At 41.8% G+C, this 72,089-nt stretch overlaps 1 protein-coding gene across 1 annotated transcript; it reads left to right on the top strand.

Annotated features, from left to right (window-relative positions):
• The first annotated feature begins 19,820 nt into the window (after window positions 1-19,820).
• LOC131562882 (contactin-3-like) lies at window positions 19,821-59,436 on the top strand. The gene is made up of 17 exons (XM_058812652.1): window positions 19,821-20,012; window positions 21,949-22,051; window positions 23,007-23,191; window positions 31,090-31,226; window positions 33,169-33,298; window positions 34,763-34,913; window positions 42,257-42,384; window positions 44,180-44,355; window positions 46,449-46,566; window positions 47,645-47,803; window positions 49,001-49,150; window positions 49,970-50,040; window positions 51,196-51,430; window positions 52,260-52,375; window positions 53,037-53,223; window positions 56,999-57,111; window positions 59,316-59,436. Exons 2-17 carry the CDS (start codon window positions 21,954-21,956, stop codon window positions 59,349-59,351), a joined length of 2,190 nt encoding a protein of 729 aa, XP_058668635.1. The 5' UTR covers window positions 19,821-20,012; window positions 21,949-21,953; the 3' UTR covers window positions 59,352-59,436.
• The last annotated feature ends 12,653 nt before the right edge of the window (window positions 59,437-72,089 follow it).

Here is a 72,089-nt window from a genome sequence, read left to right as displayed (position 1 = left end):
AAATTGCTTGAATTGCTTTGTTCAGTGCTCTGTTTGCCTGGAGTTGAGTGGTAATTCCCAGATAATAGGAATTTATGAAAGGCATATTTTTGGAAATACCTATTGGAGAACATTTTTCTTTCAAAACATGCATTTCCCTAGTAACGCTCTTGGGGCTTGGTTTGGTTTTTTCCCCCTGTTCTTTCAGTGCATTTTCGCCAGTGCAAAACATGTTTTAAAAAAATACTCCTTGCTTATCAGATGTCGACTCAACTTTTATGCTACTAATATTATTTTTCTGGCTTTTTTTTTAATCTCTGCTGTCTCTGGTTCTTTCCTTCAGTTCCACAGGGCCCACAACTCACCTCATCCCTTTCTGTCCATCTTTCCCCTCATTATTGCAAATTCCTCTGCCTCTCCCCATGCTGGCATCTCCTGTTCACCACACTCTGATACATCTGTGCCAATTTATTTTTTGGCTTTTCCTGCTTGTGTTTATATAACAAAGACTTTTGAATTATTCTCCTTTAATTGGTGTAAGAGCATTTAAATGTCTCCTGTTTCATGTTTTTCTGCACCTCAAGTTGATTCAGGGGAAGGGGAAGAGTTTCAAAGATTTGTAGGGGTTTTTTTGGTGTTGTTGGCTTCTTGTTCACCTATGAGATAATTCAGCATTTAATGGGATGGAAACAACCTGCAGGGTCTGTTCTGCACTGAGGTCTGCTGCATTTTATTGGCAATGTTTCTGTGGGTTTCTGTATTTCAAAATCAGTGGATTTCTGTGGTGTTCTATGGACACTCAGATGGGTTCTGACCTGGGCAGAGATGGGGACAATATCCCAATCTCAGAAGTTGTCTGAGTGGTATTTTGGGTGTAAAATGAGCCTTGAGGGATGGGAGGTTGTTCTGCTTGCTCTGTCCTGGAGATTTCAGGGCATAAAGTGCAAGTTCAGCCATTTGGCATGGAAGAAAGGGATTTTGTAGAGGTTGGTGTGGAATTCTGTGATTCCCCTGACCAAGTGAAACCCTGGGGCTGCTTCTGAATCTCTCCTCAAGTGACGAATCTGATGAGTGATGTTCACTCCTGCACTGTGAATATTTTTGTCCTCTCTCTCTCGCTCTCTCTGCCCAGCAGGAATTGATTACAGAGATAATTTTTGGTCTCATCCCTCACTCCTAGCTCAGTGTGATTCTGCCAGGCTCCATTCAGGCCCTGGCAAGGCAGCAGGAGGTTTTTCACTGGCTCACTTCAGCCCTGGTGTGGTGGTTCCTGTTGGGGTTCACAGGCTGTGCATCCCAAATATCCTGGTGGAAATAAATTATGCCAAGTGCACGTTTAGTTTTGGGTGTCTGTCTAAAGAAATACCAAGTTCATGATCACTGGTATAGCAGATTTTGGAGTTTAGGGGGATGGGGAACAAGATTTGTTCATGCACACAGGTGAGTTAGGGGATGGTGGTGAAGACTGCTGGGTTTTCTTATTTCTTTTTAAATAAGTGTGTTTGTATTTTTTCTTTTTAAAGAAACAAATTGGTGTTCCTCTGTTTTCTCCAGCAGTTCTCATTACCAGCATAGCTATTACAACGTGCTGAGGCTGTTATTTGCCCTCAAGAGCTGGGAGAGTGGAATTTCCGTTCTTTTTAATAATGTGACTTTTACCAGGGCGAGTGGGCTGTGAATTAGTGCTTCATTATGGGCTGACATCAAACAGAGTCCCCACTTCAGAATTACCCACTCAAGAAAACAGCTTAGATTTGCTTGTCTGACTCATTTAGGCACTTGAACATCCAATACAGAATTATACCTAAAGTACATTTAACAAGTTCTGCTCCTTTGAATAGCAGTGGGTCTGATGCAGCAATACAATAAATATTTTCATGGCTATTAAGGCACAATTATGTTTGTAGAGCTTGAATCCTTGTTCTGCAGTTTTCAAAACATGGTGGAATTACTAACAAATATGTGTTGACAATAAAAAAGAATTGATATAAGTGTGATAAGATGCTTGGGTGTTGCTGGATTTGGAGTTGGAAACCTGAATTAAAAAAAAAAACAGTTGGAAAACTGAATCTTGTTACTCTCACAGTGAATTCTGTGTATTCACTTAAAAAATAAGTGTTCTGTGTATTACTTAAAAAAATAAATAGGATTTGGTGCAAGTTCTGGCAGTGCCTGCCAATCTTACAGAGTTCCTGTGTACAGAACTGGTGTCTGGGGGTGAAATATCACACAGGTTTCTTGACAAAACACCCCATAACTCAGCATTGCCACACGCCAGCAGCTCTGTGTGTGGAGCAGCTTTGTCATCAGAAATGCTCTGGATTTTTCATAGCACCATGTTCTGTGTCTGTCCTAACCCTTACCCATCCCTTCTCAATTACATGAGATCACAAAACAGAAACCTCTGGGAGGTGCTTGCAATGAATGTGGTCAGCAGCCTCTGAGATTGGTTCTGATTTATTCTTTTATTAAAATGTCACTCTTCTCAGTCTCATTTTGTTTGCAGAGATGCTCCAGGTCATGTTTTCCTATCACGAATCCACAGATTTTTGGTTTGCATTTTAATTGTCCTGAGTATCACAGGAGTGTTCCAGTGCAGCTGTTACAGGTTTGGTACATCACTGTCACTCCACATTTTGGAATCTTTCTCAGTCACTTGAAGTCTCAGTGCTTGAGACTAAAAACTTGGCTTAATAAACTCCTTAAAAGGAGGGAACTCCGTGGAATATGCAGTTTTCACATCCTTTTTTATGGGTATAAACTCATTCTGTTCTCGCTTTGGGTCGAATCAAAGACTTTTCAACAAAGCTGAATTGTGGGGTTTTTTGTCCATTTTATTGCAGTGGTGTGTATATTTCAGTTAATACAACTTTATGGACTTGGTACTAAAGCAATGAGGCAAATATGTGTTAGCAGGGGAAAGGAGAAGAAAATGCTGTTTCAGGAGTCAGAAAGCCTCAGTTGCTAATTTTAAACTTCCTTCTATATGGCAAACTATAAACAGGCAATAAAAACATTTAATTTGCAAATTACAGTTTTAGCTTGGTTTTTATGTTGGATTTTTTCCCCTTGTAGTCAGGATTTTTGTAACATTTTCACCAAAATATTTTCAGTGGCAGGATTAGAGCCTTTGCCTGGTAGGGTTGAGTAATAAATTGTTCATTTTTTCCACTTTTCAGATGAAAGGAGATTAAAGTGAGGTGTAATAAATGCAAGGAAGAAGAGAAAAGAATAAAGCAAGAGAAACTAATGAAAGCACTAAGTTTGGTGACCAGTTTGAGGGAGTTTTAAAGATCTGCTGATGGATAAACCATTCTTTAGTCCAGCAGATAAAATGCAGAAACACTTTTTGTGTTTCTGGCCTTTTCTTTCAGTGATCAGTGGGATGTTGTCATCCCATGGGTGCTGGAAAGTGAATCCTGCTCTGACTCACCACTCCTCAAAACCATCTTCTGTCCTGATCTCTGCTCTTTGTTTCCAGTTATATTTTATCTATCAAGAGAGACATTTCAGCAGGATGAGAGCCTCTGATTTCAGAGGGATACAGTTCAATCTGTAAAAGTAAACAAGCTGTGCCATTATTAGCCCACCTTTTAAGGGATTTTATTTACCCTGAGGACTTCATGTCCCTTCCCAATGAGTTCATGTAATAATAAGTTTTGTTAGAAGACCCAGCTCTCCTCCCTGGCGTTATTGTGATTGCAATAGTGGCTTTATTAAAAAATCAAACAAAAATCCAACAAAGAAGCTCAAGGATAAACAATCACTCTTGATACACTTCCAAACATGTCTGGGTTTGACCTTCAGTCCTCTGAATCTGCTGCAGGAGCACCAGAAAATCAGACCAGCATTGTGTTCAGGAGCAGCCAGTGCTCTCCAAGGTCAGAGATTGGGACTTCACTGTGTAATGCTAATGAAGAGCCCTGCTCTGTTCTGCATGCTGATTTTTCATTATCAAAGCTGTGCCAGACAAGAGAATACAGAAGTTTGTAGAGAAATTCAGTTCTGGTATTTGGGCAGCTGTGTGATGGTGGTTGAGTTGCTCTGGAAGGCGGGATGGGGAACTTTCTGCTAATTTTTGGGAAATTATTCTTTTATTGTAGCATGGCTTCTATTCTCCATTTTTGGATGGATATGTCTTGCTTCTTGTTTCCCCAAAAACTGTTTATCTTTGACAACTGTGTCTTCACCTGCAATCAATGATTAATAATTCAAATTTTTACAACATTGCAGCAGCTCAGATTGCAGGGCTGTGGTGGGTCCTGTCTGGGTACCTCTGGGCTGATTGCCTTCCCAATCCTCCAGCATGTCCCACATCCCTTCCCAAGGTGCTCCCAACCCAGTCCCATCCTGCCATTTGTTGGACAGCACATTCAAGGAAGGTTCTGAAGGTCTGTAGTTGCAATAAATGAGCACATGGGCTTAAAAACCCATTTCAGTTATGGAAATGGTATTATTTGAGATTGATGACTTCTGGTGGTTGTGATGTAAGAGGGCAAAATGTGGTCTGAATGAATTTTTTGTGTAAAATATTAATTCTTTGGGTGTGATTCATCCTGGAACAGAACAGTGTGTGTTCTCTGAGGTGCTGTCAGCTCCTGGTTTTTCCTTGCATGGGTCTGAGGAGTGGTGTTGGGGCAGCTGATGAATGTATAATGTTATGGGAGAAAGAGCAAGGTGCTGGAAAGGCCTGAAACAATAATTTAGAGCTGTGCTGTTTTGATCCCTGAGTGAAATCACTTTGGCTGGGGTTTTGTGTGACTTCTCCATCACATCCAGCAAAAGGATCTGAGTTTATTCTGAGGATACCTGCGTGGAGGAAAGCTGAAAATGTGCACTCACAAACGATTGTACAACACTCTCTTACTGCAGCATTTTTTAAAGGAAGCATTGAAATTCTGGTCTCTCTAATTCAGTGTTCTCACTGTAACAGCTGTTGCTTTGCAGCAATAAAAAATGCTGTATTTTGGGGAAATAGCTGCTGTTGGTCAACTTACTGCTCCTATTATGCTTGGTTATAAAGACAGCTTTATTTAAAGACTGTGTTAGTTTAGCATCCTATACAAGGTTATAAACAAATATTTTTTTTAATTGTCTGCTGTTATGGAAAAATGTATGGCTTATTTATGGAAAAGCCTTTGTAAGTGTAGGACTTTGATCTTGGTTTGTATTACATGTTGTATTTAGCTTAGCTTAACAGTATAATGAGGCCCAGCTTTCTTGGATCTTGACTCACCAGTTAAAGGGAAAGCCAATATAAATTTATGATAAAATATTTACATTTATGGATACTGAAGCGTTTGCTTCCCCCCAAGAAGTGCTGGACAATGCTGTGTATGATTTTTGGGGTGTCCTGTGCATGACCAGAAGATGACATCAGTAATCCTTGTGGATCCCTTCCACCTCAGGGTGTCCAGTGATCCTTACCCAGTTTAAAATAATCCCAGAGACCCGAGGCCAGCCAGAGCAGAGCCCTGGGTCAGCACACCGAGGAGCAAAGCTCTGCCTTAGTGATGCTCCAGGGGATTCTCCTGCTGGAATGAGGTCCAGGAGGTTCCTTGCTCTTGGGAAAGATCCATGTCTGTTTGCTGAATAGCTGTTAGTGGTGGAATTTTACACTGGGCATGGCAGCTTGATGCTGTTCATCATTTCCAAAGAAAGAGTGGATTAAGGATTCATTTTTAAGTCATTGGCTCCTTTTTGGTTATCAAAGTCAGGGTAGCAGAAGCCAGGCATAAGAACAGAATTAGCCACAGGATCTGTTGAATTATCTCACTGCAGATTAGATCCCTTCAGCCCTAATTCTGTCATCCCCCCTTGTGCCAGGCAGCCTTTGCTTCTGCAGGGGCTGTGCTGAGTCTGCTGGGTCCAGCTGCAGAGTGAGAGATGGGAGGTCAGGAATTGGGAATGTCGGGATGTGAGAATGCCAGGATTTGGGGTTGTCGGGATTTGGGATTGTCGGGATTTGAGAATGCCAGGGTTTCAGAATGCCAGGATTTGAGAGTGTCACTGTGCTGTCTGTTGGTGTTCCCTGACGTTCCCTGCCGTTCCCTGGCAGATGTGGAGAGCTCCAGGACGAGGATGAGGAGCGCGGTGTCGGTGCGCGAAGGCCAGGGCGTCGTGCTGCTCTGTGGGACCCCGCCTCGGGCTGGAGGTAAGGGGGACCCTGGGCTGGTGGGGCTGGGCAGCATCCCTGGAGTGCTAAAAATCGGAATTATAATGAAATCTGAGTTCGGAGTAAAAGCAGAGAGAAAGAAACCAAAAACAGAGGAGGGGGGAGGGAAGTATTTAGGAGGATTTACTTTTATCTCGTTCCCAGTAATTTCTGTGCACTTAATGTGTCTGGTTTTTATGGGATTTCTTGTAATTAATGGAGTATCTTCTAGAGTTGCATTCTGCCCAATTTCACAATTGCTGAGCCCCAGTGAATCCAGTTTTCCCTGTGAGCAGAGAATTGCAGGTTGTCTTGAGCAGTGCCTGAGTTCTTGCAATCAAGACATTCTGTGGTGGGGTGGAATGATGCTGCGTAATTTAAACCACTGCTGCACTCAGGGGGTGAGAAAAGTGGATATATGGATTCTTGGTGGACCAAAAGTTGCAAGTGCATTTCTTCCCTCATTCTGCATCTTCAGGCTCTGACTAATTGCTATTGAGCCTCCAGTAATATCTGGCAGGAACTGGTTTTATTGTTTTTAATTGATAGGGTGTGTCATTATTGAAGGGCTGTGATGTTAAACATTGGATCTGATTGCAAAGACGAGGTGATAAAAGCTAGACATTATATTCAATAATATAGGGGTTGTGGCCTCATAAATTTGGCAGAGTCCAAGCAGACACAGCCATAAAGTGGCAATTTTACAACTGTCTGAGCTTGCAGAATTTTTCCCCCTCTAAACTGATACATACCCTTAAATCATCTTTATAGCCTTGCAGCAGCTTTGTCTTTCAGCAGCTGAGGAAATGGGTCATTCTCCCAGCTATCCATAAGAATTAGAATGATGAAATTTTCCTTCCAGATGCAGCCCCAGGGCTGGACTGGCCCAGCTGTTCCTGCAGCTGTGTCCTGCGTGTGGGTTCGCACCCAGAGGTGATGGCCAAGCTGAGGCAGCGCTGCCTGGCTCTGGCAGGGTTTCAGTTTGAGGTGTGGAGCAGGAGGTGATGCCAGACGTGCTCCTGGTGCTGGGAACAGTGGCTGGGAGAGGTGAGAATTCCCCCTGCACTCAGCAGATGGGAGATGATTGACACCCCCACATAATTGTGGCGTTCGTGCAAAAACAGAGCCGAGCTCTCCCAGAGTTACCAAATGGCATTGAGAACTGGCACCAGAATTATTTCAAATCTTTGAATCTGTCTGGGAGTTGGAGGATTAAATGTTCAAGTTTTCAGGAGATGTGGAGCAAGGTGAAAAAAATCCTTTCTTCACTGAAATAAAGCTGTAGAAGGGGACACAGAACACCCCTGCAGGGTGGGATGCAGGGCAGGAAACCTGGGATAAAACATCCGGCCAGGAAGCAGAAGTGGCTTGTTAGCAAGAGCAGGGATGGTTTAGGACCAGCTGACCTGGCCTCAGGGATGTTCAGCCCTTTCCAGATCACTGATCTGACTCTTTTTTTTTTTTTTTTTTACTTGGAGTCTGTATTTATTGCGCTGAGCTATCAAATAATTCCAGACAATGCTAATTCTAAAAACATGCTCCACCAGCTTGTTTCCTCTCCCCCTGTAGCCCCCAAAATACTCTGCTTTTGTTTCCTGGTGTGTTGTGCAGTTTCTAAGATCTTGCTAACTTAATTGCACTTATTTCTTGCATTCTCTGCAAAGAGTTTGCAAGAAGAGACTTGATTAAATAGTGATTATTCCTCCATGTACAGCATCCCAGTTACAATAGAAAGCAATGCTCATCCCCAAAGAAATGCCAGCTCATAGTATGGAAAAGGAAAATTGCTTCCCTTCTGCAATTTATCATATTTTTTTCCTTGCTTATCTTAGGCACAGATATTTACATAAGTCATATGAATGTCCCTTTTCAATGGGGAGCAAATTATTCCTGCAGTGAGCAGTGGTTTTGTCCTTTTGAGTGTGCAGTTCCAGCTCCTCTGGGCTGTGGACATCCAGCATTAAACCAACAATGAAACTCCATTTACGAACCACAAATCACTTTCTTTTAAGTTACCACATTTCCCCTTTCTGGAAATTCATTAAAATTCCCTTTTTTAGCAGTCTTGTTTGGGATTCACTGAGTGGAAGATTTGGTAAATGACTGGATTTGAGTGTGAAGACTTTTTCCCCCAAATATTTTTCTGATCCAGACTGGTTTTATATTAAATACCCCAAGTTGTCTCATAATTGAGCAGTGATGTTTGGATAATTAAGATGGTCATCTGTCATCGTTCTGCATGGCCGTACTTCTGGATCTTTGAATGCTGTTGCAGGGAACCCGTTAAAATACCCTTTTTTTGCCACCAAAAATCAGCAATTCATCTCACCCACATGCTCCAAAGGTAAAATAATGTCAAAACTGGATTTATGTATCTCTCCTGCTACTTACCAGTTGTTACAGCCTTCAAATTGCACTGAAATCTCTACAGCTATTTTGACTTTTTACTGTGTTACTGTGATGTCGTTAATGGTTTTAAAGGGCTGTCAATCCAACAAACCTCTCAATATCCCAAACCTAATGTTGGACACAGTTAATGTGCAGCTGGTTAAAAAACATTCATGTGATGCTAATTTTTGCCCATTCTGCCAAGAATGGGGAAAGCTAGACATATGGAGATCTAAAAATGATTTTTCTCTGCTACTGATTTTGTTCCAGAATTGGTATCTAACGAGTGACAAAGCCCTCAGTAAAGCAAATCTGAGTTCCTGTAGGGTTTTACCTCCTGTTACTACTGAACTGTATTGTGATTATTGTGTAGCTCCTCTTCAGCTGTTATTTCTGTTCCTGTGTATTGTGATTTATATTTGTTTAGTACAGTCAGTTTTCCTCAGCTGACATTGATTTTGGATTTCTGAGGTGTTTCTGCTCTTTGAGAGAGGAGCAGGCCATGAGGCATGATCCTTTTGTGTTGTCTGGGGTGGCTTAGAGCTGCTTTATACACAGAGAAAAAGATGATTTTTAATGGAAGAAGTGAAGATTTGCTTGATAGTTATTTGAACATTTCAACAAATTTTGGTTTGCCTGGAAAATCTCAACATTAGTTTTACATTGGTGTACATCCTGCTGCAGTATTCCCATGGGGAATGGGACCATAACCCAAGAAATAAATAAATTAATTTTTTCTCAAAAACCAAAATGCAGGAAATTAAATAAATAGCAAGAATTTTGTGGAACTGTTGCTTGGAAATTGCAAGGAAATTCTGCTTTTTTCCCAATGAGCCTTGTGTGCTCTGTGTTCCTGTTTCATGCAGTGTGGCGGGGATGTTCCTGCATGGATAAAGCAGCCAGGATTTGTCCTCCCTCTTCATGTAACTCCCTGATAAATGTGGGTTTAATCCATAAATGAGACAGGATTTGAAGGGCAGGGATCAATTCAGCTCACAGCATATTGTGTCAGAGTTGTGACATGCTGATAGGAAATAATATTAGATCATGGAAAAATAGATCCCAATTTATTGCTCAGTGTTTACTGTGACAAATCCTTCCCTGAATAATGTCATGTCTGTTCCAAGTGAGTGTTTAGACTTGCAAATTTTTGCTCGTGTCTCTTGTATTGCCATTTGGAGACCTGCGAGTTCCAGCCGGGCTCTGCGTCATGAATAACATGGCATGGAAAGAGTCTCAGATGCCAGAAATATTTGGATGCTCTGATTGCTTCTCTTCTGCAACTCTTGAATAGCAACATGCTATTTTTTTAGGGAATTTTAAGTTGAATTAGTTATACATATTTGACTTTGGAAATGTTTTTTTCCTTTAAAACAAAGTGAAGTTAAACAGGTGCAACTCCAGAATAGGATTTCTTTCCTACTGCACTGCCACTGACATATTTTATGAAAAATCCTTTCCTTAGGATCTTTTCTCCTGAGAAGCTGAGAAGCTTCAGCTTCTCCGTGTTTTGCTGCTTTGGAGTGTGATTTGCAGAATTGTTTACCCAGCATGTGAAATTGTTTTTACTTGATGACCAGTGGCAGCCACCTGTGTCGAGGCTGTGAGCAGTCACAAGATTTTATTATCATTCCTTTCCTTGCTAGCCTTCTGATGAAATCCCTTCTTCTATTCTTTAGTATAGCTTTAATATATCATTTTCTTTTAATATAATGTATATCATAAAATAATAAATCAGCCTTCTAGAACGTGGAGTCAGATCCTCATCTCTTCCCTCGTCCTGGGACCCCTGTGAACACCACCACAGTGCACAGCAGGTTTTGGGTTGGAAGAGACCTTAAAGATGGGATTCCACCCCATGGGCAGGGACACCTCCCACTGTCCCAGGAGTCCCCAAACCCCAATGCCAGCCTGGCCCTGGGCACTGCCAGGGATGCAGGGGCAGCCCCAGCTGCTCTGGGCGCCTGTGCCAGGGAGCAATTCCCAATATCCCATCTAAACTCCCCTTTGCCCATCCTGTTTTGCACCTTTGCTCCTGCTGCCGTTGCAGGCTGTGGATGACACAGGCCTGGGCATCAGGAATAAATCACACTTGGGAAGGTTCTTGCACGAAATGCATTTTGAGGAGAGTGGTACCTTGAATATTGTAAGAGCATTGGCCTTGGAAATGGCTCCACGGTGTTCCTGTGCTGTTTCAATCTGCCAAGGAGAAACGGCATTTTTATTTAAAAACATATTTTTCAATAGTCCTGCTGGTGTCATCATCATCATCTGCACAAATTTCAGCTGACAGTTTGAAATCAAATGGTACCTGAGAGACACTTATGTTTGTCCATATGAGGGGAAATAATACATGTTCACAGCTGGATCTTCCAGTGATTTCTACCTGCCCAGAGCATTATTGTCACCACCAGTACCAAACCAGTGCTGCAGAGACAGTGTGCTGTGCACTTTGTCAAATGCAGTCATTCTGAAGCTCTTTTTTCTTTTGATAAACCTGTTTTCCAGGCTGAGGTAATCCAGGCTGAAATTGTTACATATTACTTATAAATTTTAACTTAACATATATGTTTACAGATTTATTATTATTAATAATATATATATTTATATATTCTTGCACCATCTTCATTTGCTTTATAAGTATATAAGCATAGATAAGCTGACAGAGAGGTAATCCAGGCTGAAAATAGTACATCTTATTGATAAATTATAAATCAATTAATATATATTCTAATAGATTTATTATTATTATAAATATTATAATATTATAATTAGTTTATATATTTATGCACCATCTTCATTTGCTTTATAGTGCATGATTTTAAGCTGACAGAGAGGTAATCCAGGTTGAAATTATTATATCTTATTTATAAATTATAAACGAATTAATATATATTTTAATAGATTTATTATTATAAGTATTATACTATTATAATTATATATATATTTATATATTTGTGCACCATCTTCAATTGCTTTATCATGCATGTTTTTAAGCTTACAGAGAGGTGGATAAACAGCCCTAGAAGCTTTTAGCAATTTCTTACCCCAAAATCTTACAGAACTCTTGAACTCCACATTCATTTGTGGAATATCTCTTGGAAGAATGGAGGGATGGAAAGAAAAAGGCAGAAGTTGATTAGGAAGAACCAAATTGCAAGAAAAAAATTCAGGTTGAACCTTTTTACTTACCCAGTCCCAGGTATCTCAGTTATGCCTTGGGGGAAAACGGAGAAAATTGGAGGCAATAACTGCATTTCACTCCTCCACCAAGTTTATTTTTATCCCTAAATTGTGACTGTGGGGTGTTTCTCCTCCAGCTCTTTATTATCTTCTCTAGTAAAATATTTGGGTTTTTCTTTGCAAACAGGATAATTGATTAGGAGGAGGCAGGAGGGAGGTGGCTGCAGTCCCAGCACTCAGAACAGGAGTGCTGAAAGGAATTTTTGTTTTTCACAAGGATTTTATCAAGTACCTTCTCCTAAAAGAGTGCAAGAGTACCAAATGAAAGTGTCACTAAGTACTGTTTCCACATATAAATATTGGTGCTTTACTTTGAAAATTGACTCCTGGGTTATTTCCATTAGTTTCCCTTGGTTTATGTCCCTAATATTTAACATTCACAAGAAATCAGATTTATTTTAGTTCCGCAATAAACCAAGCGATCGCCTTTTTTATCCTCAAAATTATTACAGGCAGGAAGCAATTTTAAAATACTTCCAGCTATTGAAAAAGCACAACAGAGCTCTGGAAACGCTCTCGGCAATTAAACGTAAAGTTCTAGGGAGGTGATTAAAGGAACAGTTTGTCACTTGGAATGGATGTGGCTGATGGGGATGTATTTACATATTGCTTCCTAAAGCATTTTCTTACTCCTGTGCTGCCTCCAGAGTGGGAGCAGCGTGCTCAGAGCCAGGGCTCCTGCACAGCACAGCCAGGCTGGAGCAATCAGTGCAGAAACGTGATGGGGAGGAACCAATCCATCCCCTGCACAGCTCCAGGGGAAGCAAAATTGGGATTTTTGTTCAGCCCTGGGAGCCCAGAGCAGCAGAGCTGTTCTGTCAGGCTCTCATTGACATCTGGGCTGCCCAGTGCCAGCTCAGGAGCACTGGGGATGCAAAACCATGGGCAGGATCCTGGATGATGGTCCCTGGGCAGCAGGGCCACGTGCTCAGCCCTTCCCGAGGGAATCTGTGGTGGTTTTGGGGTTCCCCAGGAAATGAGAACCTGACTCCGTGTTCTTAGAAGGCTAATTTATTATATGATACGATATATGGTATGAGATATGATATTAATTATATTATATTAAATGCTATACTAAACTATACTAAAGAATAGAAAAGGATACAGACAGAATTTGTGGGGAGGAAAGATGAATCTGACTCCATGTTCTCAAAAGGCTAATTTATTATTATATTATATTATATTATATTATATTATATTATATTATATTACATTACATTATATTATATTACATTATATGATATTACATTATATGATATGATATTATATTATATTATATTACATTGTATTATATTACATTATATTACATTATATTCGCTATACTAAACTGTACTAAAGAATAGAGAAGGGATAATTACAGACGGCTGCAAAGAATGATAATGAAAACGCGTTACTCCTTCCAGAGTCCCAACACAGCTGGACAGTGATTGGTCATTAAGTCAAAACAATTCACATGGAACCAATCAAACAATCACCTGTTGGATGAACAATCTCCAAACCACATTTCAAAGCAGCAAAACACAGGAGAAGCCAATGAGATAATTACTGTTTTCATTTTTCTCCGAGGCTTCTCAGCTTCCCAAGAGAAGAAATCCTGGTGAAGGGACTTTTCAAAAAACGTGACAGTGACAGGAATCTTTGGGGTGGGACTGACCAGGAGGGGGTTGGTGCTAATGAAGAAATCAGCTGCCAGTCTGGAGCATCTGTGTTCCCAAGGACGAGCTGGGAAATGTTGGTGCTTTAATTACAGTGGTGAGCCTTGCTTGTGATGCTGCTTGGGATGATTTAGAATTATTGTTGTTGTTATTATTATTATCCAGGAATTATTTAGTGGCTTCAGCCAGCTTCAGTGGCTGTGTGACATCCCTGTGGCAGCTGAGCACAGGTGACACATCATTGTGTGCAGTCACCTCTCCCGTGGCTGTGCTCTAGGCTGGGGGACAGCACAAAAAAGTACAATTCAGTATTTTCAAAGAATTACATCTGGTTTTGCATCAAACTAAAGCTCCTTCCAAAATCAAAGTAGCAAGTGGACTCTTACCCTGTTTTGTTTAAAAATGAAAATCAGGTTTTTGCCTGAAGTAGGAGCCTTGCAGCTTCAGCTGAAACATTTCAATATTCCCATTTAATGAGTAGATTGGAATTGCAGGATATTGTGTGTGTTTGTGTCTCACTGCTCTCATTGTGCTGGGCTGTTCCATACACACAAGTTGCATGCCTGATTACCTGCACAGCAGGCTGAAAATTGATCTGGTGTATTTTAGCTATGAAATAATTCAACTTTTATGCCAAAACAATTAATGTTATACATTAGTTTCAAATCAGAATGTTGCCATCATACTCTGGAACATAAAATTAATTTCTGGGGATACATTTTTCACTTTTGGTAGCTGGACTTGCATTCCCATCACACAGTTTGCATTTGGTATGAACAAAAATTCAGCCAGAAGAGTTCTCCTGCAGAGTTCAGGTGAAATCCCAGTGGCTGGGAAATCTCTGCACCTATTTTGAGCAGATCTCACTGTCTCCCATCACTCCTGGAGGCCACAGGTCAAGCCCTGCCACACAGGTTTTGTAATTGTCATTATTTTTATACAGAGAACATGAGCAAAAAGTAAATACCAGCCCCATTTGTTCTCTGAAGTGTGACTGCAGCTGAAGTCTTTTTCATTATCAGTGATGGAACTGCCTGAATGGCAGCAGCCCAGGATCCCCCTGGAAATGCAGCCTGAGCCTTGGCTTGGTTTGTTTTTCCCAGCTGCACACACCTAGGAAAGTTTTTAATTTCTGAGCATTGAATATTTTCCAGAATATACCTCAAACCCTTGAAATTATCTACAATTGATCTCAAATAATATTCTAAACTGATTTTTCATTGCCAAGATGCTGCCATTTCTCACAGAGGCACCTTGTGACATTTTAAGCTCCAGTTTACACATATGTTATGGGAGCACACAAACACCTTGTTCCACACTTCCAGAGCAGGAAATTTTTATTTGGAAAGCAATTTTTAACGTTTGCCAGGAGAAATGAGGGAGATGTTACCTGGTTTGTGGCACAGGGAAGAGCAGCTGGAGGTGGGGCTGGCCAGGGGAGGATGGAGTGCTGGACTGAGTGCAGGAAAATTGGCTCAAGTGAGAAAGGGAAAGTATTAAGGAGAAGCTTGAATTAATTTATGTAAAATAAAACCAGTTATACCCCTGGGAGCACTGACATTCCATTATCCTAGTCCCACAGCAGTGTAATCCAAGGATTTGCCTGCAGGGAGGTGAGTGGGGACAGTTGCACCCCAAAGCATCCTCTGGGACCTTAATTGCACTTTTACCTCATTAATTAACTTCCTGCTTTTAGGTAATCTGTTTGCACTTTCCCGGAGGTTCCTGTGCAGACAGACTGCTGCAGCCGTGGTGAGAAATGGACATTTTTGTGGGTGATTGTCCCAAAAATCCCACCCTGGATGCTCAGTGTGAGCTCCCAGAGCTCCTCCCTTCTGAGTGAGTGATGCTCATCCACAAACTCCCTTTTCTGCCATTTCATCACACTTGCAGCTGAAATTGGGCCAAATTATGAACTAATTGGTTTCTGCCTTAATTAGGGAGTCTGTTATTATCCTCTCAAAATCAGTGTTACTTTTCCATCACTTTTCACCTAAGGTAGATCATTCCAAATAGCTGTTTGCTGCACATTTCCATGGTTTTAATTGCAGTTTCTGTCATTGCTAAATTCTGTCTGATTACTTTCTTGGAAACAGTTTTCCAGGAGCCACCTGTGCCATCCTGCGGGATGGGCAGAGAGCCATTGGGAGACACAAAATTCCAGGATATTTCAGCTTCTCCTGGCGTTTCTGCTACAGAATAGTGTAAAATCAGAACTGGAGAAATGCTGATATAATTGGGATTTGGGGATTAATGATTGACATGAAACCTCTTTATGTTTTGGTGGTTGGTTTTTTTCTTTGTTTATGTTTCTGGATTTTTGGTTTGTTTTTTTTTAACCTTGAAGTATTGTTCCATCAGCTCCATGCCCCCCGAAATCAAGAATTTTCAATTCTTACCAGCTTTATTTCTGGAAACACCCACTTGGCTAATTCAAATCCAGTCAGTTTGGAACATTTTAAATCTGTTGCAGAAGAACATTGTTCACTTTCTTGTGGCTATTTTAGAACTCTCAGTTCTGTGTGAATTATGGGGCTGGCAGGTAGCTATTAAGCAGTTTTATTGAAGTGATGGCCCAGAAGACAAGGAGCAAGAGCTGGCATTATTTATGCAAATAGTGGATAAAATTAACTTTGTTAATTGTTCTTCTCCTTTTGATCATAGGTCTCTGTGCCTTTTTTTCCCCCCAAAATTTTGCTTTTCCAACTTCTGAATTTAATTACAGTTTGGGGTTTCCACCACTGCTGTTGTCACTTAAATACAAGAAGTAAAATCACCCTGGTTCTGTAAACAATCTCCCAGTGAAGTGATTCAGTCTCATTCAGAAAAAATGTGTAATTTCTTTAAGTTCTATATTTCTAAAATTCTTTAAATATTATTTAAAGCCATATTTTCAAAAGGATGTGCATAAACTTTAGCCTTGACTTTGAACATAGTTAAAAACCGATAAATGTGTGGGTTTTACCCCTTTATGTTCCTTTAACAACAGTAATTTGGTGTTTTTTAAGGTTCATAAATGGCAGGAAATGACCCTGGTAAACCCCAAAGGCCATGGTGATTTAATTGTTGAATTTTGTAAAGAATTCAGGTTTAAAAATGACAGGTAATTTTATAAGCATTTTTTTTAATTGAGCACTTAGGTGCACAAAAGGCTTGTAACAGTGTGAACATGCTGAGTGTGTTGGAAACTGCACAGTAAATAATAATCAAATAATGCAAAATAAAGAGAGGCCGCCAACCAAGACGTAGTAAACAAATAAAAATTGAGTAATAACTGTAATTTCCAATACCTTATCCATGTATGGTTGCCAAATAAGGAAAAAATGCATTGGAAAGCAAAGGCTCAGAACTCAGAGGAAGCCCAGGAGAGACATATTACTTCCATTTATAACAGAAAATCAACTGAAAACTTGTAATTGACAGAAAAGGAGTGAGTTTGTGTCCCTGGAGGTGCCCTAAGATCAGCAACAGGCAAATGGTGTAAACATAATAAATCACACCACAAGTTGTTTAATATGATTTTTTTTTTTATTTTGAAAAGTAAGAGTGCAATTTTGTAAAGAACAATAAATATAAAATGAGGTGGTGGGGCACAGGGCTAGAAATACCCCAGCCTTTTTTAAAGGGGTCGGTTAAAATAAGTGTTGAATGGGGAATTAGGTTTCCAGGGGTGTTTATTCATGGGTTGAAGGCCCCAATTAAACTGGAATCCACTTTGCATGGCTGCCATAATCCCAGTGATCGATTTCAGTGGGTTTATTCTTGACTTACCCAATATCCTAGCAATGAAATGAAGCTGCTTCTTTTCCTGCTGCATCTCCAGATCTCCACGCTGTTGTGGACATCTTTCTTCTTTTTATTTCCTCCTATTTTTAAGCATGACATAATGTTTCGAGGAAGGAAGCACAGGTGGTTCAATAAATAGCAGAAGCAGGAAAGGCTGGTGTCACCCACAGCTGCCTTGTGGGTGTCTCAGTTTGGAGTGGAGGAGAAAATTGGCTTTTTTTGGTCCCTAACTTGGTGTTCAGCCCTGAGATCATTGTGTCCACCCAGCTCTTCTGCAGAAAGAATTCTCCTCTATTTTCTGCCTTTCCCATTTAGAAAGACCCCACATTCCTTTTTCCCTCAGACCACGTAGTGCCCTTCAAACCCCTCAGGTGTGCTCTCTTTTTTTCTTTATTTTCAAAATAATTTAATGCTTCCCACTGCACTAATTCCCCCATTGTTTCATAACAAATCCTTGCTGCTTTTCTTTCCATAAATTAATTACACCTCTGAGTTCTGGAGGAAGGAATTGTGGTGAAAGCCATTGGTGATCCTGAGGTCCATGGAGGTGATGGTCTTGCAGGTCTTTTCCTCCTTATGGTTCTGGTTTTGGCAATAAATATTTATAATATTTATTTATTTATTTCTAATACTTATTTATTGATTTATTGATTTGTCCTATTCATTTATCTTCATTTATTTCGAATGTTTTTAAATTTGACAGAAGTTTAACTCCTGAGCCTGTTAATGGTTGGCACAGGCCGCTGCTGCGGAATTATCGTAATGGAAAGAGGTTTAAATATTGATAGAAGAAAATTAAACGCAGGTTAATGATCAGCCATTTCATTTGATGCCTTTTCTGCATTAGGCAGCCCATAAATATCTTAATAATTTCATTTATTGAGTGGGGGGTTTTTTTCCACCTGCACAGTCTTGCCCTGTGTTGAATTGTCCTGCTGGCTTTGGCAGCCTGGGGAGGGGTTGAGGCCTCAGGTTGTGTCACCTTTACATTCCATGGTGCACCCACATTTGTGCACCCTCAAATTAAAGCTGTGCAGGAGGGGCTGATCTCCATTTCGTGGGGGCAGTGCCAGTGCTGCAGACACTGCAACACAAGAGAGGTCAATCAGGCTGTAATCATTGCTAATTAGCACCTCCAGAAGCTGTAATCTTTGTATAAGTGCCACGTGGGTGAAAAAAAAAAATTATTCCTTGCCTAGAACGCCATTAAAAATTTATTTTCCTTTGATCCTGTAGGAAATGAATGAGACAAACTCGTGGCCTGGCACAGGAAGGGGCTTTTGCCAATTAAAATTGGCCACACAAGGCTCAGAGTGATGCTCAGGAAACAAAACAAGTGCAGTGGATTTTTTTGCCAAATTTCTTCGTTTCTCTTTCGAGGTGTGGGTTTGTTTTTTTCCCTTTCACATAATCATAGTGAGTGGTAGGGAGGGCTACTTGGCCACAACACAAAGAAATGTTTTTAATGGAGTTTTTTATGGATTTTTGTATGAAAAAAATAGTTTTGCTGTGTGATGAGCCCTACTGGGAATTTAGGCTTCTTCTGACATCCTTATCACGTGGATTCTGCTGTCCTGATTCTACCTGCTAATCATCTGGCTGAGCAGTTAAGTAGCTACTGAATGAATAATCTTTCCATTTTAGCAAAGTTTGCTCTCGTTTTTGCTGTCTGCTCCTATTTCTGTGCATAATAAATTTCAAAAAAAAAAAAAAAAGAAAAGAAGTAGATTTAAGCAAACCTGCTAATATTCTGGATTTCTTTTGCCTTTTTTTTTCTTCTGCTGGAGGAGATGGTGAGAAAAAAAATGGGGGGTTTTGCTACTTTCTGGTACTTTTTTAACTGTATTTTTCTGTCACTGCCTCTGTTTGTTACAGAGTACAGTACTGTAAATAATGCAGTGCTGTCAAATATAGCAATAAAGCAGTCTTTGAAGGGGAAAAAGGTGGAAAAATCCTATCAAACACCTTTGCATGTGTGCTTTTCCCTATCCCAGAGATGGTGAAAAAAATGGGGGGTTTTGCTAATTTCTGGTACTTCTTAAAATGTATTTTTCTCAGTCGTTGGCTGTTTGTTACACAGTACAGTACTGGAAATAATGCAGTGTATTGTATTTGCAGGGATCCCTGTGGCAGGGAGGAATGATGAATCTCACTCCATATTCTCAGAAGGCTAATTTATTATTTTATGATACTAGAATATATTAAAGAATACTATACTATACTATACTAAAGAATACAGAAAGGATACGTAGAGAATGCTAAAAGGATAATAATGAAAACTCCTGACTCTTTCCAGAGTCCTGACACAACTTGGCCTCAATTGGCCATTGAGTCAAAACAATCCACATGAAACTAATGAAACAATCTCCAAACACATTCCAAAGAAGCAAAACACAGGAGAAGCAAATGAGATAAGAATTGTTTTCCTTTTTCTCTGAGGCTTCTCAGCTTCCCAGCAGAAAAACCCTGGGCGAAGGGATTTTTCAGAGAGTGGAATGCCGCATCAGTGCTGCCAAGTGTAGCAATAAAGTACTCTTTGAAGGGAAAAAAAAGTGGAAAAATCCTACCAAACACCTCTTCTTGTGTTGTTTTTCCCCACCCAGACCTGTCGTTCGCCTGGATCTTCAACGAGTACCCGTCGTTCGTGCAGGAGGACAGCCGGCGCTTCGTGTCCCAGGAGACAGGGCACCTGTACATCGCCAAGGTGGAGCCCTCGGACGTGGGCAACTACAGCTGTGTGGTGACCAGCAGGGCCAGCAGGAGCCCCGTGCTGGGCTCCCCCACGCCCCTGGTGCTGCGCACGGACGGTACGGAATGGAATGGAATGGAATGGAATGGAATGGAATGGAATGGATGCCAGGGGACACACGCATGGTGTGATGGTGTTCATAGGGGGCCCAGGATGAGGGAAGAGATGAGGATCTGACTCCATGTTTCAGAAGGCTGATTTATTATTTTATTATATATGTTATATTAAATATAATATATAATATATAATATATAATACATAATATATAATATATTATATATTATATATTATATATTATATATTATATGTAATATACAATATGTAATATAATTATATTATATATTATTTGATATTATATATATTATATCAAAACTATACTAAAAAGAATAGAAGAAAGGATTTCATCAGAATGCTAGCTAAGAATAGAAAAAAGAAGAAATAATAACAAAAGCTTTGGTCTCAGACAGAGTCCAAGCCAGCTGTGATTGGCCCTTAAGTAGAAACAACCACACGAGACCAATCACAGATGCACCTGTTGCATTCCACAGCAGCAGATAACCATTGTTTACATTTTGTCCCTGAGGCTTCTCATCTTCTCAGGAGGAAGAACCCTAAGGAAAGGATTTTTCAGAAAATATCATGGCTACAACACGGAATGAGCAGATGTCTGAGGCAAAAAAGGGCATTTATTTCTGGACCTCGGTATTTATAGAGTTTGAAAAGCAGTGACTGTGGATTGGAGGATGAAATTGCCACCTCTCCAACCACACTGGTCAAACCAGCAGTCCATTGTTGCCCTGATTAAGTTTTTCTGAGCCTTCTGATGTTGACATTCTTGTAACGAAGTTTCTCACACACTTTCTGTAAATAGTTAATTGTTTTGCATTCTTTTATGGAGGAGGAGAAATTTCATGGACTGTTGTCTAGTTCAATGTCATTGGAGAGGTGGCACTGTCACCCTCCAATCCACTGTCACTTTTGGAAATCTGTAAACGTTGGAGTCAGATAATAAACTCCTTTTCTCTTCACCTTGAGAACAGCAGTGTGTGTCCTCATGTTGTTTCATGTCCTATAGCGACAGTCCATCAGTTCTGTCCTCCTCCAGAAAGGAATGCAAAACAATCATTATTTACACTGCATTGCAAAAATGTAAACATCAGAAGGCTTGGAAGAACTTTAGAAGAACAGGGCAACAGGGAGCTGCCAGGAGCCTGACTGCATTTGCAGCAACTCAGTTCCCAGAGTTTTTGGCTCTTGCAGCATAAATTCTCCTGTGTTGTTCTGTCATTGTCACCTTTGTAATAAAGGGTGACACCTTTGTAATGAAGGAATGGGACCACCATGGGGTTAAGAATGATTTATTGCTCAGATAAACATCAGTCTCAGAGGCTGAGAGGTTTTAGAGGAGCAAGAACTCGGCCATAGCTCAGAGAAGTCACAGGTTCTTTGTTACAAGGCAATACAGAACTTTCTAACCCAATAGACAGTTGCCACAGGGTTTATTTTGCTTTTCTTACCTATCACCTTTACTTACTTCTGCTGCATTGTGGATACTTTTATCTCATGGGCTACTATTACACATATGCTTCTATCATAACTTGTAAACTCTTAGTTTATTCCATACAACCCCACCCTTAGATTATAAAACCTTCACCATTTATCAGTACAGTTTATCACTTGAGGCATATTCTCACCTACAACTATAGAAACAGAACTATATTATTTTTCTGCTTAATGTCTTATGTGTATTTTTACATCAATCCAAGCATCTCTCAAGGCTGCAGATCAAACCCTTCAGTGTCTGTGCAAGTTTCTGTATTTCCAATTCCCACAGTCCAAACTTTCTTCTAAGATAAACCCTGTTGCATCCTAACTCTGTCCCTGATATCACTGTGCTTCCCTTTATAAGCAGATAGTCAGAGAAATAATCTTGAATTGCAAGAGAGGGAAAGAAAACCCTTTGAAAACTTGACCTTCTCAATTGTCTCACGCAGGTGTGATGGGGGAATACGAGCCCAAAATAGAAGTTCAGTTCCCTGAGACCCTGGCAGCAGCCAAAGGCTCCACTGTGAAGCTGGAGTGCTTCGCACTGGGAAAGTAAGTGTTCGTCTTCACTGGAAGGTGAAGCACCTTTGGGTTCACCTGCACAAGAGCTGTGGGGCTCTGGGGTTTCCCTGATTTTGGTCATCACAGCTCCTGCCTTGAAATGAGAGAGCAGAGACTCATGAAGTGTATTTTGATTTTGTTTAGAATTAAGATGTGTATGTTGGCAGGGCAGGAATTCACATTTCATTTCAAATTAACTTGAGTAGATACTCTGTGGTTTTGCATATGACCTTTGAGCTAAGTCTCTTTTCTTTGTGCAAGGAAATGGTGCTGAAGCCTGTGAGAATGTTGTCTGAATTTTCCCCTTAAATGTACTTGATGCTTTCATAATATTGTTCTTTCTTTATGGCCAAAATAAAGACGGAAATGCATTTCTCTTCTGAATGATGCTTCCATCACAGCTGATACCTTTTCTCTTTCACAGATGATCTGAGAATGCATTTGTGTTTCTGTAACTGTATTTATTTACCAGTGTGGGGTTTGTTTGCAGGCAGGTTGTCAGGTGCCCATGTCAGATTGATAACTTGATCACACACTGTTGCTTTGGCTCCCTGGAGAGGAGAGGGGAAGTTTGCAAACCAGAGCATTAAAGGCTGCTGGAGGATGGCAATTCCAAAAGACTTGCCTGGATTCTTCCTCTGTGGAAGCCTCTGGTAAATCACACCCATCCTCTGGGGAGGCCACTGCTGATTTACAAGAAATGTTGCAATTATTTGGCATTCACAAAGTTATTCCTGACAAATTTGGGACCACAAATGCAACGTAGGAATCAGCAGGGAATGCAAATCAGGTGCCTGAGTGTCTGACCATCTGTCATGTACAGTGTGGTTACTGCATTTAACACAGCCTGCAAGTCACTGCTGAATTTAGTTTGCTTTAAGTATCTCATTATGACAATCAAGGACTTTAAGCAAAACTGTTTAAAATCTCATTACTCTCTCTTTAGCCCCGTGCCTCAGATTAACTGGAGAAGAACTGACGGGCTGCCATTTCCAAGTAAAATAAAGCTGAGGAAATCCAATGGCATGATTGAAATCCCTGATTTCCAGCAGGAGGATGCAGGGCTCTATGAATGCATTACTGAAAACTCCAGGGGCAAAAACATTGCAAGAGGACGTCTCACTTACTATGGTAGGAAACCTCTGGTCTGTCTATCCCTCCTTTCTTTACTCATGAAGCAGAAACTGCTCTGGGGTACTCTGGAATTTCCACTTTCTGCAGTTCCATTGGGCATTTGGGCTTGAAAATCTGTGGCATTTTAAGTGCTTGCAGAAAATGAGAATTTCTGCAGTAGTTTCTTGGTAAGGTCTCTAAGAAATGGCTTAAAAGCTCACAAGGATTGCTGAGAGTAAAGCACAGTGTGCTTGTGCTTGGTTTTTTCTCTGATGGAAACACTATTTTTTTTTTAAGAACATTTCTTTTTGGTCCATTGGTGAAACCTTCAATTTTCAGTCAATTGGATTTATTTGGGGGATCATTTAGGCCTCCCATTTATGACAAGTACAAATTTTGTCTTGCTTTGTGAAAAGATTACTGATGGATATTCTCAATCCTGTGCTTTCAAAACAGCCAATTTTATTTTAAAATGAGTAAATAAATGGGAGGATATAATCCAGTATAGGAAATGAAATAATATGAAATTTTATAGCTGGAAAAAAAGCAGTCTCTTGTGCATTTGAGGCTATAGAGTGAAATGAGTATCAGCAAAGCACACTGGTGGTGGTGCAAAGCGAGAGTGATTTGCAACAAAGTGGTAATTGACAATTTTTGTTAAAGCCAGATCTCAGCAAATATAATTTTCTTTACTTCAATGGCAATTTAAACAGTGATTCTGACTCTGCCTTGGAATGTTTCCCTCATGGAGGAATATTTGAGCAAGGAGATGGGTTTAGAGTTGGATAAAGGCGCAGAGCAGGTTCTTCACTGCCTCTCCATGGGGAGCAGCTGGCTGGTACAGCACACATTTTGGTCCTTGAAGATTTTACTTTAAGGCACAATAGATTTTATAAGGAGGAAGGAAAATTTCTCTCCTTTCCAACTTCCAAGTTAATCTAAATGAATGAAGGCCCCGTTGTTGGAAATGTTCAGGGTCAGGTTGGGCAGGGGACTTGAAGCAGCACAAATTTTCCATGCACTGATTGTAATTATGACTTTTTGAGAAATCCTGTGGTTGACATAGGGCAGCAAATCCAAGCTGCTTCATCTGCCAGTGTCCTCTGCCATGCCAAACTTGGCACTGTGCATCTGGTTCTATTAAGTGACCTTATTTATTTTTTGCTTGAAAGTTCCAGAGTTGGGGTTTGTTCATCATTTTGCCTCAACATTCCTATGGCAGTGTTAAATCAGGACAGTTGTGAGATACATTACTGTAAATAAGATATAAATTAGAGTAGGTAAAAAATAGAGAAATCAAATATAAAGTAGAGTGGATTTGTTCATCAGTCCTTGTAATTCCAGCAGTGCCATTCCTGGGGTTCCTGCCCTGCTGTCCAAATTCTTCTTTGCTCATTAAAAGGCCACAGAGCTGAAATAAGGGATGTTGCTAATGAGCAAAAGCAACTCATCTGCAGTTCTGTACCAATGGAATCATTGGAACAAATGGAACCTTTTCAGTGCAAATCCAGACAGGGATTTGAACCCTCCTACTCCAGGAGGAGTGGCTGCCCATGTTAGGAGCCATCCCTGATATGGATGTTTATCTTGAGAAGAATAATGAGAGCTGTAATGGCAGTAATGGCACTCCAACTGTTTCATTTCATTTGTTCTGCTTCATGGAACCCATTCTGCAGAATTAAATAGATCTAAGTAATCTTTCTTCTTTTGGTGCTTGCTTTGTTGTTGCAGTTAGAATTCCAACAAGCCTGGATTCGGGATGAGAGCATTTATAACTTCTCTTGATAATTCAAAGTTTTATAACTGAAGATAATGTCTTCTGATGGGTTGCCACCTCATCTGGTGCCAGAGCCCAGAAATCTGTCTGGTGAGGAAATCTAACCACATCCCAGTCAGCCTTCCAATAAAATATCAATATTTAAGGAAGTTGTTCTAAAAGCAGATGAGGATTTGGGGGAAACTAATGCAATAAACTGAAGACACAGAGTAAAAAATCACCCATCTGCCAGAAATACCAATGCTGTCAAAAATCCACAAATCTGCTGTTTTTAGGGAATGGTGGCTGCTGTTAGAACATTTAGAAGTTTAAGGCAAGACTGCTTATCAAACATGGAAAAATATAAACATTACAAAAGCACAAATGTCTTTTTATTTCAATAGTGACAACATTCATTTTCCTCTGGGCAGAACAAAGCACATTTCTGCCTGACCCCAAAAGAAATCAGTATGAGAAGGATTGGGGTTAATGTTTTGCAAGTTGTTGTGGTGAAATAATATGAAAAAGAAATCTTTATGCAGAAAAAAGTATTGATAAAAATCATTCATGTCCCTGAAATATAGGTTTTTCTTTCTTTGCAAACTTTAAAGATTCTTTGAAATGTAACATAAAGCTGGTCCTAAACCAAAGTTTGAAACATTCATTGCTCTGGTACAAAGTGAAACACTCCTATTCTGATTTGTTTTATGACCTGAAACTGCAAAGTTTAAAATCTGAAAATCAGGTTTTCCAGTTCATAAACAGTTTGGTTAAAAGCCTTCCTTTTTCATCCAATAATGAATTACAGCCTTGAAGCCACAAAGTCCTTGAACAACTTCACTCCTGTCCATAGTCACTTTCCCAAGAATTCCTATAAATCTATCACATCTGTAACTCCTGAAAGAAATGAAATGAGTCTGTTTTATTATAATTATGGTGTGTTTTAAATATAGCTCTCCACCCATAGTTGGAGTTGATAATTAAAATAGATATTCTAAACCAGATATTCTGGGTTCATTACAGTACTCACAGACTATTAATCTTCCTTTTCTCTCCTGAAGGATTTTATCAAGAAAAGCCTGACATCAAATGTTCAGTTTCTTGTCCTTTTTACAGTTCCAACATTTGTTAAATGCCAGTTTTCTACTCAGGAGAGCTCAGATTGTGCTAAAAATAGGAGAAGATTATCCAACTTTGATGGAATGTAGAACCTGAAGATTTAAATAATTTGCTTTCCCTTTATTAGCCTGTTCGTTTGTCATCGCTTTTAGCTTCCCATAAAGAGATAACAGGGGAAAAAAAAAGAATCCACAGAGGTGTTCCATGGCAGAGAAAAATGAGAGGAGATGAAACAATTTCATTTTTGTCTTTTAGGATGCAATTAAATATGAAGCACGGTAAAGATATGTAAAGCAATTAATTTTAGGTGTAATTGAAGGAAATATATTCTTAATTAGCCCATGCTGATACAGCAGCAGTCCTGCTTGGCAGTACCAAGGTAAAATGTTTGACAGGAGAAGGAAATTCTGCTGCTGTTCTCCTTGTGCTCTGCAGGGCTGGTCTGTGGTAACAAAGACAAAATCCCCCAGGAATCAGTAGAATCTGCCTCATTTTTTTAGTGTGTTAAGAAATATGGGTATATTTTGTTGTTTTTTTTTTTTTAATAATCTATCAGCAAAACTAAACTGAAACTGTTATTTGTGTATGTGAAAGAATTTCTCTGTTTAGAGGTTTTATCTGATGGTCTTGTGCTTGGCAAGTCTTCAAAATATAAACAGCAAAGTTACAAATGATTGAATAATATCAATGAGTTGCTGAGCTTGATCACCCAGAGTTTAATTGTTAATGCTGTCTAATAATACCATTTCTTTGCTGCCCAGATAAACAGTTTTTTCTTCTTTTACATACTAAAGCTTTTCCCTGTTGCTTGAGGGCATTCTGATTTTCCAATGAGAGCCAAAAAATGAAATTTTCAGAGATGTCTCAGCTGCTTCTCCAAGCCCAGCTGGTTCAGCAGAACAAAAGTGATTTGTGCTTGAAATCCTTGGAGTTCTGAGGTGAAAGCAGAGTTCATCCCTGCTGCGGGCATAAGTGGGAGTGTCAGAGCCTGGCTTTGAGGCAGGAAAACTGCAGGTCACATTTTTGGGGTGGGTTTTTCTCCTGGTTGCTTCACAACTTCCCCTCTTGTGCTCTGGGAAGTTCTTTGTGCTCTGATTTTCCTGCCCAGCTTCTGAGCTCCCCAGAGGTGTTTCAGAGAGTTCCAGCCCAGCTTTCCTGGTGGAAATGTCAGAGTGCAAGTGTAAGAATGGAACATTTTGTGTGAATCTGGAGGAGCTCCCCAGGGGCTTTGGCTCCCAGCAGTTCTGCCTTCCCTTCACTGCATTCCTACAGAATTAAAACCAGATTTTTGTTGGATTCTCTCACTCTGAAGGAAATAATACATGAAAATACGTGTTTTGCTGCACTGTGCGTGGTTAGGCCACAAATAATTCACAAATCCCAGCCCAGCCTCTGGAAAGTGTCACTCCTTCAGCCAGAAGCATCCCTGCAGTCGTTCTTCCTTCACATCAACCCCCAGGACATCACAAAGGATTTTGTAAAATCTGAAAAAATGGTTTTTCCTTCCCTTTTGGCCTACGGGGGAGGCCTGGAGTGTAATGGAGCAACAGTTGTTTCCTGCAGGCTCAGCTGGCTGGGTCATCACAACCACGAGAAAAGATGAGAGGCCTCTCCCTGGGATGCTCTTTATGAAGTTACACACTTGTTCTCTCCTTGCCTCTGGGACCACGAGCACTGCAAGGAATATTTTAGGCTAAAACAAGTGAAGCAAAATCCAGGCTGGTGCTTTTCCAGGTGACTGGCCATGGAGCTGACGGCTAAACTGCCTCAGAAAATCACTTTACCTACAAGCATGTCGTCCTGGGGGAGCTCCAGATGAATCTTTCATGAAGATTGCACAGCAAGTTCCCAAGAATTCTTAATATCATCCCAAAATACAGATTCCTATCACAGCCTCAAACCCTGCACTGTGAACTCCTTTAAAATTAACTTCCAACCTCTCAGCTTACAGGACAATGTGTATTTTTTTTAAATCTCAGCAAGGATGTGCTGCCTACCTATTCCTTGCTTTAGAAGAAGGGACTCCTTTTCTCTCCTCAGGAAGATCCAGGTTTCACAATAACTCTGCAGTAGTTCCAGGAGGTTCCTTCCCTTCACTCCATTCCTACAGAATTAAAACCAGATTTTTGTTGAATTCTCTCACTCTGAGGGAAATAATACATAAAAATACATGTTGTAATACATAAAAATACATGTTGTGATGCACTGTGCGTGGTTAGCCCACAAATAATTCACAAACCCCAGGAGAAAATGAGGCTTTGTTAGCGAGCCTTCCTTCAGGAGCACGGATGTGGCAATGATGGTGGAATCACATCTTTAGGGCAATAAGATCTGCTAAAACTTGAGAGGAATAAAGCTGGTTATTCGGAGTCCTTCAGATGTCCTCAGAGCTCAACAAAAAGGGGCAGAGCTGGGCTTGGCAAACCAAACTCCTGTTTTGGGAGGGTGTCAGAGCATCAGAGCAATGACAGAGCTTCTGATATCTGACTTTATTTCTGCACATGAAGCACCTTTATCCTGGCCAGGAGTTAGAGTATTCCCAGCTGGAATTGCCCTCTTGAGCCGCCTTTTCGATTTTGAGCTGGTTGGTGGAATTGTTCTCTTTCTAAGACAGGTTGAAAATGGTGCTTCTCTTCCTGCTCAGCTCCTCCATCAGGAATTGGAAGAGAAAAAAGAGCTTTCCTCCAGGAAATCACTGGAGTCTCCATCAGCACAGACAGGCAGCCGGAATTTCTCACCCTGTGCCTTGGGAAGCTGCTCTGCTTTACTCTTTTCACATTTCTGCTTTATTGTGTTGTGTGGGAACTTGGGAGACCCTCCCATGGAGACTGCCTGACACAGTCCTAAAACATGATTAAATAGACAATGATTTCTTAATTGGTAGAATTGAATCCAAGATCTTTAGACTTGAAAATAGTTTATATTTAACCTGCTTTCAAGTGGAGGTGGGCAGCAGATGTTAATTATTCCACATGTATGGATCCATCAGTAATTCAAGCAGTGCTGAATGTTGCATAAATGTTTAGGTGTGCAAAGTGCTCATTACATGGAGCCCTGAGCTTTCATTCCCTTGAAATGAAAATTCTCCCAGTGACAATGTGGGATGAAGCAAGGGCTGGCTTAACTTCAGTGTTGTAACATGGACTTTGAGGATTTAACCCAAATTAATACCAGTGAAATTGTACATCCATGTGACACAAAAATCATCCTGTCTTTGGCAGCTGACCTTGATAAAGAGGGTGCAAAAAATAAATTATCTCCACATCGGTGAAAGGTCTTAACCTCATATGGATGTTAAAAAAAAAAAAGGTAATATTCAGAGGGTTTCACTGTCAGCAAATATTGTATTTATCATATATTTATATATATTATTTTATATATATTATTTTATATATATAGTATTTATCAAATATAGATATAGTATTATATACTATATCTATATTTGATAAATACTATATATATGTATATAATACTATATATATACAATATATAATATGTATATAATACTATATAGATATATTATTTCTCAAATACTATACAATATACTACTATATACTAATATAGCATAGTAGTATATTGTATAGTATTTATTGGTAGTTCAAACCTCAGTGAATACATTTCAGCAAGTTCTTCCGTAAGCAGTTAACCCTAAATATGGGCACATAAATCATAAATAGATAAATCATCTTTATCATAAAAGCCTGGTGCTGTACATGGTCGTGTTGGGGTCTTTTCACTGCATTGCAGAGCCTGGGATGAGAGGAAATTTCCATGCTGGGAAACAAGGAATTTTTAAAATGGAATTAGTGCCAGCCCTGACCCAGGCCTGGCTGGGCTGGTGCTGTTCAGCTCTTGGCTGTGCCCACTCTCCTCGTGCCCATGGGCAAATCTTTAATTTCCCTGGCCTGAGTTAATTGCTGCTGAGCTCCATTGCAGTCAGAAGTTCCATGGGAATTAATCTGACCTCCTGTCCTTCCTAAATTCGTGTAGTAAACAATGTTTTCCTACATCACCAGGGACTTGTTTTCTCCCTGTTGGTTCCACATGAGGGTGGTAGGAGACTTTCCTGAATTACTGACTTAAGAGAAGCAAATTGACTCTGGAAAATTCTAGCTAAATGTTTGCAGCCAAGTTTCATCCTGCTCTTTCATCTGCTCTTTTCCATAGGCCATGTCCAGAATTCATCTTGGAGAAATAGCATAGGCTGAGATGATAAACCTTCTAGGAAATTAAATAAATTCAAAGAAAATTCACAAATTACCTATAAGATAGTGTTGAACTGATGTGTGAAATGGCACTAAAGGAATAAAAATAAATTACTGTTGTCTTTCATGCACTGATGTTTATTTGCCAAGTGAGCTTTCTACTTCCTGTGAAAGCTGTAATGGATGTTTTAAATATCTTTACAGTTTTAACTGCATTTTGGGTAATTCTGAAGGATGTCTGGTATAATTGCTTCAAATTTTGGCTTAAAAAATAGTGATTTTTATGAACTTCATTCTACTGCTTTGCATTACCCAAATTCTGTGCCAAGACTTCTGCTTTCAAAAACAATCTCATATATCCATGTTTTCATCCAGTTAAGTACTGCCTTGCATTAGAAAGCAATTTAAATGGTATTTAGCACTAAGGCTGACATACCATTATTTTTTTTAAGACTTAAAGGATTCTCTCCAGCATTAATTTGATGATTTAGCCACATCACTTATTTAATTTCACTCTTGCCATTAATGCCTTTCTCTTACGTTTGCCTCGATTGCAAAATGATGTTGTTTAATCATTTGAGATTTTAATATTGGTTTCACCAGTGCAGCTTCAGTGATCTGTACTCTCCGTTTTCTTCTGGCTTAGTGCTCGTAATAAAAATGTACAAGAGGAATAATAAGTGATTTATTTCATCAGGGGGCTCAGAGCAGAACCAGTGGGAAGCTGTGTTGGCACAGATGAGCCTGTGCAGAAAATGGATGAGTTGTGTGCCCATTGCTGTGACCTGGAGCAGTAAGTTGTGTTTGCAGGTGTTTGTTGTGTGTTCTCCCCGCAGCAAAGCCTCACTGGGTGCAGCCCATACAGGATGTGGAGGTTGCTGTGGAGGACACCTTGTCCTGGGACTGCAGAGCCAGTGGGAAGCCCAAACCCTCCTACAGGTGGCTGAAGAATGGAGAGCAGCTGGCCATAGAGGTAACATTCTGTTGGAAAAGAGCGGTGCTGTGTACAATTAACAATATCCATCCATCCAGAGTGTCCTGGTATTAGCCAAGAGGAGTTTTGATACTGGGTTTGTGGTTTTTGAGGGCATCCTGATGAAGCCTCAACAGCTGTAAAGACAAATTATGCTGTACAAAAAATTCCAGCTAAAAACGTACTCAAAAACAGTAGGACCACAGAATGAAACATGTAAGGAATGACTGGAGAAGGAAGTTTAATAATGATATAAATAAAGAACTGTAAATAAGGGATGGAGAGCTTGAATTATTTTACTATATTTGCAGCTGGCGTTTCATTAAAGGCAGTAAGAAAATATTTTCCAACTTCTTGACAAAACCCCTGAAGATTCAAGGGTTTACCGCTATTTGTTGCAAAGAATGGAATGCAAACAGCAACATGACATAGATACTTTATTGCAGTTGTCACAGTAAATTAATTGAAAGTAATGCATTTGATAACAGAGAAGTTGAACTTAGAAGGGGAAAGGTCAGAAATGCAGAGCAGGATCTGATACCCCTTATTTATTGATTTTAAGTCTCACTGTTTTGGAAAGCAGCCCCTTTCAGGTTATCAGGAATATGAACTGCAGGCACTTCTACCTTTGGCCAGAGCCTTGTGCTCAGCACTGAGTTTTGGGGAGAAAGGGCCTGCTCAGGTGAATTCACTGGCTGGTTCTGAAAAATGAGCAGAGCACTGGAAAGCATTTCTTACATCCCTGCTGGCTAAAAGGAGTGGTGGTGCTTTGTGGACAGGTTAATGAGGGAGCACAAAACCCTCTGTGGGTGATTTAAGAGCATTGTTGCTGTTCATACAGAGCCACTGAGGCAGTGGGCTCCTTTTACCTCAGGAAGTACAAAAATACCTTGGGATCACTCAGTCTCCTGTTTGTCCAGTTTGGAGTGATGCTGCCCAGCCTTTTGGCTGTGACTTCCCTGGGAAACAGTGAGGGAGCAATTTGGGAAGCAGCCCTGGCAGGACCATGGGAGCTGTGTGTGTGCAGGGATCCGGTGTCCTCTGCTCCTTCACTGGTCCTCCTGCTGGGTCTTCTTCAAAACATGTTCCACTCAGGAACAAATCTTCCCCAAGAGAGAGCTTGGGATGCTGCAGAGGAGATCAGGGCATGGGCACTCAGCTTTTCCCCCTTTGGGATTGTTGTCTGTCTGTCTGACTGTCTGTCTGAGCCCCTCGCACTCAGGAGCTGAGCTGCCCTGGAGTCACCCTGCGCTTGGGCCAGATCCAAAAGCAGCACTTAGAAAACACTTCTGGGCAGGCAGTTTGGGGTTTTGTGCATTCCTGGTTTTCCCCAAAGCTGTTCCCCAAAGCTGCTGCTCCTTTGGCTTTGACTTCCTCCCTGGTTCCTTTTGCCACCGGTTCTGCCACTCAGATCAGTCATTCCTGCTGTAATTGAGCTTCCCAAAATCAGCAAGGTGAGGAGTCCCAGGTACTTGAGAAGCTGAGCTGGCTCCATGCACTTCAGTTTGTGCCTTTGGTTCAATGGCTGCTGGAATTTTTTCTGCAGTGTTAGAGCTCATTAGCGAGTGGCACATGTGAAATCCCTTAAATGGTGTGAAATGCCAGTGCCATCTGCACAGTTTGGATACTCTGGTCTGTCTGAGGGGGCTGGTAGATTCTGTCAGTGTTTCTGGAGAAATAAAGAGCATTTGAGATTGCCAGACCTCAGTTGCAAGTGGGCAAATTAGAAGAATTACTTCATGCACTGCATGAATCTCCATATCTGATCACCACTGCTGTACCATGCTGCAGTCCTGTCACTTCTTCTAGAACTGTTCTCATTATTATGCTTTTGCATTTAACCTATTCATTGTATTTATGCTGTCTTATCTCTATTCCTTACTTATTTTAAATTTTTCACAGGAAATATATCATCAATAAAGATATTTTTCTTAATATTCAGGGAAGGATCCAAATTGAAAATGGTGCACTTACAATATCAAATCTAAATCTGACAGATTCTGGCAGATACCAGTGCATAGCTGAAAATAAGCATGGTGTCATCTCTTCGAGTGCAGAGCTCAGGGTTGTAGGTAAGATGTTCCTTTTTTTCACTAAAACATAAACCTCATTATCCCTCTCCACACCCCCTCAGATTGCACCTCAGATTTAACTCACTCGGCTGCTGTCACTGAAATAAAACGGTTTTGTCAACCTGATGTCTTTATCTGCAGAGCAGAGGAGTTGAGTCATCTGCTGCCTGAGGATTTTCAGGCCAATCATTCATTTAATGCAGAACAGGATAAATTATTCACTAGGGGAAGAGCAGGGATGGGATAAAACCCCTGGTGTGCTCTGGGGGTGCTGCTTGGCTCCATCAGCTGCTCTCACTCCTGTGGGGGCTCAGGGACACCCTGGGGTTAAAAACCTCTGTGTGCAGCCCTGGAGGAGCCATTTCCTGTCATCTCACACCCGCTGGCATGTGGAACTGGGAACATTCCAGTTCCCTGAGGTTCAGCGAGATTCCTGATGTGATATTGATTACATTGATCAGATAAATGTGCTCCTTTCAGCAGAGCATCCACTTGGGCAGGTGCTGAACATGAATCTGGGTTCATTGAGCTTTGGTGGCTTTGATTTTCTGTGCTTGCCCTGTTGGGCTGCACTCCTGAGGCCTTTGGAAGGTCTCAAACACTGAATTTCCTTTCCAAGTTCAGTGTTATATAGGGAGAGGCCACAAGCCTTCTCAAAACTCTTAATTCATTAAAAGTTCACCCAGAATGATCTGCACTGTCATTTCCTGTCATCTCACACCCATTGGCATGTGGAACTGGGAACATTCCAGTTCCCTGAGGTTCAGCGAGATTCCTGGTGTGGTATTGATTAGATTGATCAGATAAATCTGCTCCCTTCAGGAGAGCATCCACCTGGGCAGGTGCTGAACATGAAACTGGGTTTATTGAGCTTTGGTGGCTTTGATTTTCTGTGCTTGCCTTGTTGGGTGCTCAGCTGCACAGCTCAGACCTCTGGAAGGTCTCAAACACTGAATTTCCTTTCCAAGTTCAGTGTTACATAGGGAGAGGCCACGAGCCTTCTCAAAACTTAATTCATGAAAAGTTCACCCAGAATGAGCTGCACTGTCATTTCCTGTCATCTGACAGGCACTGGCACATGGAACTGGGAACATTCCAGTGAGGTGCAGCGAGATTGCTGGTGTGATATTGATCAGATTGATCAGATAAATCTGCTCCCTTCAGCAGAGCATCCACCTGGGCAGGTGCTGAACTTGAATCTGGGTTCATTGAGCTTTGGTGGCTTTCACCTTCTGTGCTTGCCTTGTTGGGTGCTCAGCTGCACAGCTGAGACCTCTGGAAGCAGGATGAGGTACAGAAAAGGAGGAGGAAATGCCTAATTGCCCAATAGAAGATCTGTCTGAACTAATTAATGGTGTTAATTATGTTTGGAGTCTGAGAAGTGCTCGTGTAAGTGCTAACTAGTAGTATCATTAATGTCACTAAAAGTGCTTTATTTCACTGCTACTACCCCTTCTGTTCCAGCTTCTGCTCCAGATTTTTCCAAGAGTCCAATGAAGAGACTGATCCAGGTTCAGATAGGCAGCACAGTTGATTTTGAGTGCAAACCCAAAGCTTTCCCCAAGGCCAAATGTTCCTGGAAGAAGGGAGGTGAGCAGCTGCAGGAAAATGAAAGGTACCACGTTACATTGGTTTATTTGTTTTAATCTTACAAGAAGCTTTTGTGTGTCCTTTTATGCAGTCGTGTCAGCTGTAGACCCAAACACTTGTGAAGTCTCTGAAGTCTGGCTGGCCTGGGGTTTTTTGCTTGTTTTTTTTGTTGTGATGGTTTGAGAGCACTGAGAGGGCAAGTGTGCTGCTTTCTCTAAGGTCAATGGTCAGATTTTGTTTTCAGTTTAATGTAGAGTTGGGTCTGATTTAGAGAGAGCCAGGTACTGATAGGAAATTGGGAATGCTAAAATACTAAAAGGCTTCAGCAGAATGCTCTGAAAATGTTGGCAAAGGGGCAGTTGAGGTGTGTTACAGCCATGGGGATGATACAGCTGAGGAAAGAAAGAAAAGTTAATTTGGAGGGCAAGAGTAGCAGATGAAAACATGAAAAGAAAAGGAAAATGTTCTTCCAGGTTCTTTCCAAGCAGCCATGATCCTACCAGGGATAGCAGATGCTGCCATCATTGTTTATGTTTATTTGTGAGGGTTAGGGTGATAGTGGATGTATTTTCGGATTGTGATTCGCAGGGGAGAGTTTGGAAGTCACCCACACCCCCAGCTATTGATTTCCAACAACATATAAATGTTTTTTTCCAGCAATACCCATTAAAGCACTATTGAATTAGTCATAAATTGAAACGGCACAAGTGTGCTGGTTAAATTGTATAAAAAACAATGCAGGGCTCTCCCGCACTGTGCTTGGCAGGATAATTCATGGACAGAGAGGGTCCAAAGGCCAGGCATGACACTGAGGAGAGCAAAGAGGAGGGTGTGCAGGAGGATTGCCATGGTGGTGTGATTTAAGGAGTGTGTCCCTGCTCCTCTAGGACTGGGGGTGATTTGTACAAAGCTTAGCCTGGCATCAGGAACCTGCTTCTGAATTAGACAAAATCTTCCGGTCCTGTTCCTGTAAAACACCACGTTCTGCTTTTCTTCTGCAGTTTTTAAACACAGAAGTTGCTCTCAGATAAATAAAACCTGGAGGGACATCAGTGGAGACCTTTATTTGTGCCATCATAAGGCTGGAGCTGTCTCCCTGTACCCAGAGGCTTTGGGCACTGCCATCTCTGCCCTGGCTCTTTGTTCACGGGGGCCTCAAGAGTTTCCATGAGTTCTGGTGTTAAGTGTTGTCAAATGTGACAATTTGGCAGCAGTTGGGGCATCTGTTGCTGCAGAGCTGGACATGGTGCCACAGCCTCCCTGGCTGCCTGCCTGCAAGCAGGCCAGCAAAATCCCTTCCAAAACAGCACTGCTTCTAGCCTTTAATTAAACAATATTAATGTATTAAATTAAACTGTGACATCTAACATTTATGTGAAACTTGTTGCCTTTTGATGGATCTCAGTTTTATGTTTATGACTGCAAAAAACACACAGCACCCGATTTTGTCTATTTAGGGCAATTCCCAGCTTTTGTCCCCGTTCCATTTCCATAAAAAGCTGAATGGTATTAGTTTCATTTGGGGTGATAGTAGCAGGCTGAAGAAATCAACACTCAGTTTGCAAAAATGAATTGAATGTGATGCTGCCTGCTTTAGGTTTATGAACATAAATTACAGCTGTTGCTTCTGCCAAGTGCAGGTAATTCCAAAATATGACCCAGAGCGTGCATTTCTGACAACAGACTCTAAATGGCTTCCAGAGGAAGCACAATAACAAGGCAGTAATCCTGAATTAATCTAAATGAAATAAACTTGCCTTTGGAGAAGAGCAGAGGGAGGTTCTTTGCAGAAAACCCTGGAGTTCATTACTGTCTGCTGTGAATAATTGCAATCCGTGAATTTCATGCAGTTCTACAAATTCCTGCAATTCAGGAAGAGGGTTTCAAATTAGCAGAACATTTTTCAGCCCTGAACTCCATTTCCAGTGGAGAAGTCTGCTGGGGAGGGTTTCCTCTTCTTTAATTGCAGCGAGCAGGAGGAACGGGTTCCTGCCACAAGGGAGGTCCAGCATGGGCAGCACCTGGCAGAGGTGGGGAGGCAAAAGGAGCTGAATTTTAATTAATTCAGCAGCTCATTTAATTTAATTAATATTTGCAGCAGCATGGATGGAATGTTGGGGTGTTGTTGTGAGGGTCCCCAGGACAAAGTGAGAGATGAGAATTGACTCCAAGTTCTCAGAAGGCTGATATATTATATTATATTATATTATATTATATTATATTATATTATATTATATTATATTACATTACATTACATTACATTACATTACATTACATTACATTACATTACATTACATTACATTACATTGTATTGTATTGTATTATATTATATTATATTATATTATATTATATTATATTATATTATATTCTAAAACTATACTAAACAATAGAGAAAAGAGACATCAGAAAACTAAATAAGAGTGATAATAAAAACCTGTGACTGACCAGAGAGTCTGACACAGCTGGACTGGGATTGGTCATTAATTAAAAACAATTCACATGGAACCAATCAAAGATGCACCTGTTGGTCAGCAACCTCCAGACCACATTCCCAAGCATTTGGGTAATTATTATTTACATTTCTTTTCTGAGGCTTCTCAGCTTCTCAGGAGAAAAATCCTGGTGATGGGATTTTTCAGTAAATATCCTGGTGACAGAATTTATATGTCTTAAGAAAACTCCTGTTTGAATAATGAAAATAAAGCACAAATACTTGAATTTCTTGTGATCATAGAACTTGGGTTTCACTGAGGCACTGACCACAATGCTTTGGTGAAGCCTAAGAGAGTTTCATTTTGATGGCGCTCTTGCTCGTGTTCCTAATTTATTTTTAAATGGTGCTGCTTTTTTCCCTATGTAGAAGATTTGGATAATGACTCAGTAAATTTTAATTAAATGAGCTGAATATAGTGTGTCTTGTGGAGGGGAGAAAATATAATTCAAAATGGATTCATGAGCTCTGGGCTGAGAAATCGCTCAGCATTGAAGAAAGCAATCTTGTTTCTTGTTAATTTTGCAAAGTATGTGATTTTTTTTTTTTTCTAGAATATCTTTAATAAAGAGAGCTGAACATTAAAGAGCAGTGGAGTGCAGAGAGCAGTGAAAGCATAGGATAACATGCAGAAGGAAAGACAGAAAATGGGAATTAAATTTAGTGCCTGAGACACCTCCAGCTCTGGATGGATGAATTTTTGTTGTCTTTTTATCCTCCAGAAAAGGAGGATTTGATGCTTAACCAAGGTTAAATGCTCCTCATGCTGGTTTAACTTACCAAAACCAGAATAAATGCTGAAATAGCTGTTGTCCAGACATAACCCCTTCCAAGATTTCCTTAATGTTTTATGTATGTACGTGAGTTTTAATTTTCAGTTTGTGCCTGACAGTCTCTGCGTGTGGTGGGTCTGAGCTCCTGGCTCAAATACCTGACTGCAAGAGGGTTAAAAACCAGGATTCTGTGAAAATGCAGAGCAGCATTTAAAAATAATTCACCTTTAAACAATCTCACTAGATATTTCTACATTTACCAAGACTAGAAAAAAATGAGAATATGCTGCAAAAACTTCATTGAAAGACTTCCCAGTAGAATTCCCTTAGGAAAACTCCAGTTTTAGCAGCTTCCATTGTGGCCAAGTGATGGCAAATTAAAGGAGGAAAGAAATAATTCCTGATAAAAAATTGCACTATACTTAGAAGTATTAGTTAATGGTTTTAGCTTCCTTGCAATTTGAACTCAATATTTTTATTCATTTTGTGTTACAGTTTGAAATGCTGTGATCTGAAAAGTAATGCATTTACTCACCAGTACTTGCATAGGATTTTATTTTGCTGACTTGCCTGCTAATTAATCTGCTTTAATTTAGTTGGAATTTGATTGATACATTAAAAGACAGCTTTGACCCACTTTTCCCCTGTTCCTTTGCACTGAGGCGTTATGAACTGGAAAGGAATATGTTTGTGTTTATTACCATATCAATAAGGATCTAAAATGGTTGGTTGTTTGGTTTTTTTTTTGGTTTTTTTTTTCCTAAATAATCTGAGAATTGAAACAGGCAGTGATTCCTGAGTTTGATGGTGTTTGATACTTCAGAAATACAAAATTGCCTTGGGAAGGTGAGCAGGTTTGCAGTCATCGACAGCTGCATTAATGACACCAAGTTCCAATGGAGGCACACTCTGTCTTCTCTCTAAATATCAATATTTAAAGATGTATAATTTTAAAATAAGTGTTTAAAGAGGTAAAATTTCTGTCAAGTTGGGAACCCCAAACTCCTGAAGTTGTTCAGTCCTTCTCCCCATCCTGCTGATTTCAGTGGCAGGGTGTGGGGGTGAGGTAAGGGGGTTTTATTTGACTGTAGAGGAAAAGAATCTCCCCAAATACCAATTTACCCCAGTTTTGCTCAGGAATTAGTGAGAGATGTTGAGTTTGTCAGTGATGCTGTAATCTGATGACCAAACAGGTCCTAAATCCATCTCCAGCTGGAATTGAGGTGGGTTTGGGACCATCACTGAAGATTTTGTGCCGTTTGCCAGGGTGCCAGAAGGGTACTGGTTGTGGAAAATGGAATTTCCATGGAAAATTGCTGCCCTTAAGCAAAATAATTGGGAAAACACCTGTAGATAGAGGAAAACCAAAGGCTGGATTGTTATTTGTGTGTCACAGGTCTGGGTCTCTCCTGGCAGTGTTCCAGCACTGTGTGTGAATATTGAATAATTCCAGTTAAACTGAAAGCTGTGCTTTCTCTCCTGTTTCAGCAGGAGGGGCAGAGCTGTTTTTGGGGTTGGGGTTTCCACAGGCTCTGAGCTGCATTTCCTGTTTTGTAATTGGAAAAAGTGGAGCATTGCTCTTTTTCTAATTTACCAGTAAAGATTTTGTTTCAAGTATATTATTTTTCTCTAATTGACTTTTTTCCCATGTATTGTTTGCTTTCTGTTTTTACTTCTATAAAAAAATTCTAAATTATATCAGGGTTTTAATAAGCTTTCTGTTTAATTATTTTAGGCAGGCTAGGCTTGGAGGTAGCTCCGAGCACTCTAAAAGTGATTCATGTTAATTAAACAATAGACATTTTCAGGTTTATTCCCTGATCCTGCTTTTTCTTCTGTTTGATCTTAGGCTTTGTCAACACTTGGGGTTTCTTTAGTTTTGTATTATTTCTGTTGGAAATTGCATCAAAGCAGACGAAGCCTCAGCTAGAAAGTGCAACAGCACTTGCTTGTAACCATAATTGATATATTTTAACACCTTTTTTTGATGTCATCCTAATTACCTATAAAATGTATCACTCATGTCTTTAACACATTTTAAAATACCTATAAACCATATGGCACGGTTTAATTAATTTTAAATGTTCCATCTCACATGAAGTGCAGCCAAATATGACTGAGGAATTTTCCAAAACAAGTTAATGAACCCCAGGGAAGTCACTGGTGAGGCACATCCTCCCTTGAAAAAACACCTCAAATGCCACCACAGCAGCTGAGGTACCTCAGGATGCTTTGTGTGGTTATAAATGGATTAAACTTCCTATTTATAGCTCTCTTTCTCACCCCAATAAAATGCTTCTGTCTGTTGTTCTAACAGGGTGACTTGTTATCTCCTGTTATTTGCATCTGCTAATTTCATTATTGCACCACCTCTGCCCAGAGGAGGAGCAGCTCAGAGACAGCACTGAGAGCTCAAACACCCTTTTTAGGGAAGTACAGAATGCAATTTGAGCTAATTAAGAGAAAAGCGTTTAAAAGTTGTGTATATTTCTGTGCTGTAACTACAGAAACTCAGTTTTCCTTGCAGAGAGAGCTGTGGCAGAGTGCAGATTGCTGCCTTCAGAGGCTGTGAGGATGAGGAGGGTTTGCAGCTGAGGGAGGGAGTGGAGCAGTGGAGTTCCAGAGCCCTGGAGTTCTCCCACGGCTGGGGTTTGCATTTAGGGAATGTGGGTTTGGGTCAGAGGACGCAGGATGAGATCACCGAACCTTTCCATGATTAAATTTACCCCAAAATCAAATCTAAGCCTCCCTGGCCATTCGTTGTCATCTGGGAGAAGAGACTGAGCCACCCCTCACTTTTGGAAATCTGATCCCGCCCCAGCAGAATCCCGCCACAGAACCCAGCTGGGATGAGTGCTGGGGATTCACTGACTATTTTACCTCAGGAGTGTTGAAAATAAAAGGAGCAGCAGAGGTGTGTGATGAATTCACTCCTTTTTCACTGGATGGAGCAGCAGGTGGGAGTGAGCAGGCAGAACCCTCCCAGCTCTTGGTGGCACTGTCAGGTTTGGTGGCATTTGCTGCCTTTTCAGCTGGCACTTGCCCTAAAAGGGAGCAGGACTCAGATAATGCAGGCAGAGCTTTGCCTGGAGAGGGTTTGTTTGCTGCTCACTTTCCAAATTTCCACATCACCATCCAGCCAAGGTGCTGTGCTCCAGTTTGGTGCCTCTCAGATGGGTTGATGGGCTGTGAGAGAAAAGCTCTGAAGCTCTTTTGACTTGGGCATATCAGGAAAATGGGTATTTTTTCGAATTTGTTAATTTGGTGTTTTTATATATATTTATATTTTATTTATATATTTATGTGTTATTATTTATATATTTATATAGATTCAGTTGTTTTGCTGCTGCAGGTTGTCTCAGGGTAGAAGTCCTTGCAGGATAGAACAGATGGGAAGACAAGAAATAGGGGAAAAGGGAATCAAATGAGCCTTAGCTGTGCTGCTGTCTGGGATGTCACTTCTGCTGTGGGGACATCCCTGCTCCTCTGTCCTTATCAGTTTTCTTCTCTCCACATCTTCTATAAGCACCTTCCTGCTTTTCCACGCTCTCCCTGTGTGGGGTGAAGGGAATTTTCTGTCCTGCAAGCCCTTCCACAAAGGAAGTTCATGAGCAGCCCTATGGAGTTGTTGTGGTAATCTCAGTGACTTCAGAGCTGCTGTGCTGGATTTCTTGAGCTGAACAACAAAAGAGCTGAAAATTACTCCAGTTTCAATTGGTGCAGCTGAAAGAGGTGGAGCTCACGTGGGATTTGCCTCTTTCACACCCATACATGTGCCCACATCTCTTAAAAAATTGGTTCCAGTGGTTTCCAGAGTGATATGTCCAAAGTAATACGTAGTTGAGTTCAAATTTGTTGTGGATGGCCACAACATTTTTCAAATGTTTTGTTGTGGATGGCCACAACATTTTTCAAATGTTTTGTTGTGGATGGCCAGAACATTTTCAAGCCCCAGGCTGGTAATTGTCCAGATGTCAGGTGACATGGAGCTCATTTTCTTCCTGATTGTTGACAGAGTCTAATATATCAGAGATAACACTAAAGCATGAAAGAATTTTGTCCACAAATGCTGTGACTTTTCAAACTCTCCTTGTAATTTTCCAGGATCAGCCTGTTAAAGGATGGAGGGCTGAGGGTGGCCAACGTGACCAAGGGGGATGCTGGCACCTACACCTGCCTGGCCACAAACCAGTTTGGAACAGCCAGGGGCTCCACCAGCCTGGTGGTTACAGGTGGGTGAGCTGGAACTGCAGCCTCGGGGGCCTGTGGTGCTGTGGTACAATGTAAAGGCCATGAGAAGTTATTTATTTAATGTATAAAGATAAAAGGATAGCTGTTACAGCTCTTTCATTAGTGTAAAAGACGCTGAGGGATTTTTTTCTGCCTTTGACAAAGATATTTCTCAGATGTGAGGGAGTTCTGAACACTTCCCTCCCTCCTCTCACTTCTCTAAACACTAAATAGTGCAATTATGCTTTTAAGTTCGTGGGGTTTTTTAATTTGTTATGAAAAAAACATGTCAATCAAAAAAATCTTTGAGGTAATTTTGTATTCCTGTGGAAAATCTTTTGCCCAGAATAGGTTTAAATGCTGTTTGCTTGTGGAAAAAGATGTGGTGGAAACTCCAGCTACAGGGGAGCATTCAGGGACTCCACGGGCAGTAGAACACAGTCTTTGAAAAGTAAATTTTATACAGAATTGTTGTTCAGAGGGATCCTTCCTCCAAGTCATCCGTTCCTGGCTGCTGGTTGAGATACTGGATGAAAAGAGCCAAGAGTTTGTGAAATTTATCTGAAAAATGTCTTTTATCATAACGTTCTTTTTCAAAAATTTTAATATCTAAAAATTTCCCAAACTCGGAATTATCTGATATCCCACTGCATTACATATTATTTTTTTCTCAGAGGTCCAAACAGAATTATTTTGTTCAGTGAATTAACAGCTTCATGTTTTCAGCCTGTGCTCCTAAATGATTCATATCCCTTTATATACAAACAATAAAATTATATACAGAGAATTCCTAGAATTAAATTTCATTGTTACAGTATTTACAGTACCTGAAATTTTTCCCTGTTAATGTGATTCTGGGATAACAAAGAGCTGCTCTTAATGACACTATTTATGTTCTGTGTGATGTATGGACCCAAATATCCAATGTGCTCCTCCTCAAGTGGATTTCCTGCAGTTTCTGGGTTTATTAGGGACTTCCCTTTCTCCCTCCTCTTCACCTGCCCAGTGGCTGCTGCTGTTCTATAACCCAGTGGGGTTGCTGAGAGCCTCCCATGGCAATTCCTGCCCCTGGATTCAGCTTGGTGCAGTGGATTGGCTCAAATTCAGGCTCAAATTCACCTTCCAGTGCCCAGCAGCTCCTGCTGGGAAGTTGTGATATTTTCAGGGTCCACGTTGTGGGAAGGAAAGATGAATCTGACTCCATGTTCTCAGAAGGATTATGTTATGTTATGTTATGTTATGTTATGTTATGTTATGTTATATTATGTTATGTTATATTATATTATATTATATTATATTATATTATATTATATTATATCTTATCATATTTATGCTATACTAAAGAATAGATAAAGGATACTTACAGAAAGATACAAAGAATGATAATGAAAGCTCATGACTCTCCCTCCAGAGTCCTGACACAGCTGGACAGTGATTGGTCATTAAGTTAAAACAATTCACATGGAACCAATCAAACATTCACCTGTTGGATAAACAGTCTCCAAGCCACATTCCAAAGCAGCAAAACACAGGAGAAGCAAATGAGATAATATTGGTTTCATTTTCTCTGAGGCTTCTCAGCTTCCCAGCAGAGAAATCCTGGGCAAAGAGGATTTTTCAGAAAATGTGATGGTGACAGGAAATGCCAGGACACAAAGCTGCAGGCGGCATTCCCAGTCCAGCTGCACCTTTGGAAATGTCTGTCAGCGATCCCATCCAGGAATGGGGGGATATCAGTGGCGGGCAAAGCTCAGCAGAGCAGCAAAACCCCATACGCAGTGTCTGTGCTCCCTGCAGAGCCAACCAGGATCACCCTGGCCCCTTCCAACCTGGATGTGACCGTGGGGGAGAGCGTGGTGCTGCCCTGCCAGGTGCAGCACGATCCCCTGCTGGACATCAGCTTCACCTGGTACTTCAACGGGAGCCTCACCGACTTCCAGAGGGACGCATCCCACTTCGAGAAGGTTGGAGGGGTGAGCTCAGAACTCCTTCTCTTCTCTTCCTCCTTCTCTCCCTCTTCCTCCTTCTCTCCCTCTTCCTCCTTCTGTCTTCTCTTCTCTTCTCTTCTCTTCTCTCTTCTCTTCTCTTCTCTTCCCTTCCCTTCCCTTCCCTTCCCTTCCCTTCCCTTCCCTTCCCTTCCCTTCCCTTCCCTTCCCTTCCCTTCCCTTCCCTTCCCTTCCCTTCCCTTCCCTTCCCTTCCCTTCCCTTCCCCTTCCCTCCCCTTCCCCTTCCCCTTCCCCTCTCTTTCTCTTCTCCTTCTCTTCCTCTTCTCTTTCCCAGAACTTCCTCTCCCCTCCCCAAAAAATTCCCACAAAAATTGGCTTTTCCCTCACAAACTGAGTCCCATCTGCTTTTACCACAACACAGAGGAGCTTCCTGCTGCTCCCCCAGTCCCTCAAGACTCTTCCCAAACCCCCACAAATTACTGAAACGCACAAATTACTGAAATGCAGAGTACACATTTTGCTGAGGTTTATTTCAAGCAGAACTCTTCTATTTTAAGCCCTCCCCTCCCCTTTGGTGAGATGTCTCAAGTTGACTTTGCTGAAGTTTGTGTAGGATGTGATTTGCTTGCGTTCTCTGCTGGTGTTGGGCATTCCCTGAATATCCACTTCCAATCAAGGAGATGGATTTTAGATTGCTTTTGACTCAACTTTTAATTTATTGTAAGCAATCAGCACTGAATTGTCCTGCAAACAACTTCCATCTGTGCTTTCGCAGCAGACCAGGCACACACATGGAAGGGAATCAGGCAGAATTGGCTTCAGCTTGTGTTGAGTAAAGAATTGAGACATTGTAATGCTGAAACAAAGGAAAATAATCAAATGTTGTGAAAGGTTCATGTTTTTTCCAAGATTAAAATAAACTTCAGAGTCATGGCTTTGCCTTTCTCCCAAACTGCTGTTTGCCCATGGATCAGTGGCCAAAGTAGCTGAAAATACCCACATATTAGTGTTCTGTCCTTGAAGAAAATGCTGCTTGTCCAGAATAATTGTAATTTAAAAATTAAAATCTGACTGAGGTGTTTTTCACCTGGAAAATTCAGCTGGAACTGAGTTAAGGCAGTAATTGAGCTGACACAAAGAGGAGATTTTTTTTTTAAGGGACACAGTTTAGCAAAGGTTTAATATCAAGTTCTCTGTTCAGTGGTGTAGAAAACAGAGAGTGCACAAATGTGATAGGAAGTTACAGTTTCATTTAGGTTTTATTCCTTTTCCCATGATCCAGGAAATAACCACATGCTGTGATCTGAGAAAGAACAACAGGGAAAAAAGACTAAAGATTAAATACTCAGTGAATAGCAAAGAGCGGAACTTGGGCTTGTAAAATGGGAAAGTCAGCCTAGAATGTGCAACCTTTAAATGAAAGTGCTCACAATAACCTGGAGGATGGACTGAATTCAACTTTGTCTTTTACACATTTGAACTCCTTAAAAATCTGTCATAACTTGACTTAAAAGTTCAAGATAAAAACTCCATGAATTCTGTCTAGAAATCAAACTGGTAGTGGCCACAGAAAGCATATTTTTATTTTTTAGGGCTTTGGGACAAATGGTCACAGGGCATTGAGGTTACTGGGGATTCCAGGCAGGAGATGCTCCCAGTGTGAGCTCCCCATGTTGGAGCTCATTTCTCCCAAAAAAGGGAGAAATTTGTCTTTTACACATTTGAACTCCTTAACAATCTGTCATGACTTAACTTACAAGTTCAAGATAAAAACTCCATGGATTCTGTCTAGAAATCAAACTGGTAATGGCCACAGAAAACACATTTTTCTTTTTTAGGGCATTGAGGTTACTGGGGGTTGCAGGCAGGAGATGCTCCCAGTGTGAGCTCCCCATGTTGGGGCTCATTTCTCCCAAAAAAGGGACATCAATCACCTCATGTTTTTTGGGAAGATGCTCCCAGACAACAAGCCTGGAGCTGCTGATGGGCAGGAATTTGCTGTCCTGCAGTGCAGCTTTTGAGCAACCTCACATTTTTGGCGGATTTCTTTTCCCATTTCAGAGAAAATACTAACCATGAAGGGAGGGATGTTTGCACTAATGAATGTTGTGTGTCCCCAGAGTGCATCAGGGGATCTGATGATCAGGAACATCCAGCTGAAGCACAGTGGGAAGTACGTGTGCATGGTGAAGACAGAGGTGGACAGCGTGGCCTCTGCTGCCGACCTCATCGTGAGAGGTACAGCCCAGCCCATCGTGTTTTCCATCTTTTTTTCAAATTACAGGCTACAGAAATAGCTGATGGTGGAGGTCACAGAGCCAATGCATGGTTTGAATGGGGTGATGAATGGCTGTGAGTTGGATTTATGTCATTCTGGCCTGCAGCTAGGGAGAATTACAGCTCGGCTTTTGGGTGAAGCCTGATTTTTGCCCAGAGAAATGAGGAGCTGGGGGTTGGAATAGTGACTTCACATCCTTTTTCACTGCCAGTCCCTCAGGCTGCCAAGAGGAGCTCACTGGCAGCTCTGGGGTTGCTGCCTCTGCAGAATGAAGTGTTGGGGACTCCAGAATATCCCTCCTGTGAAATGGGCAATTCTGCCAGAGCCCAGGAGAGTTTTCCCCTAGGGTTTAAAGCCTATAATGCAGGATTATTCCTTTTCATTCACAGTTCAGCCAGAGCTGTGGCTTTCTCTGCTGATGGTACAGCTACATTTATTGCAAGGTAAAAGCTTTGATCTAGAAAAGCACATTATGTGATCAGCACTTACTCAATATATTTTAAAGTATTTCAGATATTTTCTCATTGTTAATGCACTGTTACTCATTTCAACCCCCTTTGCTGGTGCAGGTGAGGCAAAACCCAGCATTTTGGGCAGGAAGTGCAAAGAATGAGGATTTTCCAGAAGGCAGCAGGAAGTTTGTGTGACTGAATTACTGCTTGGGGTGCTGGTCACATGTGCTGAAAAATTGTTCCAGTAATACAAGTGAAGTAAAGAAGTTGTAGGTAGAAAATTTCCATAATACAAAGATTTGTCTGTAGATTAAAGAGGACATTTAGGACTAAAGGAAAAGGCACTGGAAAGACAGAGGGATGTGCTGAACAAAGATTTTGGTAAAAAAAGCCAAAACCCAGGCATAATTTCTGCCCTTGAGAGTATTTCAGGTTGAAATTATCCGAGTTTAGTGAATGTAAAACCACAATTATGAGTGTTCTGATTCCAGTCTGAATTGTTTCCCTCCTCCCTGAGGAAGAAAACAAAGGGGAAGTGATTCCCAGGGCTTCACCAACCTGTGCCTGGCTTCCCACCCCTCTGCAGGCTCTCCTGGGCCCCCTGAGCACGTGAGGGTGGACGAGATCACGGACACCACAGCCCAGATCTCCTGGCAGGAGGGCACAGACAACCACAGCCCCGTGACCACCTACACCATCCAGGCCAGGACGCCCTTCTCCGTGGGCTGGCAGAGAGCCACCACAGGTGAGCACAGCTCAGCCAGCACAGGTGAGCACAGCTCAGCCACCACAGGTGAGCACAGCTCAGCCAGCACAGGTGAGCACAGCTCATCAGCACAGGTGAGCCCAGCTCATCAGCACAGGTGAGCACAGCTCAGCCAGCACAGGTGAGCACAGCTCAGGCAACATAGGTGAGCACAGCTCATCAGCACAGGTGAGCACAGCTCATCAGCACAGGTGAGCCCAGCTCATCAGCACAGGTGAGCACAGCTCATCAGCACAGGTGAGCCCAGCTCAGCCAGCACAGGTGAGCACAGCTCATCAGCACAGGTGAGCACAGCTCAGCCAGCACAGGTGAGCCCAGCTCATCAGCACAGGTGAGCACAGCTCATCAGCACAGGTGAGCCCAGCTCATCAGCACAGGTGAGCACAGCTCATCAGCACAGGTGAGCCCAGCTCAGCCAGCACAGGTGAGCACAGCTCATCAGCACAGGTGAGCCCAGCTCAGCCAGCACAGGTGAGCCCAGCTCATCAGCACAGGTGAGCACAGCTCATCAGCACAGGTGAGCCCAGCTCAGCCAGCACATGTGAGCACACAGCTCCCAGACCAGCCTCTGAGGGAATGGCTCTGGCCCCTGAGCCATTCTCCTTTTCCTGAGCTCCCTTTCCCATGAGACATTTTTCTTCTCCTCAGCTCCCTTTTCCCTTGAGCCATTCTCTTGAGCTCCCTTTTCCCTTGAGCCATTCTCCTGAGCTCCCTTTTCCCTTGAACCATTTTCCTTGAGCTCCCTTTTCCCTTGAGCCACTCTCCATTTCCTAAGCTCCCTTTACCCTTGAGCCATTCTCCTTTTCCCTTGAGCCATTCTCCTTTTCCTCTGCTCCCTTTTCCCTTGAGCCATTTTCCTGAGCTCCCTTTTTCCCTTGAGCCATTCTCCTTCTCCTGAGCTCCCTTTTCCCTTGAACCATTTTCCTGAGCTCCCCTTTCCTTGAGCTATTTTCCTTTTCCCTTAAGCCATTTTCCTTTTCCTGGGCTCCCTTTTCCCTTAAGCCATTCTCCTTTTCCTGGGCTCCCTTTTTTCCTGAGCTCCCTTTTTCCCTTGAGCCATTCTCCTTTTCCTGGGCTCCCTTTTTCCCTTGAGCCATTCTCCTTTTCCTGAGCTCCCTTTTTCCCTTGAGCCATTCTCCTTTTCCTGAGTTTTTTTTTTCCTTTTCTCTCCCCCAGTTCCGGACGTGATCGACGGCAGAACCTTCACGAGCACAGTAGTGGATTTAAATCCTTGGGTTGAATATGAATTTCGTGTAGTTGCCACCAACAAAATAGGAGGTGGAGAGCCTAGTTTGCCCTCAGAAAAAGTAAGAACTGAAGAGGCAGGTTAGTGGGTCCTTCTATTTGTTTTTAATTCAAGAATGTTGTATGTTAACAGAGAAAAGGAGTGCTCATATCTTTATCTTGGCTCTTTGCAAACAAGCTTGGAATTGCCATTGGATATAAAAGCCTGAAACAAGTTTGTTCATATTTTTCCATTTTGCTGTAGGACAGTTTTTGTGCATTAGTGAACATCACAGAAGCATAACATCTAAATCCATTTAAACTGCATTTACTGTGGCACAATCTGCCAGTTCAGGCAGTGCTGCAGAGTCTGAAGGTATTAATGGATGCAAAGAGGTTAATTTTGACAGGGATTTTCCATTCCTGCTGTTTGATCAGTGAAACCCTTCCATGTAACAGGCATGTGGCTCAGAGGAACCCATCAATTACAAACCCAGCTCACTTAGAATGAGGCTGTTTCCTAATTTATCTGCATAACATCCCAACGATGTGGAATTCTGAGCAACATGGTCCAGTGGAAGGTGTCCTGGAGCAAGATGATCTTTGGGGTTTCTTCCAACCTAGGAAGAGTTAACTCTAGAAAAATTAGGCTTGAATGCAGTTTTTGGAAGTTCCTAGACACAGCAGCAGTGGTTAATAAATAATGAAATAATCTGTGAGCTGCTGAGGTTCTTCAGAACTCAGAGGAGCCCCAGCCTGGCCCAGGGAAGGGTCAGTGTGGGTCAGGGCTGGGGCTCTCCAGTACTCCCTACCCCAAAACCATACCCTGATGAATGTGGGTTAAACTCAGAGCATGAGGGTGATGTGCTGTGTTCTCCTGTCTCTACTCTGTGCTGACATCTCTGCTTTTCCTTCCCACAGTTCCTGAAATTCCCCCCTCTGAGGTCAGTGGGGGAGGAGGCAGCAGGTCTGAGCTGGTCATAACGTGGGATGTAAGTTTGTGGGGAGAGGTCCTCTTCACAGAACTGTTTTCTTTTTCTTTTTCTTTTTTTCTCTTCTCTCTCTGAATTTTCTCTGGGATGTGCAGGTGCTCTGGGCCCTGCGTGATGTGAGCCCTGCACTCTGGCCTTTGTTCTTTGACTCTCACGTGTTCCTGGGCTGGATGGAAATCCCCAGGGGATTCAGCTTGGCCGGGATTGCTTCTGTTCTCAAACAAATGTTGATGCTAAAAAAGAGGCAGGAGGGCAGGACAAGGGGCTAAGCCAAAGAACTGAGCTTTGCAGTGCAGATTTGCAGTTCTTGCTTTCCCACCATTAAATCTGGATGCACGTGCTAACCAATTTTCATTTATGTTGTGTATCCCTTCTTTAATGATTTAAAGAAATGTCAATATTCTGTTCCTAGCATTGACTTCTCTGTGTGGTTATCTAATCATAATGACATCAGAAGAAGGTTTCAGCCACTGTATGAAGGTGGTATTGGATTCTCTAACAGCTGACCAAGCAGTCATTCATTTTTTATGAACTGTGCATTGATGAATGAAAAGCTGTATTTACTGAAGACCATCTTGAAGCTGAATACTTAGTGAAAACCAGAGATTATACCTTAAAGCTGTCCTCTTATTGAAATGCAAACCTTAGCATAGGTTATAGGGAGCACATTTTGCTGTTCTGTCCCAGAGTTTGATGCTGAGTGCAGTGCCAGCACCTGGGTCATGTCCTGAGTTTCTCCTGCCCATCCTCCTCAGTGCCTCACAGCTGTTGTTCTTTCCCTGATGTGAGATGAGTTTCTCCCTGCCCATCCTTCCCAGGGCCTCACAGGTGTTGTGTCCCTGAGTGAGATGAGGTTCTTCTGCCTGGCCTCCGTAGTGCCTCACAGCTGTTGTTCTGTCCCTGGGTTTCTCCTGCCCATCCTTCCAGTGCCTCACAGCTGTTGTTCTGTCCCTGGGTTTCTCCTGCCCATCCTTCCAGTGCCTCACAGCTGTTGTTCTGTCCCTGGGTTTCTCCTTCCCATCCCTCCAGTGCCTCACAGGTGTTGTTCTGTCCCTGGGTTTCTCCTGCCCATCCCTCCAGTGCCTCACAGCTGTTCTGTCCCTGGGTTTCTCCTGCCCATCCCTCCAGTGCCTCACAGCTGTTGTTCTGTCCCAGCCCGTCCCTGAGGAGCTGCAGAACGGGGAAGGATTTGGGTACGTGGTGGCTTTCCGCCCCTCGGGCACCTCGACGTGGATCCAGACCGTGGTGACCTCCCCTGACACCCCCAGATACGTCTTCAGGAACGAGAGCATCCTGCCCTTCTCGCCCTACGAGGTCAAGGTCGGCGTCTACAACAACAAGGGAGAGGGGCCCTTCAGCGCCGTGGCCACCGTGTTCTCAGCTGAGGAAGGTACAGCCCTGGGCTGCCCCAAAACCTTCCACCAGGTGTTCCTGGGAGGCTCCCTGGAGCAGAGAATGGGCAGATTTAAATAAATAAAGCATTTATTATTATTATTATTATTATTATTATTATTATTATTAACAAAATAATAATAGTTATTATTGTTATTATGACAGGTAAAAGAAATATATTTAATAATAAATATGAATAATATCAATCATTTGTTTATATTTATTATACAAATAATAAAGACAGACAAATAAAACAAATTTAATAAAAATATATTTAATATTATGTAATTTCTATGTTATATTCTATATTATTTGTATATTATATATAGAATAATAATAAAAATAATTTATTTAAATAAATAAATTTATTAAAGGTCTTCAAAGGATTCACCTTGAGCAGTACAAGAGCCTGGCCAGGGCTACACCCAAGGTGGATGAGGGTCAGGAGTTCTCACACTTTTATCAGTTTTGCTCCATTTCCATGTTGGGGTTCATTGTCCAATCCCAGCTCCAGGTGATGCAGTCCCACCCTCCCAGGTTGCTCCCCTCCATTCCCTGCTGTTTGCACTTTTTGGGCTGAAGCTGCAGCCCTGGTGTCCTTGGTTCTGGGCTGGACAAGGATTGTTCTGTGGGACCGAGCTGTGAGGAGAGCTGCTGACGCTGTGTGTGGAGCTCAGAGTCACACACACACAAAATACAAAACCTAAAACTGAAGGCATCAGTTCCAGCAGCAGCTCGGGGCAGGGAGGCGGGTTGGGATGAGGATTTATTTATTAATCCCCAGGTTTATTCCCAATCACCTCTGCCGTGTTGATTTCCCAACGCAGAGCCCAGCACGGCCCCCTCGGGAGTGTCTGCCACCAGCCTGTCCTCCTCAGCCATCCAGGTGTCCTGGACAGCCATTCCCTGGAAGATGAGCAATGGGAGGCTGCTGGGCTATGAGGTGAGTCTGTGGAAATAAAATATATATAAAATTTCAGTGAATCAACCCTGTTTATTAAATAAAATCCACTCCTCTTTTTAAAGGGCCATGGGCCAGAAGGGTCGAGCAGGATGCAGCACAACCACACAGATTCACCCCAAATCTTGCTCTTCCTGCCCCGCCAACAGCCAGAAGAAGGACAATTTTTTCTGTCTTTGTTAAAAAAACCCTTTGTTAAAAAAACTTTGTTAAAAACCAGAGTGAAGTTGTGTTTTGCTGCTTGTGCTGATAGGTATGTTTCTAACATAACTCCAAGCTAACATTTTTTCAGAATTACATTTACTTTCAAAGAAACTTCTTTACAAGGTACATTTTTCTGAGCTTGTTTCCTTCTTAATGAAGTAATGGTTTTCCTCTTGTCATTCTGTAGTTCAAGCAAGATCTAATATTTCAATTGTCTTTTTGCTGCAGTCACAATGAAAAGAGCAGCAAGCGTGAGAAGCAGATGGATAAGAGTATGGGGTTTTTTTGCACAGTAAACATATTTCTGAAACTTTAACTTGTATTTTTATCTTACTCAGCTGAAGGGAAAAAAAAAGCACTTAAAAGAGTCAAGTACAACACTGTGGGTGAACAGCCCTTTCCATGCAAGATTTAAATGGTTTTGGTTTTTATCTCCTAGGTTAGGTACTGGAATAAAGGCCAGAAAGAAGAATCTTCCAACAGAGTAAAAGCAGCAGGGAATGAAACATCAATAAAAATTACGGGGTTGAGGAGCAACCTGGATTATTACACAGCTGTGCGTGCCTACAACAGCGCTGGGGCAGGGCCCTTCAGTGCCACCGTCAATGCCACCACCAAAAAGCCACGTGAGTACTTCAGATAGCAAAGGGCACAGGCACCAAGGGGGGCAGCACGTGCAGGGTTGAGTTTGCAGGGTCCCCAGGACAAAGGAGGAATGATTGAACCTGACTCCATGTTCTTGGAAGGCTAATTTATTATGATATTATATTATACTATTATCTTTTATATATTATATAATAGTATAATTATATTATTTAATGTATTTATAATATTTATTAATTAATATATGTATATATAAAATAATATATTTATAGTGTACATTAACATATTTACATTTTTATAATTTTCTATATTTATATCTATGTTATTTTATTTATATTTATTATGTAATATGATATTCATTATATAATATGAAAAATGTTATATTATATTATATATTATACTATAATATATTATACTATAGTATATTATAGTATATTATACTAAATTAAAGAATGCTATACAAAAATTATATAAAATAATAGAGAAAGGATACAGACAGAAGGCTTAACAAGAATGATAATGAAAACTCGTGACTCCTCTCCAGAGTCCAACACAGCTGATGGTGATTGGTCATTAAGTCAAAACAATTCCCATTAAACCAATCAAACAATCACCTGTTGGATAAACGATCTCCAGGCCACATTCCAAAGCACCAAACAAAGGAGAAGCAAATCAGATAATTACTGTTTTCCTTCTTCTCTGAGGCTTCTCAGCTTCCCAGGAGGAGAATCCTGGGCAAAGAGGATTTTTCAGAAAATATGACAGTGACATTGGAGGGGAAAGGAAAGCAGTGGAATTCCTGGGGATCACAGTATGAGTGACCTGAATTTCCGTGTAGTCACATGAATCAAGCATAGAGCTTCCATCAGTTCTTGAGCAGGGTGGGTGAAACCCAGCAGTGCCAGGGGAGCCCAGGGAAGATCTGTAATTTCTGCACTGAACCTCTGTTATGCTGCTAATGACTGGAAGAAATTGAAAAGAAAAATCTCTGTTATTTAGAAGAAGGAAAAAAAAAGGAGACTTGTTGAATTTTTCAGTGTTCTATAACATATTTATAAGTTCTCTAGGGCATGGGTTTTGAAATGCAATGAACCTCCTGGAGTCCATGCAAAGCAATCCTTCATGTCCACTGTTTCCCCTTGAACAAATTGCACAAGAGGCCACTCTGCTGCTGCAAAGGCAAAATTAAGCTGGAGAACAGATTGTCAAAGGCTGCACTAATTTTTCTAGAAGTGGAAATATTTTTAGTGTGCTCCTCTGTTGTAATACAGCTCAGAATCAGGGTCATCAGTCTTGAAGTGTTCCTGTCAGAGGCACAAGAACAGACAATTAAATCTGTCTGAAGGGTCAAATTCCCTGCAATAATCATTAACATCCCCCAGCAGACAGAGTTGGAGCATTAATATTATGAAATAAGCTAGTTTATCAGAAATTATTCTATGCAGAAATGAGTGTCAGTCTGTCACTGAGGACTAAACCAACTCAGATTTGCCTGAGTTTAAATATATTATGTGCACAATTACCATGAACTGGCTGATCTGAAGTGACTCACTGCCTGCAGCCTGGACAGGACATGGGAAAAGGAATTTTTTTCTAATTAATCATCTTTGTGGCTGCTCACTGGAGGTGGTGCCCGGCTGGTCAGCTCAGGGATTTTCAGTCCTTTTTTATTGTGCCCCCTGCTTTTGGGGTGTGTGACTGAAGTGGACAAGCCCCTGATCTCACTGGTGTGAGCAGGATCTGGATCAGGGCAAAATGCTGCTGTTTGGAATAATTAAAAAGGAAAATTAATTGCATTATCTCCATGGATCTTTCTGGTGAATAAGGAGAGCAAAGGCATGTAATGTCAGTCTGAAGATTTTGATAAATTAGTTGAATTGCTGAGAGAAATAATTTCCATGCTACTGCAGTGAAAACTGATTTTTCATTCAAATGTGTAATTTTTAATCAATCCTGGTTTGTAATTTAATTTTAATATTTTTGATTGGTGTGGTTTTCACTGTGAAGGATTTGCATTCCCCCACAGGACCTGCCAGGTAAATCTCAGAAACTCTTTGCCATATCAAGGAATACAAATAGCTCAGTTCTGTTGGCAGTGTATATTTCCAAATTAAAAGTGAGCCTTTGGCAATTAAAATATCTTAGCTCTAAAATTTGCAATACGCATGTTTACAGCCCAGAATAACAAGTGGAGGTTTAAATCCTGCTATGTAAAATGCCAGGTGGGTGGGGAAGACTTGTCTAAGTTGTGGGAATTATTTCATATTTCAGAAGTCTTAAAATAAAACCCAATGTTCTGTCCATCAGCTCTTAATTCTGAGCAATTCCCCTGCCTGAGAGCAGCTCTCAGAAATCCCTGCAGCTCCTTGGACACGTCCTGAGGTGATTGATGGACCAGGACCTGCCACAAGAGAAGTTCTGAACTCTGCTGAGTGCTGGAGATTTTGGTGTCTGCAGCAAATGGAGCTTCTGAATCCCTCAGACAGAGGCTTGAAGTTTTTATAGATAATTACTCTTCTTTTTTTTTTTCCCACGTGTCATCTTAATATTTTGTTGTGGATTTCAAGGATGAGTCATTTCCTTTGAAATTCAGCTGTAATATCTCAGTGTGAAAACGATTCATACGTGCTGTAACACTTCATTCTCGGGAGTGAAACAATCTCCTCTTACATTTACAAGGAGTGGGTATTATTAGAACACCAGGTTAAACCTGCCTCCATACACAGAACAAGACAAATAGTCAAAGAAAATAGCTGGGGGTGGTTGGTTGACTTTGGAATAATTCTTTTAAGTCTCAGGGGTGGTTTTTTTCTGTTTTTTGAGTATAATCAGGTGGGTTTTGAGCTGACTGCTTATGGAAAGAAGGCAGGGAACATCCTGTGTGAGAGAATTGAAAAGAGGGGGGGAAAAAAAGAGGAAAAACTCTATGAGGACATGGATACAAGTGTTCAAAAGCACTCTCAGTGCTTAAAGCTGGAACCTCCAGTCTCAAAGCACAGCTCAGCCCACCTAAGCAGCAGTTGCCTCCACTAGGTGACAGCAACAGTAAATTGTTTTCCTTAACGCATTTAGAAAAGATTTTAATCATTGATTTGTGTCACTGCAGGACCTGTTTTCTGGGAAAGCAACCTGAGGCATTTGAGGAGGTTTGTACTTCCCTGAAAGCTTGGCAGCTCCAAGGTACATGAAAGGGGCAGAGCCCAGAGCATGCAGCTGCTTTGCAAATAACAGCCTTGGGTTGCTAATGAACCAAAAATCCCAGCAAATTTCTGTGGCCAAAACCCACTTTTGGCACAGGCTCAGTTCAGAGCCACAACTCGAGCTGGAAGAGCCAACAGACAAAAAAATCTGCAAATATTTTCCATAGCTGACACCTTAAAGTAAATCAACATAGTGGGTAAATTTGAATATTCACTGAGACTAAATTTGCCTAAAAATCTATTGTGAAGAATTTTCTTATTCTTGGCACTGTACTAAACCTAGAAATTGTCAGTTACCATCATTAGAGTTTGTTCCAATTAATCACCCATGTCCTAAGGCACATGGTTCTGTCTGGCTGTATTGAATGAAGGACCAGCAACAGATATTTCAGCTTCAGAAACAACATTTATGTGCCATTTTGCTTTTTCCTTCCTCCTGTTTTTCAAATTTAGCCTCTGAACCATAACATGCAGAGAGAGGAGCCTGCACTGGAGCTGGTTTTGCATCCCAGATGCAATGACAGCCAATTACCTGAGCAGGTGAATCAATCCCCAGTACCAATTGAATTAAAGTCGTGCTTTTGTTGTGTGTTTGAAGCACCCAGCCAGCCTCCAGGAAACGTGGTGTGGAATGTCACAGACTCCAGGGTGCTGCTGAGCTGGGAGGAGGTCAGAGCCATGGACAACGAGTCCCAGGTCACAGGCTACAAGGTCAGTGGGGACAGAGCTGGGGACACCAGGGCTGGGGTTTCCTTGTCTGTCTGCATGTTCAGGGCATGCACAAACCCACCCCTAAACCATTTCACTGGGCTCTCCTTCCTAGGGATTTTAAGTATTTGAAATATGTATTTCAACAGTGTCTCACCATTAATGTCCCCCAGTCCCTTTTCCTCCCCATCCTGGCATTGCTCAGCTCTTGGGATCCCACCCACACCTGCATCTGAGAACATTTAAAACACTTACCACATCCATAAGTCTTATTTTAAATGTGTAACACTTACCCAAATGGATAAAACTCTGAAAGAAACCACAAATATTTAGCCTGATGGATGTAGCTTCCATTGCTGGCCAGGTGCTTTTACTATATTTCTTATATATTATCACATATATTAAACTGATATTTTTAAACCTTTCTCCTTTTACCTGCTGTGGGCCATGCTCATTTCCCTGACAGAAGTTACCCAGTTGCACCTGCTCTAAATCTAATCAGCACACAAATGTAAAAGTGTTTTAAAATGTCATATAAGTGTGTTAAAAAACAGCTGACAATGCTCCTGCTAAGCTCTGTGCAGCTGGATCCCACATGATATAATCCTGAATAAAAGATTTAGGCTGAAGATCTGATGACCCACCGAGTTGTATTGGCAAGAAGTACATGTTTACAGCTTGTTCCAGTGTCCCATTATTTCATATTATTGTAATAAAAATAATACATAATATGTATTATTTTCATACATATTATGTATACATACATTTTATATGCGTGACAGTGTTCACAGGGGTGTGAGGATCTGACTCCATGTTTCAGAAGGCTGATTTATTATTGTATGATATATATTACATTAAAATGATACTAAAAGAATAGAAGAAAGGATTTCATCAGAAGGCTAGCTAAGAATAAAAAAAGAAGGAATGAATACAGCTGACTGTGATTGGCCATTAATTAGAAACATCCCCATGAGACCAATCCCAGATGCACCTGTTGCATCCCACAGCAGCAGATAACCATTTTTTGCATTTTGTTCCTGAGGCCTTTCAGCTTCTCAGGAGGAAAAATCCTAAGGAAAGGATTTTTCATAAAACCTGTCTGTGACATTATATGTACAAATACATTTTATATGTATGTATACATTTTTATGCACATATACATTTTATAACAATACAGTACAGTTGTATTAGCATCCGTTGTGCCATTTGAAATTAAATCTGGAATAAAAGGGGAAAAAATGTTCGAAAATTAATGAAAAATTCATTCTATTTTTTTTTTTTTTTAATGAAAAACATTGCAAAAAATATTTTTGAACATTTTGTTACAATGTTCACAAGACAGCATTGATTGATACTCCCTTCTTCCCTTAAATACAATTCCGCCCTGGAATATTAACCAAAAACCATCTCTTTTCCTTCATCCCATCGCTGTTAAGAGCTGAAGCGCTGTGTGTTGGAGGCAGGGGAGGGGCTGAGGGCCTGTGCTGTGTTGCAGGTGCTGTGCAGGAGCAGCCAGGGCGGGCTGCAGGTGCTGACCACGGCGGGCACCGCGGCCGAGCTGTGGCTGCAGCTGCAGGACGATTATCTCATCGAGGTCAGGGCCACCACCGAGGGCGGCGACGGCAGCAGCAGCCAGCAGATCCTCATCCCCAGGCTAGCCAGTACGTTCAGCCTCTTTTTGTCCCAGTTTGTCTCTGCTTCCTTTGGTGGTGGGGGGGGAAAACTAAAATTAATGCTTAGACGTTGTGCGGTGATACGGTAGTAAAAGGAAAGCAATTAAAATCTTCATGCCCTTATGCATGGCAAACTCCATTATGCTGAACTGGTATATTCCCATTTAAGTTGCCACTAAAAATGTGACCTTTTTTTGCTTTTCCTCCTTTTTTTATAAAACACTATTACCTTGAAAGCAAATTCACAGAATGATTAAAGTTGAAAAAGATCCCCAAGATCATTGAGTCCAACCTTTGACCAAACACCGCCTTGTGAGCTAAACCACAGCACTAAAACCATTCATGATCACAGCATCTCTGTAATTTTTAAATATTTACTTCCTTTTTGTCGATTTTTGTAGATTTTGTAGATTTTTGTGCTTGTAAGAAAAAATTACAGTAATTTTCGCTTGGCATCTAGGAAGAGTAATAACGTGGCACAGCAGATACTCCTGCTTTCATTTGATCCTGAATTCATTTTTTCCTTTGTCACAGGTATGGATGCAAGAGGTTCTGGACCGTCAGTGTTGAGTATCTTCAGTGTCTCAAGCTTCTTAGCAACAATATTTTCCTTGACCCTTAATTCTGTGTTGTGCTGATATATTTGCATTTGCTGGGGAAAAAAAATTGGTTACTAAAGTGCATTTTTTAAAAAAACTGCAGTGGTTAATGCATGTTTTTTCTTCTATCCTGACGTGTTTTTAAATTCTTTATATTTCACTGTAAGTTGAAGTAAAAATACCATGTAAAGTTTAGCAAATCCTTTAAAAAGGAATCTAAAATGCCTTAATACTTGAACCAAAGGAGTTTACATGTTACATACTTCAGATACAGTGTGAGAGAGGGGTAGGGATGGCACTGTGAGGTCAGGACATGAGGGAGAGTGAGAAAAAACATTTTTGCAGCAGCCCTGAATTGTTCTGGGTTTGTTCTGCATTGCTAAAATAACGTTTGGCATGGAAAGGATGAAATCAGAGCTGGGGCTGTTATCTGCTGGAGTTGATAATGGCTGCTCCCAAGGCAGTGCCATCACCCTGGAGTTGGGATCATTTCCCTGCTCCCCTTTGTGAGAGTTGCTCTAAATGGAAAGATATCCCAAAAGGAATCTCCTTCAAAGAAATCCCACCTGGAGCAGGGCAAAGGCTCCGTGCTGCTCCTGAGAAATGATCTCCCAGCTGTGATCTGGGGCTGCTTTTGTGCTGCTTCTCAGTAAATTCTGAAATTCATCTCCTCATCTCCCCACCTTGCCTTCCCTACCCAGGTTCTTTGTTCAAAACCAAACTCTCCCACCCTGAGGGCGCTGTGCTTGCCCTGCTGCCAGTGTCCAGGGGCTGAGGTGCCCACCTGGCACCCCTGGGGCACCCACCATGGCCTTGGGGACAGGGACACCCATCCCTGCCTCCTTCCCTGGTGCTCCCAGCCCTGCAGCCCCAAATCCTCCTGCTCATTGCACTGCAAACACCCTGAATGCAGAGCCACAGCCAGGCCTCTCCTTCCTGCTGCTCTTGAACCACTTCTGAACTGTTCCACCTGCTCTGGCTCTCAGCTGCACCCCACTGCTGTCACGAGTCTGGGAAGTTCATGGCAATAGTAGGATATTAAAAAAAATTATACAACAACACTTCAGAATTGCTATTGAAGAATAATCTGTGCTTTCTTTCATGCCAGTAAATTAAAGATACATTCAGCCTGGTCCATTTGACTTCTGGAGTTGTGGCTTCAGTCAAATCAACCTTTTTAGAGAGGTCACAGCATCCCTGTTCAGGTAACATAAGGCATCATCTCCTCTTAAACGCTGGGGTTTTTAAATTTCACAATACTACTACAACACACAGAAGTACAAAGGGAGAACCAGGATTAATAAAATTATGGTAGCGCTTTGGGAAAAATACCTTGATGTGCATTGAGCTGGCAGATGAGCTCCAGATGAGATCAAGTGCTGCTGAGGAAAGCAGGAGCTGTAAATACTGTACATAGAGAGCTATAAATGAGTTTAAAATTAGTTGCTTTTCAGTGTTGTTTTCAGACACTTGCAAACAGGGGGGTGGGTGGGACATGGAAATCCAGGTGTTCCTAGTGAGTAAATAGTTCTATTTCATGCAACAAAGGGTGACTCTTCCTCTTGTTTCACAAAATTCTAGTCCAGGTTCCTGTACTGCCCATTTTTCATGCACACTTACATTGTATTATTACTTGATTTCTAGTTCTATATCTCCATGAGATATGTACCCAGTACCTTGTTTCATATTGAAAAGGTTGAAATTTATCCTTGAACTTCCAGTTGTGTGTGTATCCTATGGTTATCTGTATGCATTCTTTTCTATGGCTCTAATAAAATATTTATTACATTGAGGGATAATAGAATATCTCAAAGTGTTATTGCTTGTTCCTGTTACATATTTGCACACGTTGGGGATTTAACACATCTAAAAATGGTAGTGCTCAAGCTGCTGAGCTCCTCCTCTGCTTGGCTTTGCATCAGGATGGGCCAAAATCCACCTCCATTTCCCTGGCTTCATTTGCCATCTATCCAATCAGGCTGTTTACTCCTCCCTAAAGTGGAAAAAAACCCCACTGTAATTACACTGAAGAAGAGTTAGTTTTTTATAATAATTTATTCAGTGTATCCCTATTTAGCATTAAATTGCAGGTCCTGTTTGCTGCTGCAGTTGCCTGTTCCTTACACACTGCAGCTTCCCACAAAACTTGAGATTTTCCAGCACTGAAACCTTTTCCTTGGGAACACAGGCACAGCACAAGTATTTATTTTAAGCTTTTAAAGTGTGGGTTCTACCTGCATAATAGGGAGCTGATCCAGATGCTGCAATGAGGGTTAATAATGATCCAAACAAATCACAAGTATGTACTTATTCCAGAAAAATTATTCCACTCTTGTGTGTAAATCAGGTTTTTCCTGTCAGATGGTTGTAGGTGGACACTCCTCCCTTGCTCTGCCTCCCCCAGTGTCCAGATTAATCTTCCTTTAAACTGATCTCTCTTTCTTTCTCCTATCATGTTAATGCAGCTCAGAGTTATTTGCATTAATAGAAGTGTCTTGGTTCTCCAGTAGGTTGATAAAAAACAAGCTGGCATTGGGAAGGTGCAGGAGGAGAAGGTGGAGAGGCAATAAGGGATAATGGGATAATCCTACCTCTTGCAGGCATTTCCAGAGCAGCTCCTGTGACCATCCCAAATTAGCAACTCAGTCCTGGGATGAAAAAAAAAATAAAAGGAAGAAAAAGAATAATGAAAAATGTGACTAGAATTACTTATACAACGAGAACTGGAGGTGGTTCTGCCATTCCACTGGACTTGGGCTTCCCCAAATAACCAGCACTTTGTCACATCTAATATTTGAAATCTCATAAGAAACAGTGGTAGGCTTCAGTCATTGTTTTTAAAATTGCATTCTTTTCAATTCCCCATCCAACATCAGAGCTGTGTTCTAAAGCCTGAATTTCTCAGAGGTGCTTGCAGTAAGAATTTTTTCAAACCCAACTTTTCCTTTGAACAGTTTTACTGTGGGATATGTTACAAACATGCAGGATCCTCTATGAATACAAAATGAGTTAAAACCTAATATCACTTCAGGCCAAAGAAATATTGGAGATCTCTATTTTCTACTTAATTTGCCTTTCAGTGGTGGCAGGCAGATGTGGGCAGTGCCTGTCAGGTTATATCTGTTATGTCTTAATAACAGGCAATAAAGCAAGCTGTCCAGCATGAGGGAGTGCATTCATCTGACAGCTCTGCCTGAAATAAATAACAATGGAATATTGTGAAAATAAAATGAGTTTGTAAACAGGCCCTAGCTCTCTTAGGGGAAACAACCGCCTGGATTGTTTTATGCTAATGCTGTGAACTCTGCAAATCAATAAAAGGGGATGTGTTCAGCACAGACAGACCTGAGTGCACCTCCTGCTGCTTTATCAGGGCTGATGGATGGATGGATGGATGGATGGATGGATGGATGGATGGATGGATGGATGGATGGATGGATGGATGGATGGAGAGAGGCCCTTGGAACCTGGGAGCTGCAGGGATGGATGGGGAGCTCCTGCAGCAGCTCTGGGAAAAGGGATTTCCTGACAATGCCACAGCTCACAGCCTGGGGCCCTGGGGAGAGGGAGCAGCCCAGGGACAGGGACAGAGTGTCTCGTTTTCCAGGCTGAGCTCACAGAATTGCAGGGTTGGAAGAGACCTCCAAGATCATGGAGTCCAACCCAGCCCCAACCCCTTAACTCCTTAACTCAGCCCTGGCACCCAGTGCCACATCCAGGCTTTGTTAAACACACCCAGGGATGGGGACTGCACCACCTCCCTGGGCAGCCATTCCAGAACTTTATCACCTTTCTGTGAAAACGTTTCCCTGCTATCCAACCTGTATTTCCCTTGGCACAGCTCGAGGCTGTGTGCTCTGGCTGTGTCAGTGCTGCTGCAGACAGAGCCCAGCCCCAGCTGAGCACAGGCACCTTTCAGCTGAGCTGTTGGGGCTGGACTCAATGATCTTGAAGATCTCTTCCAGCATGATCATTCTGTGAACTCCTCCTCAGCAGCCTCAGCAAGCTCTGTTGCAGTTATTGAAGTCTCACCTTTGGCTTGGAAGTGTTCCCAGAGGTGGCTGAAGGTGGGACACCCCATTGCCACCCCTGGGCATCCTCTCCAGGACAGTCCTGTGCCAGCTCTGCCACTTTCCCTGCTGGCAGGTGCTGCCAGAGCCAGGGGACTGTCCCTGGAGATGCCCTCAGAGGGCACCAGTGTGTCTGTGCACGAGTATTTGCCACAAACACAGCCCACTGTGCCTCTCAAATAACCTTGCACCAATCTGGGATCCATTTCCCTGCTTTTCCCTCTGTGCCAGTGGCTGTGGGTGCCAGTCCTCTCTCCTGGCTCTCAGCTGCACCACAGAGCTGGAGTTTGGTGTTTCAATAAAGAGACTCTCACCTCTCCTCTTGTTTGGTGTTTCAATAAAGAAACCTCTCTCAGCTTTGCTTTGGCTGCTCTTGCAGAGCCTGAGCTGCAGTGTCTGCAGTGCCCTCGTTGGAATTCATACCCTGCTCTGGGTCTGAACTCTGTTTTCAGACTTCACACTTTGTGCATGAGAGTGTTTTAGTATTAGAATTTCACAGGACCTTCATGTGCATCCTTCCTTTGCTTTTTCCATCCTTAAGGGTCAAGATGTGATAAACTCAACTTGGAATTAAATTTCTTTTCTTGAACTCCTCACTGATCTTTTTGAGGTCAGGAAGTGTCTTTGAGGCTCTTTTATTTTTTTTTCCAAATGCACAAATATAGGAGACAAGCCTGTAACCCCATGCAGCATCACTGAGACACTTTCTTCCCAATGGACCCAAGATTATTTTCTTACCCTTTAAGAGCGTAATTAGTCCTGTGAGGCCTGGACCATGCCTGCTCTTCGTGCTGTGCTCTCCATTCCTTCCCAGCCATTAATTCCCTCGTGGGGGGAGAGCATCAAGGCACTGGCAGAGGCTGAAAAAGGAACAATCAAAAGCATCACATGGGAGCCTGTGAAAGGATGCAACTTCAGGATGTTCACTCACTCAGCCTGTGACAATTTAAACTTAAAACAGCTCCTGGGATAGTTGGGACAGCCAAAAATGGCCATCAGGGAAGAGAAACTTTTGAGGAGTCCAGCTCCTTGCTGCCTGGTCCTCCCAAATCCTACAGTCCTTGGGATGCTGAACTGTGGCATTTTCTGGAAGAGAAAATGAATGAATCTGACTCCATGTTCTCAGAAGGCTAATTTATTATTTTATGATCTATATTACATTAAAGAATACTAAACTAACATGAAAACTTATATTAAAGAATACTAAACTAAAACTATCCTAAAGAATAGAGAAAGGGTACAGACAGGAGGCTAAAAGATAATAATGGAAAACTCGTGACTCCAGAGCCACAACACATCTTGGGCATCACTGGCCAACGAGTAAAACCAATTCACCTGTTGGATAAACAATCTCCAAAAACAATCCAAAGCAGCAAAACACAGGAGAAGCAAATGAGATAATACTGTTTTCTTTTTCTCTGAGGCTTCTCAGTTTCCCAGGAGAGAAATCCTGGGCAAGGGGATTTTCCAGAAAATGTGACAGTGACAGAGAGAGCTGCAGGTGAGTTTTGTTTGCTGTGACTGTTCCCCTCAGACTGGAGCACCCAAAGGCTCTCCCTGAGCCAATTCCTTCTCAAGATGGGGTCTGGATGGGCAGGAAAGGTGTCCCTTGGGATTGCTGTCCCTGGGGGATCTCTCGTTAGTGCTGGAACACAAGCGAGGGTCTCTTACATCAGGTAAAAGCACAAAAAAGAGTCAGAGAAAACAGGGGAAAGCCCTCCCTGATGATATAAAGAATAAATCACTTTCCCAGCACCTCTAAAGGAGTCTGAACATGTGTTTAACAAGAATTTCCCTCATTAGCAATCCAAGGAGGGCCATGCTTAAGGCAGACAAATAATTTAATTTTTGTCACACTTCCTAACATTGCCACCAAACGGAGGCATTTACAGTCACCCTTGTCACAACACTAATTATCTATTTGAATAGCAGAGCTCTCTGCTGATTGAATGAGTTCTGCACTGAGAGCAGATCATTTCAGCAGCGCCATCTGATCATCATTACTTTCTGGATATAGGATGTAAATAGACTATCATGACAAATAATATGGCTCTGGTACCTTTTCAGCAGCTTCAGATGAGATGGGGGAGCTTCTGCAGCAGCCAAAAGCATCAGTTCATGGTCTGGAAAACAATGTCCTGGGGGTTTGTGTTGCCTTGGAAACGTGAAAAATAAAGCACCATTAATTACCAATTTTCAAGCAAGCAGTGCTGAGGGCCTGATCCCAGGCTAATGAATCCCTCACCCCGATTTCTGCAGCCTCGGGCTGATCAATCAGCCCTGCTGAACCAGGGCAGGGCTGAGGCACAGCAACTCTGCCAAGTTTTCCTGCTGGCTCTGATTCCACAGCGGCACCAGGAGGCTCCAGGCAGCTCCCAGGGCTGTGGTTCCTCTTGCCTTCACATCCATGACCTCAATCACATCTTCAGCTGGTTGGTTTTTACAATAAATGCACTTTTTATTCAAGGAGGTACTAGCAGCAGGCCTGATAAACGTCCAGGAAAACACATATGCAAGCCCTATATAAATCCCATATATATATATATATAAAAAAAATATATATCATATATATATAAAATATATATCCTATATATATCATATATATATCCTATATATATCATATATATATATCATATATATATCCTATATATATCATATATGTCCTATATATAAAAATAAAATTATATTTTATTGTGTATATCTATATATATTTTATAAATATATATATGAATAATTATACATGTGTATATGTATATATATTTATATTTCTAAAAATTGATTTTATTTTCATATTTTATAATCTATATTTATTTATATGTTTAATTTTTAGGTATTATTATATATTATATAAAAATATAATATGCAATATTATATACAATATATATAATGTAATATATAGTTATATTATATTATATTATATTATATTATATTATATTATATTATATTATATTATATTATATTATATTATATTATATTATATTATATTATATTATATTATATTATATTATATTTATTTTCTCCACATAAAACCCATTCTGGTAGTCCTGGCCACTGGCACAGAACCAGGAGTTGAGCCAGACCTTCTGCTGTCATTCTACCCAAAATACTGCCAAAGTCTTTACTGTTACATCTTTTGGATAATAACAATTTTTAAGTGGAATTGAACATTTTTATCTACAGATAAAAATGCATATGTTGGTTTTTTCTCCTTCTAGTACTGGTGCTTTGGTGCTAGTTTTACAATTAGGAAATCTAACTCTGTATGATAACTCTGTGAAATAACTCTAGCAATAAATAACTCTGTGAAATCAGTGAAACTGGAATCAGTTTCTTTTGGGAATGCTCCACCCCCCTGGCAGCACAGCCCAAAGCAATCAGTGAAAACTTTAGGCACAGAAAGTATGGAAAAATAAAAATAACTCCAGCAATAAAATAACTCCAGTAATTCTGAGATTTTGCCCACAGCACAAGTCTGGGGCACAGCCACCACCCCAGAAAAGCACCACTTTCATCTTGTATCACACTAAGCAAATGCTATTTTTATATTGGTCCCAGCTATTTTAAGCAAAAATTTGCTTAAAAAGGACACTGAAAGACAACTTTTTCCCTTGGTGAGCATCCACTTCTAAACGAGCTGTTTACAGCAGTAATTTGGAGTTTTCTTTTCTCTCTCCAGTTTTCCTCAGGACTAATGCCAGTGGCAATCTCTGTGAATCTCCTGACTCTTTCTGGAGGTTAAACTGGCTGCAAGAAAACCAGATCAAAGGGAAAGAAAAACTTTGTTTGGGAAGCACAAAAATATTTACATAACACAAGATAAGCCAGAACTCCTCATTTCTACCATGCAGACACGCTTGTAAAAAGCAGGTTAAAAACTGTCCATTTTTAGTTCAGCTGGGGAGGAGAAAAGGGATTTTATAGCTCATGTAAGAGAAGAGAGACAAGGCTGGGAATCAGTTTGTGATGCAGCTAATTGAAAAGATCCAGAGTTTCCTGCCTGGAGGAGAAGAATCTCTTGGAGCCATTTTGATGCACAAGAGGAAAAGAAAATAAAGTTTCCCACCACAGACAGGTGACTGGGAAATGGCAGCCAGAAACAACAGGACTGGAGCAGGCAGAGCTTGGGAAGCAAGACAAGAGCTTTGCTTCAACATCCTCTGAGCTCCTCAGCTGCAGCCACCAATTTGGGCAGCAGACTATGAACAGAACTCCTGAGAGATAACACAGATTGTACTGGGGCTGGCCACTGCAGTAAAAAAATTAGATATGCTTTTTCACGAGATATTTCTCAAGAATTCACCTCTTTTTTTAGCCAGCTCTGGTAAACTCAGACAAAATGAGGAGTTCAGAACATTTATTGATATTTCTTCTACCGAGGGTCAGGCCCCTCCTCAGGGGCTTTCAACCAAATATCTCTTGATTTTCTTGAAGCCTTGTGGATCAGAACTCTCCCTTACACCCAGCTGTGTATTTGGGATGGAAGCCCAGATTTCAGACACCATGGTTTGATTTCCAGGCCTGGATCATCTGGTAATGATCTCCCTTACATACAGCCACAACTTCAAGACTGAGTTGCTGAAAATCAAGTTTAAATCTCAGATTTTTTACCCCATTTCTCTGAAGTTTCAATTAATTTCCAATATTCCACGTGCTCTTTTCTCGAGTCCCAGCCCAGCTGGGGTGCAGCCATGTGAGTCCTGCCATTCCCAAAGCTGCTCCTGACTCACTGCCCTTACTGGGGCAGCAAGGGCTGGGACCAGCTCCCAAGGAGAGAAATTGCTGGTGGAATTCACCATGTCTCCTGTGCCCAAAATAACCAGACAAGCTTATAAATTTAAGCAGACACTACGAGGGACACTATGCTGAAAATGTTGGATTATATGCTGGTGGCATTTAACGGGAAAAAATTGAAATTAGAAGAGAATAAAAAGAGAATTGGAGAAATATTGAACATTTTGTCTATTTCACCTGTCAATAATGCCTCATGTGTTGCTGTAAGGATTCAAGAAAGGTTGAAGGAAGGTATTTGAACTGCCAAGAAAACATCATTTGTTGGTGAGTCCAACCTGCCCAGCAGCTGCTATATATGGGCTTGGAGGGCATTTTTCAGTGGTGGTAAGGAAAAAAAGCATTTTAACAGAGAACCACAGAGTCATTTAGGGTAGAAAAGACTTTTAAGATCATCAAGTCCAACCATTAACCCAGCACTGCCAAGGTCACCGCTAAACCACATCCCCAGGCACCACATGTACACCTCTGTTAAATCCCTCCAGGGCTGGTGACCCCAGCACTGCCCTGGGCAGCCTGTTCCAGGGCTTAACAGCCCTTTCAGGGAAGAAATTCTTCTAATATCCAATCTAAACCTCCCCTGGCACAACTTGAGGCCATTTTCTCTCTCTTATGGCTCGTTACCTGGGACAAGAGATATCTGTTTCCCACTCTGTGTAGAACACTGAATTTTGTGAGCAGGGGAATTCAGACACAGAGATGCTCAGATGATCAAAGGGCACTGGAGCATCACTGCTCCAGAGGGAAAACCTTCTCCTGCACACCTATGGCAGGACAGGACTCATTGCTCACAAATTCAGGACTTCTTCACTTAAACATGAAGACAAATATATAAAACACAACCCAGAAACCTGAGGGAGCGAGGGGCTGGTTTCTCCACACGCCAGCAGCAGAGATGCTGCCGACTGCCAGGCTGCAGATGGACACTGCATTTACAAATTAAACTGTAAGTCACTGGTTGTTGGGTTTTTTTTAACAGCATCAGTCAGGTTTTGTGTCCGTGGGAAACTTTTCCTCAGAGAGGCTCTTTTCACAAACACAGCAGGGATGGAGGTAACAGCACGAAACGAGAGAGCTTGAAAAGCAGCGGCGTGCTGCAGGAAGCCCAGCATTTGCATGTTAAGCTACATCTATTCCCTGAACGCTCAGGCACATGAAAGCAAGCCTGGTTAGCAGCAGATCTGTTCGCTGCAGCCTGAATTTAAAGGTCAGGGATGTTTAGAGCTGGGTTTTTTGCACTTAGCTGGAGCAGAGTTGCACGGCCCTCCTTGGGAGGAGGCACCGTGCTGGGACAGCGGGGCACGGTCCCATCTGCAGCACAGGGCCCCCATATCAGCCCCTGTCTCCCAGTGCCAGTGGCCCTGCTTCACTGGGATGTTGTAGGAGAGACATTTCTCTGATACCAGTGACCTTAACAAGAGCTTTTCAGCGCTTGTCAGGCTCTGACAGCTGAATCCTTTCAGGCACGTAAATGCCGCGTGAGTGGAAAGCAGCCGAACGGAGCCTTCTTCCCAAAAACACAGCCCTGGGGGAAGTGTGAGACATTCAAACTCAATTCAAACCTGTCTCTTCTTCAGAAATTAAGCTGATTTTTGACCAGGCTGAAGCTGTCCTACCTGACATGGCAATTCTGCCCTTTGGCTCCTGGAGGGGCTGGCACCAGGGCTGCAGGCACGGGAGATGCTCAGCTCTGCCTCCCGCTGCTCCTCATGCTCCTGTGACACCCTGATGAACAGCCAGGCATGGCAGGGCTGTCATGCACACCCCCAAGCTCCCCAGGATGCTGTTTCCTGCCTTGCTTTGGCATCCAGGAGCGGGAGATAAAGAATAAAATGATGACCCTTGTCATCGCCTCCCAAACGAGCAGCTCTGATGTGCAGCGTGTTTGAATAGTCAGGGCAGGGGCAGACACACATGCTGGATTTACTGAGATAAATGTTGGTCTCAGCTGTTGAATTCCTGGTGCTGGCGAAGGCTGCAGAAAAAATTGTGTGTATGCAGAGTGGATAAGAGATGAGGGCTTGCTGTTGCCTGCCAATAGATAAAGGAGTGGAGTGACTGCTGCTTTGTTTGGGTTTGTGATTAGATTGATATGGCTCATTGTCTTAGGATAGGTGAGCAATCAAACAGAAATACAAGCCAAGATCCTTGGATTCACCTGAAATGCACTGGGGAGGGAAGGGTCCCTGGAGGGAGTGATCCAGCCCCATAAAGCAGTGCACGCCCTCCAGAGGGTTTTTAGCTCAGCTCTTCTGGACTGGTCACTTATCTCATGCTGGTGAGGTGGCACAGGGTTCCATCTCCTCTCCATCTCACATCACCAGGCAGTGACACCCCAGCACTGAGAGTGGAAGCAAAACCCCCTCAGATTCCCCAGCACAGCTGCACACAGTGGCATTTAAAATGCCCATTTCGAGTCCCCTCACCTTCCCCTCCCGCAGAGCTGAAGGGAAGCACAGCCCCAGCAGCATCACTGGAAGATGAGTTTGCCTTTCTCAGAAGCCCTGGAGGTCCCTGGGCTTGGCTCCCGAGTGCCACCAGGGCCCTGGGGACAGGCAGGTGGGTCACCGAGCCACCAGGCTGCTCAGCCAGGCACAGCAGCCCCTGGCGCTCTGCCAGGCTCTGCTCCTGCCCTCCCAGGTCCCCTGCTTGAATGCATTTGTGCTTTGCTCTGCTGCCTCCACAAGCACTGCTGGTGCTGAGAGCGTCGCTTATCCCAGTGAGGAACATGACAAAGATTGCTGGGGCTTTGTTCTGGCTTTTTTAGCTACTTGCTGTATGCAAATAAGTTCCTTGTCTTATTTTTGGAGGAAATTTTTTGCTACTTTCTGCCTGTAAACCTCCCACCCAAGGGCAGTCTGCAGTGCCTGGGGCATCTCTTCAGGACAATGGATATTGGGCACTGTGAAACCTCAGGGATTTTCTCTGCCACCAGCCCCAAAGCACCTTGAGAAATTCCAGGTGTCTGCCTCCCAGAGTGCCTCTGCAGCAGGTATAAATGTGTACGTCTGCCACATAGCCTGCACAGGTCTGCTGAAGAGGAGGAAGAGGAAAGGAGAGTCTCCTTTTCTCCTCTCTCCTTTTCTCTCTCTGCCTTCAGCAAATCCACACCTGCCTATGGCATCTGATGCTACTTGCATTCACCTCTTACCTGCTCCTTTTATCTTTTCCTCTTCTGGGACTCCAATCCTACCAAGGACAGCTGAACTCCCCAGAACTTTTCTCCTCCTCAGCTCTGTCCTGTCTGTGGGGGTTGCATTAGGTTACCCAAATTTTACTGCCGCGTTCAGGGTTCAGAGCAGAAGTTACACAAAGCAGCAGCACCTGTGCAAGGAAGAGCTGATCCCTCAGAGGGGATGACATCAGTTGTAGCTCTCAATGGCCACCTGAAATGGGCTTTTATGAAATTGCAGGTAGTTACAAAAAATTTCAAAAGACAGGAAAGCATATCTGACATACCTATGAATGAAAATATTGCTGGTAACAGTTAAATGCATTATACCACGAAAAATGTGCTCATACGCCATTTAAACACGTGACTATCTCAGGATTTAGTGTATCTGCTGAAAATTCTCATTGCAAAGATTAAAAAAATTAAAGGTTTGAATGAGAGTTGCTCACCTCATTTGGGCTGTGCTCAGATCTCAGGCACCAACAGCTCCACACCCTCCAACACCTGAACGTGGACTCAGGGAAGGTTTCCTTTGGGAACAGTTGGGAGAATCAAGCTGAATCACAGGTGTGGCTGAGTTGGGAACTCTAATGTCTGCTCGATTTTGGGCACATTTGTAATTCATCTTTAGATTTCAATTATTTACATAATTGACAGAAATGTAAAAGCAAATAAGATA

This window comes from Ammospiza caudacuta, chromosome 12, assembly GCF_027887145.1.
Source record: "Ammospiza caudacuta isolate bAmmCau1 chromosome 12, bAmmCau1.pri, whole genome shotgun sequence".
NCBI classification, from domain to species: domain Eukaryota; kingdom Metazoa; phylum Chordata; class Aves; order Passeriformes; family Passerellidae; genus Ammospiza; species Ammospiza caudacuta.
Note: the sequence above shows the minus strand (reverse complement) of the source record. Positions and strands in the feature narration are given on the sequence as shown.

Excerpts from the sequence above, each read along its gene's own strand:
- LOC131562882 (XM_058812652.1), top strand. The coding sequence starts at position 21,954 with ATGGGGGAATACGAGCCCAAAATAGAAGTTCAGTTCCCTGAGACCCTG. Across the intron at positions 44,356-46,448 it reads ACTTCGAGAAGGTTGGAGGG|AGTGCATCAGGGGATCTGAT; the intron begins GTGAGCTCAGAA and ends GTGTGTCCCCAG. Across the intron at positions 51,431-52,259 it reads CGTGTTCTCAGCTGAGGAAG|AGCCCAGCACGGCCCCCTCG; the intron begins GTACAGCCCTGG and ends TTCCCAACGCAG.